Raw genomic sequence first — 60,948 nt, 5'->3', positions numbered from 1 at the left:
GTCGCATGAGCCACATGAGTATCTACCTTGCCCTGTTTTTATAGATCTTATCACATTGTGTTCTTAACCCCGACCTAAAACTAAAATAAAAGCAGGCCTAGGTAGGGCTCAAACAAGCAACCTCACCTTATAGAGACATAAGATTTCCTGCACACTGTTCTTCACTTTGTGTTCCTAAACCTACTTTACAAATAAAGCAAAGTCAGGTCTAGCCAGGATTCAAACCAGCAACCTTATACTCCAAAGGCAGCACATGTCCCCACAAGCCACATGACTACCCCCTGGCGCTTGTTTTTTTTTTTTTTTTTTTTTTTTTACAGCTTTTCACTTTGTGTTCCGAACCCTGACCTAAAGAGAAAGTAAAAGTAGACATGGATAAAGATCAAACCAGCACCCTCAACATCAGTACTCATCCCTGTAAGCCACAGGATCACCTGTTTGATTGTCTTATTGTAAATCTTTTCACTTTAAAGCAGGCATAGCTTGCATTTAAACCAGCAACCTGATAGTCCAAAGGCAGCACTCATCAATGATCCACAGGCCCTCCTGCTTGGTCTTGTTTTTATAGATATTTTCACTTTGTGTTCTTAGCCATGATCTAAAGATAAGACAAAAGCAGGGCTTCAAATCAGCAAACTCACACACCCAAGACAATGCATATCCACATGAGCCACAAAACATCATGCTTGTGTTTGTTTGTGTTTTATATCTAAAGATATTTTTGTATAGACATAAATATTAAGCAAAATGCAGTCCTGGCTGGGGTTTGAACAAAAAACCCAACCTTCCTGGGGTATGGCTCATCCACAAGCACCACATGTCCTCACATTGGCACACTTATTTTTATTAGAGCTTTTTAGTTTGTGTTCCTTTACTTAACCTAAAGGTAAAGCTGGTAAAAAGGGACTGCTCGTTGGGGGTTGAACTAGCAACCATGCCACCCAGAGTTGATACACATTCACCTGAGTTACATGAGCCTGTATGTGGGGCCTATTTTGAGCTTTTAACTTTGCATTCTTAACCCTGACCTAACTATAAGAACAGGAGTCCCTGGAATTCAAATAACTGATTTTTTAATACCTGCCCTTTTTTTTAACCTTAACCCTGGTCTAAACACAATGGCAGAAGCAGGCTTAGCTAGGTTATAAACCAGTTATTTTCCCTGCAGGGTCGACATGAGCTAAATGCCGCATAAAAATGAAGCCAGGGGTTCAAACCTAAAACTAATGCAGCATGGCTTAAGGCTCATTTACATGAGTAAACTCTTTTGCTTCTTTTTCTAGAATTTGGGTTATTAACCCAGACATATAGGAGGGCTTTCTAGGGTTTGAATCATTTTCTGCTGCTGTACATCCAACTAAGCTACCTGATCTCTTTGTAGGGTCATGCTTTTGGAGCTTTTCATTTTGCATTCTTAACCCTGATCTAAGATTACAGAAAACTACACTATCCAGTACTATACAGTAACCGTAATATACACATGCAAGTGCTCATTCACATGCATTACTGGATTGCACATGTGTACTTTGTTCTTTATTTTTTACTAACCTAAAAAGTAAGCAAAACAACCACTGGTCATCTAAAGCAGATGCAGACCCACCTGAGGTAGGGGATCGCATACTAAAGATCGCGTCTTTTTAGAGCTCTTCTCTTTGCATGCTTACCCCTGCTTGAATCCATGTGGCTCCAGTGGCGCAATCGGTTAGCGCGCGGTACTTATACAGCAGTACATGTGAAGCAATGCCGAGGTTGTGAGTTCGAGCCTCACCTGGAGCAAAGATTTTAAACTCATCACTATGTGGTTCTTCCACCCACTAAAAATATTGGGGGCAGTGGTAGCTCAAAGGGCTCTGAGTTACTGACCGAAAGGTCGGTGGTTTAATCCCGAGCCCCACCAGATTGCAATTGTTGGGCCCTTGAGCAGGGCCCTTAACCCTACCTGCTCCAGGGGCGCTGTATCATGGCTGACCCTGTGCCCTAACCCCAGTTACGCTGGGATATGCAAAGAAATAATTGTGCTGTAATGTATATCTGAGAAAATAAAGATTTAACTTAAAACTTGAACTACATATAAAGCAAGAGCAAGGCCGAATGGGGTTTGAACCAGCAACTTTTCAGGAAAACCCAAATTCACACAAGCTACAGGATCTCACTCCTGCCACACCTTTGTGTTCTTAAAATAACCTAATGGTAAAGCAGAATGTTGTAACAAATGTAACACCCTCTTCACTAGAAGAAAAAACGCATCTTGCACTGTACAATTTTCTAATACCCTAATGACATGAGCTGTTCACATCCATACACACATTGCTAATTAAACCCAGAGTCAGAACCATGATGTCACTAACTGATTAATTAAGAACATACTGTATAACTATTTTCCATTTAAATATGAATGTGTTTATGTTCTCTGTAGATGATGTACTGTGGGAACAGTGTGTTCCCCAAAATTAGTTTGGCACCCCTGTGATTAAGCATGTATAATGCAGTGTGTATTAATTATAAAAATTAAGCATGTTTGGTTATTTGTGTTAGTAACTATATAAGTAAACAGTTTTTTTTTATAGCAGTTTTACAATTTCATAAAAGTACTGTAATTGTACATCAGTTACAAAAGGTATCAGTTGTTCACTCCATTTCTAATTGGGTTATTAAAATACAAAACACCTCACACTTGGCCGCGTACTTAACCAACAAGCCACAAATACCATCTGCCAAGGAAGCTTTTGAGGGGCTTTATCATTTATTTGATGACCCCTAAGGTTACATGTGCTCATACTGTAAGAAAACCACAACATCCTCCACAAAGCCATGAACAAGGACTCAAACCTTTTATTTACCAGGTGTTTATTTTTTTTTACATCTACATTTTCTTTGACGGTACACTTCTAATCAGAACCTAGCCGCAAACCGTGACTGTCAGAAACAGGTTTAACAGCACACCAGCTCACTAAACACCATCGCTTACAGTACATGAATGCTATAATTCAGGTCTAAGGTCAACCCTGATCAAGGTTCTTTTGAGTAAGGATAAAGTATTTTAAAGGAGGACAACTGACATGCGATATCATGGCTTTTGATAAAAAAAGCTCTTGCCTTCCACTGTTGAAGTTGTAGGCTCACATATTGTCGTGTTTCATTTTCATTTAAGTGATTGTTTACTAAAAATCATGGCTGCTTTTTGTTGCTTCATGCCAGCACAAGTACCTCAGTGCATAAGTAAGCATGTGTTTGGTATGACTTTATTTTTGTGCCAAAATTCTGAGTGGAAAAACTGTTTTCAGTGTGCTCAGATTTTATTTAGCAAAATGTGTGCACGAATTTCTCCCTGGCGTACAAAACTGGTCTTTTTCACTTGCTCAAACTCTCTCTCTCTTGTGCTTGAATTATGCCACAATTTTAGCCAATCATACACTGATTAAGTTTTCTATTTGTTTGTGGTATTGTAACTCAAAGTCTGATGTCCATGTGATAAACCCAAGCTGTTTGCACAGTTGACAGAGTTGTTTACTATCAAGAAAGTACAATTTCAAGGGATACAAGGTCAAGGTATATTTAATTAGTGATTAATTAGAAAATAACTGAATGTATCATGTTTAGTCTAACAAGGTCCTCTGCAGCCATGTCTCTTTTCTTAGGTTGTCTTAAAGAGGCCAGAAACAATATAGTCTCCAATGTCTCCATCAATAATCCCTGTGCCATTATTATGAATGAACCAACAGGGCACATCTTCTCCTTCCTTCACATTCTTTCTGTAGTCCTTCTGCCAGCCCCTGGTAATGCACAGCACATAATTAATATTAACTCTTTCAGTCATTACTTGTACATTTTAATAATATTAGCATGTTTTTATTATATTATTTATACATCACCTGGTCACTGTAAGATTGTGGCCTTTTACAAACATGTGGGCATCTGGTTTGTCTGTGTTTTCTCCTTGAAAGACATCACTAACTTCGAATGTTATACCATGGAAAAATTGTCCTGTAAGAAGGTAACTTAGTGAATTCAAACAATCACCTTTAAAGATGAAACAATCAATTAACTCGTTTCGTCTGGAGACAAGTATTTTAACACTAACTAATGCAATCAGTGCGTTAATGCAGTCAATGCAGCTTCAAATTCTGTAAAACCATCCATGGTTGAGGATGTATCTTATGGTCATGGAAATTATGTTCATGTGTTTTTATAGGATTAAAAGCTTAAAAAAGTAACCAACAATAACAGAGTGTTTAATTGTGGCTGGGCAATTAATTAAATTAATTACAAAATAAAACATTGACATGTCTCTTAATTACAACCATAATTAAATTATGCCAAATGTGTGTATGCTATGTAAGGTGAAAATGTACGTATTGATGGGAAGTTACCAAGTAGACCATGGACTCTTTGTGAAAACAGGTGGCTGTCCAGGGTGTAAAAGCCCAAATAATCCTGGTGGTATGGGTGCTTCTTCCACACTTTGTGTAGAACAATAACAAATTTCATTGAGTTCCTCAAGGTCACTGTAAGACTGCGGTCTTTGGTTATATGCAGGTCCATGCTGAGGAAAGGAAAAATGAATTACAGATATTTTTACCTCCTGGCTATGAGTAGTTAATCCAGGAGATTGCACGGTAATGTTGACAATACACTGTTAAACTAATCCTGATTAACATATATTGAATGTATTTATGGTTCTACACACTATGCTTTAAACATTACATTTAGTGGGATTAGACTTTTCAAAGTAGCTTTTTATATGTTAAATGTTGAAATTATGATTATGATCTGTTCAAATAAAAAAATAGAAAGAAAGACTGTTTTTGCTTGTTGCATGTATGTGCTTGTTTTACTTACTTGGTCCCTTTCTCAGATGTATTATCAGACCAGTAGAATTTTGTCTGTTTGCCCCTTTCAGTCACCAAGATGTCCTGTGTAGTCACCATCAGTCTGATACCAAGCTTAGCATGAATGATTCCAAAGCGCCCAAAGTAGGTGTTCATCATATTCTTAGGGTCTATCTTCTTATCCCCAATGGTTTGACCATTTACAATGATACCTTAAAAAAAGGTCATTTTAGAGAATGTTGCAAATGATTTTAAAGAATCTGGGAAAATCCCATTTCCAGTTACCTGTTAGTGGATCTTTGACTAGGTTGAAGATAGTGCCGGGTTTGTCATTGATGTTGAAGCAGATTGCATCTTTTTGGTCTGGGAACTCAATAATGAAGTGTGGATCTGAATCAACTGTTATAAAAACAATACACGAAAAAAAAAATTAAGATTTGGTTCCCAAAGGCTTGGTTGCTCGATTATTGTTTACAAGTAATATATGAAATATTTACCCCAATTTACAGATGACGGATAACTGTAAAAATGCGAAGAACCAGTATCTAAAATGATATGATAGTATTAATGAAAAGGTGATGCTTATTTTCAGTTATAAATCACACTTACTCACATCATAAGTAAATAAACATTTAATATTCTAAAGTAGTTGATCTGATAATCAGTCTTTAAAAATAAATGAAATATTTACTCGCTGAACCGGGTGATGAAGCGTAATACGAAGAACCAGGACCTAGAATTAGATGAGGGTATTAATGCAAAAAGGATGCCTTTTTTCTGGTATAAATAAGACACACTCACATTATAAGTAAGAAATAGTTAATATTCTGAAGTAGTTGATCTGTTAATCAGTCCTTACTTGCTTTAACTTCTGGACGCTCATCTGTAAAGCAACACATGTGACATGTTAAAAAAAAGCGCACTTTAGCATCAAATCAAACATGTACTACTCATGCACTAGTCATGGCTATTCCTGGCATGCTCCTGATCAATGAATCCCATCATAGATATAATCCAATATCCAGTTTGTGGTGAGCCTGAACCAACTGCAGACTCAAATCCATGTGACAGGAATGAAATGGTTCTTTAGGTTAAATATCCTTAAGGTTCAGTGTGTACAGTGACAAGGGAAAAAGAAAAAAATATATATACAGAAACTTGTATTTGCATCATACCTTCTGTCAGCTTGTCAGCAATTAGTGTACCCTCTGGCTTTTCTTCAGTTTCAGGCTTGGTCACCACCATGGAGGTGAGCGGCGTGACAAAGTTGTATTTCAGAGAGAGCTCCAGTGCTTCTGCTGTAGCATTCTGCTTCTCCTCAGCTGAACCCTTGTCCCTGTAATGAAATGCTTTCCATTAGTTATATTAGACTATAACTCCATACACATTATTCATATACATAAAAGAAGGTTTTGTCTGTACATTGGACAGAACACAGTCTTTCAATGAGATGTTTCTTCATACACTGTAGGACCCAAAAAACACTCAAAAGTCTGTCTGTCTGTCTAGATTTATTTTCCACTATTATATTATAATAGTGTTATAACAGTTTTTAATGGTTTCATTGGAAATCTGAGAGAGATGTTAATAGTTATAAGGCCCTAATTTATTAACATTATGAAAATATCTAGACAATCCCTGTTGTTAACAATGAAAAAAATAAACCCATTGTCTCACGAACTTCTTGTCCAAAAGATTCTGGATGGTGAGATAAGCCCAGAGACGCTCAGTGAAATCCCCAAAGATGTATTCCTGCTCAGGGAAGATGATATTCCAGTCCATAGAACTGGCCTGGCCTTTTAGCACAAACTCGGTATCTAACTGAAAAAAAAAAAAAAAAACAATACAAAAATAAAACATTTGCACTTTCTTTTCTTTTTCTAGTTGAGTTTCTAATCAGTAACTTTACAGTATATTATTTACAAAATTGTCTGGTGAAGTAATTTAACGTCTCTCACCGACTGAGCAGACACTTCGACTGGGAAGTCGTTCATCTCGATGTCATTCATTCGACCCGACACGACAATCTCAGAGCCGTTAAAGAGCTGCTTAAATGTGCTGCCGGTCACAGAGTTTACCTTGCTGTCTGGATATTGGAAGTGTACATCTGACAGGAGAACGTTTGCAACCTCATTGTAAAATCCCTGTCAAGTGAAAGATATCATTTAAAAACATTAAATATTTTACTTAATCCATTATATACTGATTAGTGATAAACGTATTACATCATGCTATTTTAGGAAAATAATTAACAATTAAAAGAACAGTTTTTTTACAATGTTAGTCTTGTCATTTTCTCTCTTTCTTAAACATAAAAAAGACGAATCAGATGCAGCTTGTTATGTTACTGAGGAACCAGAAAGTTGTTTAATATGCCTGTTACTAACAGTTCTGATACTGATGCCTGAATGCTAAATGAACATCTCCTCACAGACAAATCATTTCAAAGACTTTTACATGTAATGTGATGGGACATTTTTATTTAAGGAAAACAAATGATATAATTTCATTTTTGTACACCTGCAACTATTGTCAGAGCTAATGTTATGGGAAATTAATCAACTCCTCTTGACAATTTAAATTTTCAGAAAAAAATGAGGGAGTGAAAGGATGTTCAGTTCTGGTTCACACCTTTAGCTGAAGCACGGCATCAGATGCCTCGTAGATTCTCCGAGCCAGACCGTTATTCTCCTTCGCCAAAACATCCAGGAAACTGTATTTTACATCAAAGCCAAAGCCCAGGCAAAAGAGGGTCGCCTCTCCACCGATAGCATTTTTGACATTTTCTTGTATCTTTTCTAGGCTTGTTTCACCTAAAAAATAGATGGTTCACTGTATTTTAAAATAAGTTTAAAAGACCCTTTCTTTGTGGTTGAGTTCTGAAACAACTTGCACAAACAATTCAATCACAAATACTAAATGCTAAAACCATTTAATTAGTGTTAGTTTCCTAAAAGCTCTTTCTCTCTCTTTTTTCTCTCATGTTTTTTTTTTGTTTGTAAATTTGCCATTTTGCCAAGCACTTTCACAAAGACTATCACTACCAGCTGAGACATACCTTTAGTTGGGTCTCCATCAGTCAGTAGGATGATCATGGATGCACTGTTTTCTGGAACAACTTTGTTTGCCCTGGCTGTTTTCAGCAGGTCCGCAGCACGCAAAACAGCTGCATTAATATTTGTCCCTAAACAAATAAGAAATCAATTTATGTTAATCCATCAAATTCAACTGTTAAATATTTTAATTCACCCTTGATTCAAAGATTGTTCTGATTGTGATGTAAACAATAACAGGACACAAGTAAATTTGTATTCTGGAAGTAAAAGTTCCAACACTTGCTTGTTCCATCCACTTTTAACAAGTTTCAAATAAAGAAAACAAATCCCATAGACCAGAAGATGCCATGCTGATACTTACAGCCAGATGCATATATGTTTTTAGCAAACGTTTTTGCTTCATTAACATTTTCTTCTGTGGCTTTGGTTAGTGTTGGTTTCCATGTGTCGGCATCAGTTGAAAAAGTTACCAGGGCGAAGTGATCTTCCTCATGCAGGTCACTTAGGATGGTCTGCATCGCGTCTCGAGTCTGTCAAATGTGAACCAGTCAGTTAATGTTGTGTAATGTTGTTTCTTCAATCGGCGTTGCTATGTTTTCTCTTACTCTACCTGTTGCATTTTTTCTCCCAACATGGAGGTGCTCTTGTCTATCACAAACACAACATTCTTGGGCAATCGTGGCAAGTTAGGTGGGGCAAAGAAGTGTACAAAATACCCATTCACTATCTGAAACAGAATGGAGGAGTGATATTATTACAATAATAATTATTAGACGAATGCTGACATTCCCAGACTCAGAAATGTTACAGTGCATCCGGAAAGTATTTACAATGCTTTACTTTTTTCACATTCTGTTATGTTACAGCTGTGTCCCAAAATAAATTCAATTAATGATTTTCCTTAAAATTCTATAAACAATACCCCATAAAAAAGAAGTGAAAGAATACCCCGTGAAAGAAGATTTTTTGAAATCTTTGCAAACTTATTATAAGTCTATATAAGGTCACACAGTTAACAGTGTAAGTCAGAGCACAAACCAAGCCATAAAGTCCAAGGAACTGTATCGAGGCATAGATCTGGGTAAGGGTACAGAAAAAATTCTGCAGCAATGAAGGTCCAGATGAGCACAGTGGCCTCCATCATCCATAAACGGAAGAAGTTTGGAACCACCAGGACTCTTCCTGGAGCAGGCTGCTTCGCCAAACTAAGCGATGTTTTAATTTATTTTTAAAAAATAAATTTGCAAAGATTTTAAACAAACATCTTTCACGATTTCATTATAGGGTACTATTTGTAGAATGTTTTAGGAAAATAGTGAATTTAATCAATTTTGAAATAAGGCTGTAACAACAAAATGTGAAAAAAGTGAAGCGCTGTGAATACTTTCCGGATGCACTGCACTGCTTATAAAAACCCAAACCTGCATATCAAGATCCTGTGAACGCTTGACATCATAGTTGATGAAGAAATCTCCATCTATCAGCGTACCCTCACAGTCTGAGCATTTTCTTTGCTGATCAAGAGTTGGAGAAAACAACACATGGGCCTGGAAAAAGAAGATCATGTGATCAGCTCAGGAAAACCAAAAAAAAAATTCTCCAGAACCTTTTCTAAATGTCCCCTAAAAAGTCTTTGTATATTGTTCCCTTCACGTCCTATTATTTGGAGATGTCTCCCAGACGTCCATGGGGCCCTTGAAGGACTGAATGTGAGTGTTCGGAAAATGTTTGCTAAAAGGTCCCCTACAAACGTCTCCTAAAAGTCATTGTGTACATTGTTTACATCTCAAGAAAGTTATTGGGGACTTTACATTAAGATGCTGTGGGACATTATAGTTGATCAAGAGGAAATGTTCTCTAACAGTTATAAGTACATGTGATTTGGAATATTACACTAGAACTAAACTAGAATCTTCATTGCATGTCAGTAAGGTCCTATTAATATCACAAAGAGATTGTTTGCATGGGGCCCAAATGCAAATGTCATGAAAGTCCTCAGAAAGGCCAGGGAACATCTCCTGGATGCTGAGAGGTTAAGGACAAAGGATTTTGTCATGTAAAAGTGCTATTTCATTGTGCCTGATTGTCGTCGGAATTAGACTCCAGTCATTCTTACCATTAAATGCAGACTGCTTTTTTTAAATCAAGAGTGACAAGTGTTTCTTCTTATAAGAAAAGCAAGGACTTAACAAAGCTCTATAACCTTGTCAGAAGGAATGCGGGGTAAAATTTGGCTCGAACCTCGGCATTAAAAGAATGTTAATTTTGAACTGATAATATTTTTTAACTATTAAAGCTTTGTCATTTTATGTTTGCTTATGTTTGGTTTACCTTCTGGTCATTGTAGCAAAATAAAAAAATAATAAATGAAGATTATTATAAATACTTCTCAGCTCACCTTTTTGTCACTGACTGTTTTCTCCACCAGGGGAAGTAGCTCATTGGTAAAGAATGTACCATGGGCATCCAGAAACTCAATGCCCTGAGGCTCATAGACAGCAGCAACAATCTATGGGTAAATAAAAAAAAGTAATGAATTTTAAATGGGAGTGAGGAGGGATAATAAGAGAACATATAGCTAGTAATAAAATGCACCTCAAAGTGTTGGACCAGCTGCTTGGGTTTGACTCGAATCATGAGCTCATATTTCCCAAGCCGACGCTGAAGGAGTTCCTCATACGTAAGTGTAAATGTGACCTTGCTGTTGGCTGCAATGTTCACAGAGACAGAAAACTTCTCCATCTTTCTACCTGAAGCTCTTAATAAGACACAAAAGACAGTATAATTAGTCAAATGTTATCAATTTCATGTTCATATTTAAAGGTAAAAAGCAACTTCTCTCAACCATCCAAGAAGTTTGGCGGCGAACTGTTGAGCACCCTGCCATAAGGCAAAAGTGGAAATTAAGCCAGTGGCAAAAAGATCTAAAAACATCGAAGCAGCAGACTTTGTGAAAATTTGTATTGTGTCATTCTCAAAACTTGTGTACAGGTTAATGTCCATGTCTTATATTCAGTTCTCTTGTTAAGAGCTTTACCACTGCAACCCTAATTATGATTATTATGTGTATGTCAATATTCCAGCCTCTGTTCAGTAGGAATAATCAATTCTGTTACTCACTTGACCAGGCCAGCTGTCTGTCCAGATGAAACAGCCACCTCATACTGCTTTTTGGCCTTTTCCTTCTCTTTAACCTCTCCTACATATACCTTTCCATCAATCTCCCTGAAACATAAATATTTTAATGATAACTAATTTGAAAGGTCATGGAAGAAAATTGTGGCATAATAAAGAAATCCATAATCTATAATTCTGTGCAGCTAGTCCACTACTGACATGCTGAAGTTGGAGATGAAGGCCGTCTTGGGTAACTCCACCTCGAAAGAGACTTCCTGTGAGACGTTGGCCTTGTTCAGAGCCGTGGATGTCATGATCGTGTGGGCAAATCGAGACGCCACCTTGCAGTCTATCTTCACATTCTGAAACTCTATCTGAGAGAGAGAGCAAGGGAAAGACAATGCTAAAAACACTTTCCATTATTTGTAATATTAGGTTGAGCGAAGAGTAAAGAAGAATGTGCAATAAATGAGATAGATGTGGAATTGCGTGCTCGTTCTTTTTCTTACTTGAGAAGGGTTTACACTTCGTTTCTGTTAAAGGCAATTGGGAAGAAAGAATTAATATAATAAACATAATTTATTTTTAAAAAATCAGTTAAATTATTATTATTTTTTAATTCATGTTGAAAGCATTGCCGTAATTTACAGGGGCTATGGGTGGTGGTCGTGGGGTGAGGTGTAATTGTTATAAAACACAAAAAAGTGGCTTGTCTTTCTTTTTTATTGCAAAGCAAAGAATAAATGTATGTAAAAGAGGCAATTTGTAAAATAAAATCAAAAAGGAAAATGAAATCTCCTGGTGTTAGAAGGGGGATGTAGCATGTCTTTAGACGCCCCCCCCCCCCCCCCCCCTCCGCCCCGCTTGATGGGAGGAGATTTTGATGTTCAACCCAAAGTGTATGGCTGCTCTTGGTGGCAGCCATATACTATTTAGCAAGAATCAAATTTGTCAGAAATTGTCCCTCATACAGTATATCATACTTTTTACTGTTGATAAAAACAAAACATACCTTTATGGATTTGCTGAAAGTGCCGGCATTTTCCTGCAGAGAAAGTCAGTCATTATTCCATTAAAAAAAACAAGCTCTAACTGCCGTGGGGACCTAAATTCAAATTACCCGATGAAAGTGCTTTCATTTGGCGTTCTTTTTCAATTTTACACAAAAGTTTTGAATCAAACAATACTATCAGCAATAACTTACTCGAATTAAATATAAAATGGTATAAATATTTACATGAATTTCAGAATTTATGAAGTTTATTTATCCCAGTATATCCTAGTTTTGCTTTAATTAATTAAGCTAGTTATATTATGGTGATTAAATTAAGGTGATTAAGGTGATTAAATTAAGGAGATTAAGATGATTAAATTATGCTCAGGCTGACAAAAAAAAAAAAAGTTTTTGTAAAACATATTGATCCTTACATCAAAATTCATCAGCATTTCATCTGAGCACATGTCTTAGTGAAGGTGTAAAAATAATGTAAAATCTGACTTTTTGTACAAAGGAAGTTTTGGTCAATACCTCACATTAGCTACCTAGAAATTCTGCACCATCTTGACTTTATAATTTTCTTCACAATTCCAACACTTTCAGTGTAGTCTCAGATTGTTAAACCCCAACTGTATATACTAATGACATACATCAATAGCTTTTACTCAACACCAATTTTACTGAATCTTTTTAACACTAAATAACTTACATACCTGTTGCTCATTGTCTCTTGAGACTACTAATGCTCCATAAGACCCCAGTGGTATACATAAGTAAACAGAGATGCAGATCAGCAGCAGAGTCCACACTGTAGGCATGATGCGTCCTGTGATCAAGCCTGAATGTTCCGTTTCTCCAGAAACCCAAATTTAAATCAGCCCTAGCAGGTCAAAGTCCGTTCCTGCCCAATAGCAAAATTTTGTTTTCTGTTTAGTCTGGTCCATAGATTTGTGTTATGTTTATTAATTTATTATGGTAATCATTAATACTATTAGTAGTGCTTAGTAGCATACAGTATGATGCACAGGTTAGATTTTTTTCCTATGTGTGAGTAACATTTTATTGTAAATAATCTTATAAAAGTAATGCAAGCGAAAACTGTTTTTATAATTCTGATATCATTCAATTTTTAATTTGCTTAATTGTTTTGGCTTCTCCAGTTTGACACAATTTCAATTTATTATAATTCAAATAATTTAGACTGACTAAATTAATCTGAACAAAGCAGACACAAACCCAATTTATTTCGGATAGTCATTAGAAAAAGTTTAATCAGAAGTAAGTGTGTACAAAGTCAATAACAAAGTCCTCTCAGTGTTTGTTAAAAAAAATAAATAAATAAAGAATTCTGTTATACTGGTTAATGATTAGGTACTTTGTCTATTTTAAAAATAACATCATGTTTTTGGTAATAAAAAGGTGGAAAATGTACACTGTAAAAACTCCAACTAGATAAATGTTGAATTAATTAATATTGTATGAATTAATATATGTACAGTATTTTAGGGTATTTGTTGGGACAACAGGTAACTTTGTGTTCTTGAAAACTTTGAGACACAGTAAACTAAAAAAGTCAAGTTGAGCCAGCAATTAACCATCTCTGAGATTTAATCACGTGAGTTTGTAAGAGAGTTAGGGAGCTAAACGTTGATAACTGTATTGATCTTTTCTCTCCATTTTGTCCTGTCTTTTGTCCAGCAACAGTGTCCTGCTCTATACCAGTACACACCCGCGCAAGCGCTAACCAAAGTTGTGGTGCTTCAGTACTTAGTAAGGTAAAAGATCAAGTTAGTTTGGCTTCAGAGTTGCTAATGCTAATCTACGAATGTTATATCGGTTAACTTATTTGTATGAAAACTGAATTAATTAAATTCCCGGTAAATATAAAAAATCATTCCAAACACAAAGTTTACTCCTGTGAATGACAATCAAACCTTATGAATAAGAAATAATACATAGCTTTAACCCATCATTAGTATTCCAAAAACAGTCTTTTACATACTCAGCGGGTACATAGCCTTATTCATATCTTTTATTTTTATCACAATTATATAATCTACCAAATGTATTCACCTTTGTCCTTCCAAGACTTCTATTGTTTTCTTTAACCAGAGTTCTGCTGGGAAGGATTGAGTCAGAGGGGTGACGGTTGGCCTTTAGGAGCTACTGGAGGAGCGTGAAAAAGCCGTTGAAAGGGGCTGTAGTCCTTGATGGTCTTGGTGACTATGCAGCAGCTTTAGGGGTAATGTTTGGTCAGGTCTGGTGAGTTTCATAAGGACTGAACTGACACCTATGAGGCCATCCAAACATTTTTATTGGACTTGGAGAGACACTCTCCCCTGAGATTCACATGTTAAGAAACAATCTCTTGTTGCCATGGACTCCCTTTTTGTGTCTGACACATTGGGAAAAAAAAGTCTTTAAAAGTCAAATCTTTCAAAGTTTTTAAAAAATATTTATGATGTTTTTGTAATATAAAAGAATCAATAAGAGACTTAAAAGCTTCTAGTTTTATCCAGGTATTTTATTGAACTTTAAGCAAAATAAAACCTATCCTGTTTTATGCAGATCACTGTTTTACCTTTGACAATTGGAAGATAAATCTTTTAAGTAATATTTGTGTGTTTTAATTATAGGGGGGTGTTGTTAGGCCAACTTGTTTTTATAGAAAAAAAACAACATTTTTTTTGTATAGATAAGTCAAACCTAGAGAAATATAATTAATTGAGCCCATAACCAACACAACTTAAATGTTTTATTTTTTTTAAAGGGTATATCTTGTGTCAACTAAACAGCAATGTGAAATATTTTGTTTGGCCAGCAAATTTCTCTAAAAGTTAAGTAAACTCGAAAAAGCTATGCAACTTGTTACTATTTATTTTACGATGAGGTGCCTTATATTTTTTTTACAGTGTATGAAAGATGTCTATAGTCCAGTCATATCTGCTGTAGTCCCTTTTTCTTCTCAGACCATTGTAAAGAGGCCAGAGACAATATAGTCTCCGAGGACTCAATCGATGAGCCCTGCGCCGTTATGATGAATAAACCAACAGGGCACATTTTCTCCTTTCTTCACATTACTTCTGAAGTCCCTCTGCCATCCCCTAAAGTAGCACAGCGCACAATTATCACCAAGACATTTAGCCTCAAGTATAGTGGTTTATTCCAAGTCCTTACCTGTGTATTTTAAGGATTTTTGCCTGTACAAGGTGGAAAATGTATTTTATATTTAACTCGGTCTTGTGCTCTCACTCAAGTTGTGACACTGTTATGAAAAATTAAATTAAATTTATTGTTATTAAATTAAGTCTTGTATTTGTTTTTGGTGTTGTAACTCAAGGTTTGATATCCATGTGATAAATCCAAGCAGTTAGTTTGCACAGTTGTCAGAGTTGTTTATTATGAAGCAAGTGTGTACATATTCAAGGGATTCAAGGCCATTTTGATAAAACTGCATGGTGGCTTCTTAGTTGTATTTGATTAGTAAATAATTTATGTGACAGGTTTTATCTAACAAGGTCCTCTGCAGCCATGTCTCTTTTCTCAGGTTGTTTTAAAGAGGCCAGAAACAATATAGTCTCCTATGTCTCCATCAATAATCCCTGTGCCATTATTATGAATGAACCAACAGGGCACATCTTCTCCTTCCTTCACATTCTTTCTGTAGTCCTTCTGCCAGCCCCTGGTAACGCACAGCACATAATTAATATTAACTCTTTCAGTCATTACTTGTATATTTTGATAATATTAGCATGTTTTTTGTGAAATCATAGGATCCTTTTTTTGGGGTTTGTTTAATTCACCTGGTTACTGTGAGATTGTGGCCTTTTACAAACATGTGGGCATCTGGTTTGTCTGTGTTTTCTCCTTTAAAGACATCACTAACTTCGAATGTTATACCATGGAAAAATTGTCCTGTAAGACGGTAACTTAGTGAATTCAAACAATCACCTTTAAAGATAACAATCATTAGTTATACACATTTACTCATTTATTGATTTTTATTTTTTGATCAGCACTGTATCCAAAGTAACGTCTTAATGTACAGTTACTCAGGTAAAAGCTATATTACTGCTATATTACTTACACTGGTTGCCCCAGAAAAAAGAAATCACCTAATGGATTTAAATAAGCAAACACTGAAGAGCCTTTTATCTGAAAAATAAACTAAACCGACTAAAACATACAATCAGGTAGAGAAGTCTTTTAACCCTAACTAATGCAGTCAGTAGCTTCTTCTTTTTTTTTTTAAACACTCATGTTTTGAACCAGTGGTCGTAGGAAAATATATATCAATGTGTTTCACAAGAGGAAAAGTATTGGCCTGCGTGAATGACTGTCCAAAGCACATCAAGGAAAATAGTGAACCATTAACTGGAAGAAATGTGGTCAGAATAAAAATGATCATGGATGATCATGATCTCGTCAGAGATCACATAAATGTTACAATGTAAAAAGGCTCACAGTGTGTGGCCATGACAAAACCAGATATTATTGAGATTAATCAGGTTAAAAAGGGTTTTGGACTTTGGACTCATAAGAAAAGGTCATGTGGTCTGATGAGTCGAGATTGCCCCTGTTCCAGAGTGCTGGGCGTGTCAGGGTAAGAAGGGAAGCGCATGGAGCAATCCACCCATCATGCATATGTGCTCACTGTACAAGGGCTGTGTTATAATCTGGGGTTACTTCAGTTGCTCAGGTTCAGGTTTAGAAATGTTATGTCGCACTAAAATAAAGTCAGCTGATGACCTGAATGTACTGAATAACCAGATTATCTTATTTATGTATTTTTAACAAACAGATAAGATGCCTCTATTACTTGTCCTTTGTAGGGATAAAAGAATAAAAAAGAAACCAACGATAACAGAGTGTGGCAATTCAAAACAGGTACTACTACCAAATAAAACACTTACATTTCTCTTCATTAAATGTGTGTATGCTATATAAGGTGAAAATGTAAAAAGAAGTTACCAAGTAGACCATGGACTCTTTGTGAAAACAGGTGGCTGTCCAGGGTGTAAAAGCCCAAATAATCCTGGTGGTATGGGTGTTTTTTCCACACTTTGTGTAGAACAATAACAAATTTCATTGAGTTCCTTAAGGTCACTGTAAGACTGCGGTCTTTGGTTATATGCAGGTCCATGCTGAGGAAAGGAGAAATGAATTACAGATATTTTTACCTCCTGGCTATAATAGTTAATCCAGGAGATTGCACAGTAATGTTGACAATACACTGTTATTGTGTATCCTAACTAATCCTAACTAACATACACTCACCTAAAGGATTATAAGGAACACCATACTAATACGGTGTTTGACCCCCTTTCGCCTTCAGAACTGCCTTAATTCTACGTGGCATTGATTCAAAAAGATGCTGAAAGCATTCTTTAGAAATGTTGGCCCATATTGATAGGATAGCATCTTGCAGTTGATGGAGATTTGTGGGATGCACATCCAGATCACGAAGCTCCCGTTCCACCACATCCCAAAGATGCTCTATTGGGTTGAGATCTGGTGACTGTGGGGGCCATTTTAGTACAGTGAACTCATTGTCATGTTCAAGAAATCAATTTGAAATGATTCAAGCTTTGTGACATGGTGCATTATCCTGCTGGAAGTAGCCATCAGAGGATGGGTACATGGTGGTCATAAAGGGATGGACATGGTAGCCTGTGGCATTTAAACAATGCCCAATTGGCACCAAGGGGCCTAAAGTGTGCCAAGAAAACATCCCCCACACCATAACACCATCACCACCAGTTTGCACAGTGGTAACAAGGCATGATGGATCCATGTTCTCATTCTGTTTACACCAAATTCTGACTCTACCATTTAAATGTCTCAACAGAAATCGAGACTCATCAGAACATTTTTCCAGTCTTCAACTGTCCAATTTTGGTGAGCTCGTGCAAATTGTAGCCTCTTTTTCCTATTTGTAGTGGAGATGAGTGGTACCCGGTGGGGTCTTCTGCTGTTGTAGCCCATCCGCCTCAAGGTTGTGGCTTCACAGATGCTTTGCTGCATACCTCGGTTGTAACGAGTGGTTATTTCAGTCAAAGCTGCTCTTCTATCAGCTTGAATCAGTCGGCCTATTCTCCTCTGACCTCTAGCACCAACAAGGCTTTTTTGCCCACAGGACTGCCGCATACTGGATGTTTTTCCTTTTTCACACCATTCTTTGTAAACCCTAGAAATGGTTGTGCGTGAAAATCCCAGTAACTGAGCAGATTGTGAAATACTCAAACCGGCCCGTCTGGCACCAACAACCATGCCACGCTCAAAATTGCTTAAATCACCTTTCTTTCCCATTCTGACATTCAGTTTGGAGTTCAGGAGATTGTCTTGACCAGGACCACACCCCAAAATGCATTGAAGCAACTGCCATGTGATTGGTTGATTAGATAATTGCATTAATGAAAAATTGAACAGGTGTTCCTAATAATCCTTTAGGTGAGTGTATATTAAATGTATTTATGGTTCTACACACTATGCTTTAAATATCATATTTAGCAGGATTAGACTTTTCAAGGAAGCTTTTTGTATGTTGAATGTTGAAATTATGATTATGACCTTTTTAAGTAAAAAATGAAAAGATGCTAGCATGTTTTTCAGTCACATTGCTCCCATGTATGTGCTTGTTTTACTCACTTGGGTCCTTTCACAGTGGTATTGTCAGACCAGTAGAATTTTGCCTGTTTGCCCCTTTCAGACACCAAGATGTCCTGTGTAGTCACCATCAGTCTGATGCCAAGCTTAGCATGAATGATTCCAAAGCGCCCAAAGTAGGTGTTCATCATATTCTTAGGGTCTATCTTCTTATCCCGAATGGTTTGACCATTTACAATGATACCTTAAAAAAAGGTCATTTTAGAAAATGTTGGAAATAATTTTAGAGAATCTGGGAAAATCCCATTTCCAGTTACCTGTTAGTGGATCTTTGACTAGGTTGAAGATAGTGCCGGGTTTGTCATTAATGTTAAAGCAGATTGCATCCTTTTGGTCTGGGAACTCAATGATGAAGTGTGGATCTGAATCAACTGTTATAAAACATTTTTTTATATAAATATTTGGTTCCCATAGGCTTGGATGCAAGGTTATTGTTTACAAGTAATAAATGAAATATTTACCCCAATTTACAGGTGATGATCTGGATGTTGAAGTATAAGTACCTGAAGAAACAGAACCTAAAATTAGATGAAGGTTTTAATGAAATCAGATGCTTCCTATTTTCAATTATGAATGAAAATCTGAAAAATTGATTAAAAATGTTTAAGTAGTATGGGAATTTTTGTATTTCTTATGTTTTATAGACTTACAGTGACTGAATATATAGGGATCTGAATCATAACACAAACATAAAATTTGGACCAGTGCCACCTTATTAAATTCTTATTAAATTTGAATTGTTGCTGTTTCAGAAAAATAATTAACAGTTGGAAGATTTAAATAATTTATTTATTTTTTATTTACAATGTTACTGTAACATTGTGGAATGTCCACCTTTTCTCTCTACTGTAAATATATAAATTTAGGTTCTCTCTAAATATATAAATATTTTGTTCGCATAGGCTTGGATGCTAGGTTATTGTTTACAAGTAATAAATGAAATATTTACCCGAATTTACAGGTGCTGATCTGGATGATGAAGCGTAAGATGAAAAACCAGGACCTAAATTAGATGAAGGTATTAATGAAATCAGATGCTTCCTTCTTTCAATTATGAATGAAAATCACATTATGAGTAAGAAATAGTTAATATTCTGAAGTCCTTACTTGCTTTAACTTCCTTACGCTCATCTGTAAAGCAACACATGTGACATGTTAAAAAAAGTGCAGTTCATTATCAAATCAAACATGTACTGCTCATGCACTAGTCATGGCCGAGCCAGCTGAAGATAATTGAGGCTGCCGTTTATGGCATGCTCCTGATCAATGAATCCCATCATAAATACAATTTAGTATCTGGTTTTTGGTGGGCCTGAACCAACTGCAGACTCAAATCCATTTAATAGGAATGGAATTGTTCTTCTGCTGTTATGGCTCAACGTCTTCAAAGTTCAGTGTGTACAGTGACCAGAGACAAAGACAAAAAATATATATACATAAACTTGTATTTGCATCATACCTTCTGTCAGCTTGTCAGCAATTAGTGTATTCTCTGGCTTTTCTTCAGTTTCAGGCTTGGTCACCACCATGGAGGTGAGCGGCGTGACAAAGTTGTATTTCAGAGAGAGCTCCAATGCTTCTGCTGTAGCATTCTGCTTCTCCTCAGCTGAACCCTTGTCTCTGTAATGAAATGCTTTCTATTAGTATTGGGTTGGGATTCTTGTTTGTTAGACTACAACACAATATGCATTATAATAAATATAATTGTTATAGCGTTTTGTATTGCTTTCATTGGAGAAATAAGGGGGATGTTAATAGTGCTAAAGGCCTTGATTCATTAACATAATAAATACATCTAGACAATCCCTGGATTAGAAAAAAACTAAAAAAAAAAAAAAAAAAAAGTTAGTGGCTCACTAACTTCTTGTTCAAAAGATTCTGGATGGTGAGATAAGCCCAGAGACGCTCAGTGAAATCCCCAAAGATGTATTCTTGATCAGGGAAGATGATATTCCAGTCCCTAGTACTGGCCTGGCCTTTTAGCAAAAACTCGGTATTTAACTGAAAAAAACAACAACAACAACACAAAAAGCAAAGGTCACATAAAAGCAATACTTCCCACATAAATCACTGACTTTTATTTTCTCTACAAAAATTGTCAAGTAAAGTAATTTAACGTCTCTCACCGACTGAGCAGACACTTCGACTGGGAAGTCGTTCATCTCGATGTCATTCATTCGACCCGACACGACAATCTCAGAGCCGTTAAAGAGCTGCTTAAATTTGCTGCCAGTCACAGAGTTTACCTTGCTGTCTGGATATTGGAAGTGTACATCTGACAGGAGAACGTTTGCAACCTCATTGTAAAATCCCTGTCAAATAAAAGATATCATTCAAAAACATTAAATATTTTACATAATTTATTATATCAATCATCACAAAATGGTGGACCTTGAGATAGTTCTATGATGCCTCAGATGGTTTTCTGAAAAATTAAAATAATTAATATTCCTGTAAACTAGCGCCTTTTTCCTGGAGATCTGAACCTGCTTATATGAATAAACAGATCAATATGTATTAATTCTTCCTGTGGGCATTTTACGGGACAAAACATCTCGGGTTACTTTGCTGTAACCCTGTTCCCTGAAAAGGCAGGAACGAGATGCTGCGTGAAAACGCTATGGGAAACATCTTGTCATGTTGCCGGTTGTGAAACATGTGTGTACGTGTGTGTACGGTGACGTCATCTGATGAGACGCACCTGCAGGTTATAAATAGGAGTGAACCGGAAACATTCCTCAGATTGATTTGTCTGAACGGACGTCCGGTCACGTAGGCAGTGCGGCATTGAGACGCAGCATCTCGTTCCCGCCTTTTCAGGGAACAGGGTTACAGCAAAGTAACCCGAGACGTTCCCTTTCAAAGGCTACACTCGATGCTGCGTGAAAACGCTATGGGAACGAGAATACCAACGCCGCACTGCAAGTGTCTGGACCCCAAGATTGTGTAGCGTGTGCGCACAAGGCCGAGAAGGTCTCAGAACTATATCTGGGAAGCTGACTCGAGCATCTGTGAGCCCGGCATGGCATGAACATCCAGATTATAAAACCTAACAAATGTGTGTGGAAAGGACCACGCCGCCGCGTCACACACTTGCTGCAGGGGAATACCTCCTGCTAGTGCAGTAGATAAGACGATCTCCCTGGTTAAATGAGCCCTGGTTCCTAGAGGGAAGTTTAGCCCACGCGCCTCATAGGAGAGAGCAATAGCATCTCTCACACAGTGTAGTGGCGGCCGCCCCCCAAAGTCTAGGCAGGATGGGGAGACTGACAGATCTCCAATCCTCTCAGAGAGGTAACGGCCATTAGAAAAACCATCTTAAAGGTCAGAAACCTGAGGTGCTGACTAGTGGTTCAAAAAAAAAAAAGGGGTGTCAATTGGCTCTTCGAGCACGATAGATAAAACCCACAAAAGGGACCGTGTCACAGTAACCCCACCAATCAGGACGTGGCAGGCTGAAATAGCAGTTACGTACGTCCTGAGGGTACTAGGGCACAAGCCGAGGACAATTTTTCCTGCAGAGACTTTAGCACTGAAACATTTCGGCAGTGGACTGGGTCTACCTGCTTCGTCATGCACCAACTTTCAAATACATTCCATTTGAGGGCATAAGCTCTTCTAGGGGAGGGAGCCCTAGCACTTAGAATAGTCTTAATTAAGTTGAAGGTTCCAAAACTCGGGCCGGGGATGAAATGTCATCCCCTGCGCCTGAGACAGAAGATCCCACCTCATTGGAATCACCCATGGTGATCGTTGAAGAGGGATACTAGATCCGAGAACCACACTCTGGTCAGCCAACAGGGCGCTATCAATAAGAGGCGCAAACACTGTTGATAGACCCTCGCCAAGACTCCCGGGAGCAGAGCTATCAGGAAAAGCGCATAAAGGCGTAACCAGGGCCATGTACGGGCCACGGCGTCCAGACCCGGGGTAGCTGGAGGAGTCAGAGAGTAGTAAAGGGGACATTTGCTGATCTTGCGAGGCAAAGAGGTCCACCTCTTCTACCTGAAATCTCTCCCAGATTGACTGACTATTTTGGGTCCATAAGAGCTAAGATCTATGAAAGTGATGGTCACTTTCCGGTCTAGCTTGATTTCCTTGAGGGTGTTGAGAATGGATTCGACACGAGTGAAAGACAGCTGTGCACGCTTATGATCGAATCCCATGTGACAACCAATATGTTGTCCTCTGAACAGGAAAGAGCACGCTTTTCGTGGCGTTGGGTCTCAATCCTAAGAAACAGAGATGAGCTAGGATAACATGCTGATGTCAAAGCGCTAGCTACTGAGACTGGGCCAGCTAGTCGTCTATGTAATTCAAATACGGATGCCCTGGAGTCGTAAGCGCCAGAAATACATCCATGCATTTTATATATGTGCGGGTGAGAGAGCTAGACCAAATGGAAGCACCCGATACTGGTAAGCTTCGCCCCTGAAAGCGACCTTAGGAGCCTCCTGTGTTGTGGCAATATTTCTATATGAAGTAAGCGTCCTTCAATCGATTGTCCCAAATCAATCGCTTGGTAGGATTTGAGAGCAATCACTTTGACAGTCAACATTTTGAAGCTGTATTTATTTATTTATTTTAGATAGCGGAACAGCTAAAAATCTAAAAATTGTACGTAGCCCCCGTTCCTCAAGAACCAAGAAATACCGACTGTAGTAGCCTGACTCACTGTCTGGTAGGGGAACATGTTCCATGGCCCCATTCCCCAGCAACTTCTGTCAGCAGATGCGCACTTTCCGGTTTCACGGAAGTGGAGACCACGCTGTTGAAACATGGAGGGTGATGTGAGAACTGCATCTTGTAGTTTCTCTCTACAGTGCCCCCATGGTCCTGTCTGAGCTTTTTTGAGGCGGATTGCGAAGCGCAGGCACGACGCACTCCAATCTTTACGAGGAGGTGCCCGGCTCAAAAACACTCTCCTTGAGTCGAGACTGGGTGGCTGACAGTCCCGACTCTTGAGCACGGCGGGAAAGGAATTTCCGAAGGCTTGTTCATATAACTTAAAGGGGTTAACGACATCGCCAAACAGGCCGGAAGGCGAAATAGGGGCATCAAGGAAAAATGCGCGATGCTATGCTTGATGCCGCTGAGATTCAAGCCATAAGTCTGTGGCCCAACGTAATTCCAGAACGCCCTATCTTGAAGAGACCCGCCAGTACTCAATTCTCTCAGCAGGTCAGCCTGGTAGACCTGCAAAACCGTCATGGTGTGCAATGGAGCACCAACCAGACCTGCTGCCTGAAAGGATTTTCCCTTCAGGGAAGATAAAAGTCTACACAGCTTGAAAGGAAGTATTAGCTTTTCAGGGAGGATGATGTTTTAGGAGAGAGATAGCCTGAAAGCGTCTCTTCTATCTGGGCGTCATCATATAACCCTGCGCTTCCACCTCAACTATATTTAAACAAATAAATAAAGTAGATGGCAGGAAAACACAGGATAAATACAGCTTACTCCATGAAAGGGTTAACTCATATGGAGATTGCTAAGAAAAAGGGAGAGAGCGTTGTTGAGGCTCCGCCCCCCGGCCACCCGTCAGAACCTGCCGTCTAATGTTTTTTTTTTTTTTTAAGCGCTTGTGTGCTATTTCTATCTCCGCGGAGCGAGAGAGAATGTTTATCCTTGCCCATTCACAAGAAGCGCTTGCGAGCGGACAGAGGGATTTCCCGATCCAACGAGGAAGTGAGAGATAGGAGTTTTAAATCCGTCTCTCACAGCTCTGCTGGATACACGTGTTTTAAGCCCCAGAAATGCGCCGCGCCCGGTGCTTCTCAAGGAAGCGCGCGAGCACTTTATTCGAAGCAGTAAAGTGTAGAGATCGCCCTCCGATATGTATTTATCAGACACGAAGGGATGTCTCAATTAAAACTCTGCCATATCGGTGAGTTAAACACTTTCTTATTTTGCTGGTTTAAACACACACACACATACACAACAAGGTCAGTGAAGACAAAAGATTTGAGGAATGTTTCCGGTTCACTCCTATTTATAACCTGCAGGTGCGTCTCATCAGATGACGTCACCCGACCGAGGTTATATAAGCCAAAATTTGGCGCGTTTGATACACACATGCTTCACAACCGGCAACATGACAAGATGTTTCCCATAGCGTTTTCATGCAGCATCAAGTGTAGCCTTTGAAAGGGAACATGGGTTATTATAGCAAACATATCCGTAGCAGTCCAAGGTGGGGGCATGTGAAATATTTGAATTAAGAGCCTGGTGTAACAGAACATCCAGAGTCTTTTTACATTTATGTTCAGCCCAGCAGTGTGCAAATAAAGATGCACTAAAGATTAATTAAAGATTGTTTTGTGTATTTCATACAAGTACAAGGACATTTGGACATCAAAGTTCAAACTGTCCACATGTTTAATGTAGTTACAAAAAATTGATTAAAAATGTTTTTAAGCGTTATGGGAAATTTTTAATTTCTTATGTTTTATAGACTTACAGTGACTGGATATATAGGGATCTGAATCATAACACAAACATGAAATTTGGACCTGTGCCATCTTATTAAATTCTTATTAAATTTGAATTGTTACAATTTTCAGGAAAGATGAGTGAGTGAAAGGATGTAACATAAATTAATGTTTAACAGTTCTGGTCCACACCTGTAGCTGAAGCACAGCATCCGATGCCTCATAGATTCTCCGAGCCAGACCGTTATTCTCCTTCGCCATAACATCCAGGAAACTGTATTTTACATCAAAGCCAAAGCCCAGGCAAAAGAGGGTCGCCTCTCCACCGATAGCATTTTTGACATTTTCTTGTATCTTTTCTAAGCGTGTTTCACCTAAAAAAATAGATGTTTCACTGTATTTTAAAATAAGTTTAAAAGACCCTTTCTTTGTGGTTGAGTTCTGAAACAACTTGCAGAAACAATCCAATCACAAATACTAAATGCTAAAACCATTTAATTAGTGTTAGTTTCCTCTCACTCTTTTTCTCTCATGCTTTCTTTTTTTTGTAACTTTACCATTTTGACAAGCACCATCACAAAGACTATCACTACCAGCTGAGACATACCTTTATTTGGGTCTCCATCAGTCAGTAGGATGATCATGGATGCACTGTTTTCTGGAACAACTTTGTTTGCCCTGGCTGTTTTCAGCAGGTCCGCAGCACGCAAAACAGCATCATTAATATTTGTCCCTAAACAAATAAGAAATCAATGTATGTTAATCCATCAAATTCAACTGCTAAATATTTTAATTCACCCTTGATTCAAAGATTGTTCTGATTGTGATGTAAACAATGACAGGACACAAGTAAATTTGTATTCTGGGAGTAAAAGTATAACACTTGCTTGTTCCATCCACTTTTAACAAGTTTCAAATAAAGAAAACAAATCCCATAGATCAGAAGATGCCATGCTGATACTTACAGCCATCTACGTGTATGTTTTTAGTAAAAGTTTTTGCTTCGTCGACATTTTCTTCTGTGGCTCTGGTTAAGGTTGGTTTCCATGTTTCGACATCACCTGCAAAGATTACCAGGGCAAAGTGATCTTCCTCATGCAGTTCACTTAGGATGGTCTGCATCGCGTCTCGAGTCTGTCAAATGTGAAAAAGCCAGTTAATGTTGTTTCTTCTCAATCAGCGTTGCTATGTTTTCTCTTACTTCACCTGTTGCATTTTTTTCCCAGTCATGGAGCCACTCTTGTCTATCACAAACACAACATTCTTGGGCAATCGTGGCAAATTAGCTGGGGCAAAGAAGTGTACAAAATACCCATTCACTATCTGAAACAGAATGGAGGAGTGATATTACTTTGATAATCATTATTAGACAAATGCTGACTTTCACAAACTCAGAAATGTTACTGCTTATAAAACCCAAACCTGAATATCACCAAGGTCCTGTGCACGCTTGACCTCATAGTTGATGAGGAAATCTCCATCTATTAGAGTACCCTCACAGTCTGAGCATTTCCTTTGCTGATCAAGAGTTGGAGAGAACGACACATGCGCCTGCAAAAAGAAAATCATGTGATCAGCTCAGCAAACAAAAAATCGTCTTTTGAACATTCCCTAAATGTCCCTTACCATAATACCAAAATCCTTTATTGCTCACAGAAATAGACATCAATCATTGTTAAAGTTAATGCAGACAGCTTTTTTCTAGGTCAAGAGACAAGTGTGCTTCCTAACAAGGAAAGCATGGCCTTATTCAACACATAGCTCTACAACCCTGTCAGAGGGAATGCAAGATAAAATTTGTCTTGAACCTTGGCACTAAAAGAATGTTGATGAATGACTGATAATATTTTTAGCAATATTTTAAGCTTTGCCATATTACCCATGTTAGCTTTTGTTTGGTTTATTTTCTGGTCAGTGTAAGAAACTTAAAAAAATATATAAGGTTAAATAAATACTTCTGAAATCACCTTTTTGTCACTGACTGTTTTCTCCACCAGGGGAAGTAGCTCATTGGTAATGAACGTACCATAGGCATCCAGAAACTCAATGCCCTGAGGCTCATAGACATCAGCAACAATCTATGGATGAATTTTAGAACATGTATATAATACATTATGTTTATGAGAGTGAGGAAGGCTTATAAAAGAACATATCGCTAGTAATTAACTGCACCTCAAAGTGTTGAACCAGCTGTTGGGGTTTGACCCGGATCATGAGCTCATATTTCCCAAGCCGACGCTGAAGAAGTTCCTCATACGTAAGTGTAAATGTGACCTTGCTGTTGGCTGCAATGTTTACAGAGACAGAAAACTTCTCCATCTTTCTACCTGAAGCTCTTAATAAGACAGAGTGCAATATAATTAATCAGATACCATCCATTTCACATTCACATTTACTTTTTGCAGAAATTTCATAGGTGTCTCATAAGGCTCAGTACTCATTCCTGTCTTCTTCTGTTTTTCTTCTCTATTGGTGATATTCTTCTCTTGCTACACTTGTCCAAAAGACACATTGGATCTTTGCGCATTTTGAATGCATTTACAGTTATGTTCACGCAATTCCTTTTTAAAAACAAGTTTATTCTGGATGTTATGTTTTGGTCCCATCTCCGAAAAAACATTTGCTACTCCAGATTCAATTTGGTTTTGGCTCTAGAACCACCGTGACCCTGATTATGATTATTAAGTTTATGTTAATTATTGTGTGTATGTCAATATTCCAGTAGGAATAATCAATTCTGTTACTCACTTGACCAGGCCAGCTGTCTGTCCAGATGAAACAGCCGCCTCATACTGCTTCTTGGCCTTTTCCTTCTCTTTAACCTCTCCTACATATACCTTTCCATCAATCTCCCTAAAACATAAATATTTTAATGATAACTGATTTGAAAGGTCTTGGAGGAAAATGGTGGCATAATAAAGAATAACCATAATACAAATTATTCAATAAAAAAGGATTAATAGCATTCTGTGCAGTAGTCCACTACTGACATGCTGAAGTTGGAGATAAAGGCCGTCTTGGGTAACTCCACCTCGAAAGAGACTTCCTGTGAGACGTTGGCCTTGTTCAGAGCCGTGGACATCATGACCGTGTGGGCAAATCGAGACGCCACCTTGCAGTTTATTTTCACATTCTGAAACTCTATCTGAGAGAGAGAGACAGAGAGAGAAAGAGAATAAGAAAGCAAATTTAAAAAAGTGTACATTCAATTAATTATAATATTAGGTTGAGTAAAAAGAAGAAAAATGTGCATTAAAATAGATAGATGTGGAATTGCATATCTTTGTGGCTGAGTAATCAGGAAAACTATTTCTTGTGTATTGATAAATTGGTTCTTTTTCTTACTTGAGAAGGGTTGACACTCTGTTTCTGTTAGAAGGAAATTGGAAAGAGACAAAATTAATATAATACACATTAAACATACTGTATAGCATTTAACATATTGAATATAATTAAAAAAAGTAATTTAAACAATAGTTATTTAATGTTACTATTTTCTTTAATTCCAGTTTGGGTCAGAGATTTGGGGTTGGGGCAGTGGGTAGTGAATTAAACCCCTAATAATCAAAAATGGCCAGTATAACCCACCAAATATCATATCATAGTGATGAATTAAAAATATTAACTGTTATAAAACATGATAAAGTGGTGGACTTTCTTAACTTTCTTTGTTATTGTAAAGCAAAGAATAAATCCTGCCTACTAGGGTGGATATGTAGAGCATGTTGTTTTGGTATATCTCTTCCTTTTAAAATGTATGTGAATCAGCCAATTTGTAACAAAATAAAAAAGTAGAAAAAAAATCTCCTGGTGTTAGAAGGAGGATTGAGCATGTCCTCCGACACACCATACTGTACATGGGTGAAGATTTTGATGTTCAACCCAAAGTTACGCTCTTGGTTGTAGCCATATACTATTTTGCAAGCATCAAATTTGCAAGAAATTGTGCCTATATAATCTACTTTTTACGATTTTTTGATTCTTTACAATTTCTGTGAGACAAAAAAACAACAAACAAACTGAAACAAAACATACCTTTATGAATTTGCTGGCACTGCTGTCACTTTCCTGCAGAGGAAGGAAGAGTTATCAAGGGACAGTGCTTTATTTTGCTGCTCTTTTTCAAGTTTTTTAAAAGGTTTTCTTTCCAATGATACTATCAGCAATAACTTACTAAAACAAAATATTGAATGTTAAAACTATTTACATGAGTTTCAGAATTTGGGAGGTTTATTTGGTATGTCCCAGTTTGGCTTTAATGAAGGTTTACACTCAAGCTGACACAAACCTCACAAGTATAATGGAATTGCTATCTCGAAATTCTGCACCATCTCGACTTTATAATTTCCTTCACAATTTCAACACTTTCAGTGTAATCTCAGATTGTTAAACCCCAACTGTATATACAGTACTAATGACATACATCAATAGCTTTTACTCAACACCAATTTTACTAGATCTTTTTAACACTAAAAGACTTTCATACCTGTTGCTCATTGCCCCTTGAGACTACTAACGCTCCATAAGACCCCAGTGGTATACATAAGTAAACAGAGATGCAGATCAGCAGCAGAGTCCACACTGGAGTCATGATGCGTCCAGTGATCAAGCCTGAATGTTCAGTTTCGCACAGGAATCCTAAATTGAATCAGAGCCCTAGCAGGTCAAAATCCATTCTTGCCCAATAGCTAAATTCTGTTTTATGTTTAGTTTGGCACACAGATTTGTGTTATGTAATGTCTTATGGATTTAAGGTAATTATTAATACTATTAGTAGTACTTAGTTGCATGCAGTATTATGCAAAGATTAGATTTTTTCTATGTGTGAGTAACATTTTATTGTAAATAATTATTCGTATAAAAATAATGCAATTGAAAACTTATTTTGTAAATCATTTAATGTCTATTTTGCTTCATTATTTTGGCTTCTCCATTTTGACTAAATTTATCTGAATAAAGCAGACACAAACCCAATTTATTTCAGACAGTTATTAGGAAACCTTTAATCAGAAGTAAGTGTGTACAAAGTCAATAACAAAGTCCTTTCAGTGTTTGTTAAAAAAAAAAAAAATCCTGTTATACCGGTTCATCAACAGGTACATTGTCTATTCCAAAAAATACTGTCATGCTTTCAGTAATAAAATGGTGGGAAATGTATAAAAGAAAATGTTTTTCTTCTCAGACCATTGTAAAGAGGCCAGAGACAGTATAGTCTCCGAGGACTCCATCGATGAGCCCTGTGCCGTTATGATGAATAAACCAACAGGGCACATTTTCTCCTTTCTTCACATCCCTTCTGAAATCCCTCTGCCATCCCCTAAAGTAGCACAGCGCACAATTATTACCAAGCCATTTAGCCTCAAGTATATTGATTCATCTCAAGTCCTTACCTGTGTATTTCAAGGATTTTTGCCTGTTCATAAAAGAAGATAAACAGTACATGATGGAATATGTGTGTGTGTGTGTGTGTGTGTGTTTTTAGATTTCTTATTTACCTGGTCACAGTAAGATTGTGGCCCTTCACAAACATATGCGCATCTGGTTTATCTGGATCTTTCCCTTGAAAGACATCACTAACCTCAAATCTTACACCATGGAAAAACTGTCCTGTTAGAAGGCAACATTAAATATGTATAAGTTACCATTTTTATTCATATTTTATTCATATTCACCATTATTATGTTTTTCTTGTTTTACACATACTTTAAATATGATTCGCAGGAAAAGGGTAATTTTTAAATAAAAGTCTAATAATTAAACGTAAAGAGCTAAAAAAACATTGGGAGTTTTTAAATCATTTAGCTGTGTATGAATTAAATATAAATTTCTTTGGCACTTAATGTCACTTTCATCAATAGGTTGTAGCCGTGCCACACACTTCAATCACAACCCCAGCGAATTTACCCAGAGAAGGAGAGAAAGCCCTGAAAGTTTTTTTTTTTAATGTCTTCAATTTCTATCGCATTGATATTTGAACCTTTCATCACTAAGATTTTGGGAGTTGTTACTAAAATATTTCAGTGTAAGTGTAAATCGACTACAGGTCAATAAACCTTCTCCAAACTTCATAGCCATTTTTATTACCTGGTCCATTTAGTGATTATAAAATGACTTAAGTTTGGAACAAAGGCAAAACATGAAGCTCCACATTCTTCCTCGCTACAGTAGCTTCCTATAAAATCCCGTCACTCCCACAACTAATGACAAGGTTTTTACACCCATCAACTCCCTTTAGTAGGTGTCTGGTGGCTTTTAAGCTCAAAGTAAAAGCTGACCATATCTCAGGTTTTCCCCACTAGCTAAGTGTTACAGAAGCCTCACTTATTTTTTTTTATATATAATCCAAGAATATTACATATTTGGTAAAATTACCAAGAAGACCATGAACTCCTTCTGAAAGATGGTGGCTATCCAGGGTGTAAAAGCCCAGGTAGTCTTGGTGGTAAGGATGCATCTTCCATACTTTGTGCAGGATGATAATAAACTTCAAAGAGTCTTTCAGGGTCACGGTAAGACTGTGGTCTTTGGTTACCTGAAGGTCCATGCTGCAGAAAAATAAAGGTGAGGTTTAAGGTAAATGTCTGAACTAATGTATCACATGGATGGAAAAACATTTATTTGTGGATGTTCACTCACTGCAAACTCTTAACATTAGATGTTTGTGACCAGTGAAGTTGTTCTTCCTTGCAGGGCTGAGACACTGTGATCTTTTGTGTTGTCACCATTACTCTAATACCAAATTTCTCATGAACAATCCCAAACTGACCAAAGTAGGTGTGCTGCTTGCTCCCTGGCTCCACTTTCTTGTCTCCAATGGTTTGCCCATTTACCACCAATCCTGTGGATTTATACATGTACCAGTGAGTAAATTGCATGTGAAGTAATCATTATTTTGGCAGCCTTGGGAATACTTGATAGGGAACACATTTACCTGAGACTGGATCTTTCACCAGGTTGAAAATGGTGCCTGGTTTATCATCAGTATTGAAGCATAGAGCATCATTCCGATCTGGCAACTCTATGATGAAATGTGGATCTCCGTCAACTGCCATACCCACCAGCCCTGCCATACCTAAAAAATAAAATAAGAAAAAATAAAAATAAAGAGATAAATACAACACTTGATTTATATTAATTGTCATTACATCAAATCTCAATTTTTATGATCATGTTATCTCACCTACATGACCACTGAACCCACGGCTAAGAAATGCTCTTTGGAGACCACTTCGGACGCTCAATTGGCCTAGGGATACTAAAGGCATAGGGGCTAGAAGTAAAAATATTTTGTAGTACTTTTTGGAAATTGACTCAACAACTTGAACAAATTAACCATAATTATATTTTAAGAAAGTCAATTGTTACCTGACTGAACAAAATCCAACCGTTGGTCTGACAAGGAAACGTACAGAAACACATTCTATCAGTACATAGCATAATTTAATTGTTTTTAGAAGTATTCTGCTGTAGCATGCAATTTAACTCATACCTTCTGTTAGTTTGTCAGCAATTAACGTGTCTTCTGAGGTTGCGTTAGTTTCCGGCTTAGTTACCACCATGGAGGTAAGTGGGGTGACAAAGTTGTACTTTAGCGATAGTTCCAGTGCTTCATCAGTGACATTCTCACATTCTTTGGGTGTACACTTGTCTCTATCGGAGCATAAAGTTCCTATTGTTATCATTCACGTCTAATTTTGTGCAAAACTGCAATGTACAATAGTTAGAATTAGATTGGATTATTAGATTACTGACACAAAAAAAAATTAAATCAAATGATCTATAATACCAAATATTTAATGTCATACTTACTGTTTGTTCAAGAGTTGTTGGATGGTCAAATATGCCCAGAGACGCTCAGTGAAGTCTCCAAAGATGTACTCTTGCTCAGGGAACAAGACAGCCCATTCTTCAGCATAAGCTTCCCCCTGGGCCACAAAAGGCTTTTCTAGCTAAATAAAAACAAACAAAAAAATTATTTACATATATGACTTTTATTTAAATGTTACATGACCACCATCCTTCAAAAGCTATGTATGCATTCTCTTTCAGTCGCATTCTGCAATCGCTCACCATTTGGGCTGAAATCTTAACAAGGGTCTTGTCAGCTTGAGAGTCCTTCAATCGGCCAGCGACTACAATCTCAGAGCCATCAAAGAATTGCTTGAACTGGCTGGTAGTCAATGAATTATCGATGCTGTCTGGATAATGTATATTCACTTCTAAGAGAAGCGGACTTGCAACCTCTTTATAAAATCCCTTTGGAAAGAAATCACAATTCATAAATGAATCAAAGCCAATGTTTTTTCAATGAACTGACATCTTCAGAATAACTTACACACAACAAATATCAATTTTCAGTCTATGTACCTGCAACTGCAGTACAGCATCTGAGGCTTCATAAATTCTCCGGGCCAAACCATCATTCTGTTTGGCCATTACGTCAAGAAAACCATAGTGTACATCGTAGCCAAAGCCTAAGCAGAAGAGGCTCATGTTTCCGCCAGCAGCCTTATGGACATTTTTTTGGATCACAGATGGATCTGTCTCCCCTGAATGCAACAAGATGCAATATTTAGGCAGTGTTGTGGAACATTCAGTAATCAGGCCAAATATGGCTTTAGTGATGCCAATGATAAGTGTATTGTATGCCAAAAATCATATAGGGCTTTTAATTTTAGACCAATGTCCTGGTCAGTATCTTACTTAAGATATGGGCTTATCAAGGTTGAGTCGTGGCTGTGTTCTATCAGTGTGATTCAGATGACGCCATTGCCGTCATGTCATCGTGGTGGTATGTGGGCAAAATTGAAGTATGAGGCTTTTTGCTTTTACTTAGTTGGCACATGGTAAAGGCCTTTTTTTCAATGTACATACTGTATGATTCGGATGGATACACAACAGCTTTTGCTAAAACTCAATCCACAGCAATTTTCAGCATCAGTATGACAAATGATTGATCATGTAGCACTAGTAACTATTGGGCGTTTGGACCAGACGTACCAGCAGTTGGGTCTCCATCAGTCAGTAAGATAATCATAGAAGGACTGTTGTCTGGAAGGGCATTGTTTCTTTTGGCGCTAGTCAGCATATCAACCGCATGTAATACAGCTCCATTGATATCGGTCACTTAAAAAAAAATTTAAACAGGTATACTATTAATAAAAATAAGTATTGATAGGTCTTTTGTACATAATAAACCAATCTTTCTTTAAATAATCAAAAGTGTAAAAAACTGAAAAACTTTCAAGTTATTTTTTAAAATGTAAAACATGGGTTGCATAATACTTTCAGCACTTTCATCAAACTACTTTGATAAAGACTTACTGCTCCTTGCTGTTATACTTCTGACATATTTCTTTGCTTCTTTTATATTTTCTTTCGTAGCTTTGGTTAATGACGGTCTCCATGTTTCAATCTCATTATCAAATATGACCAGTCCAAAGTGGTCTTCCTCATAAAGGTCATCTAGAATGGTCAAGAGTGCCTCTCGAGTCTACAACAGCAACAACAAAGACAAGAAGAAGAAGAACTGTCTATAGTTCTATATCAATAACATGCTAATAATTCTGTCTCCTTATTGGTTTCGCATCCAAACAATCTTACTTACCTGCGTCATTTTTCTTCCAGTCATGGAGCCACTTTTATCTATTACAAACACTACGTTCTTTGGCAACTGTTCCAAATCAGGTGGAGCAAAGAAGTGCACAAAATACCCGTTCACAATCTGAAACCAAAAGAGAGACATAAAATAAGTTTTAAACAGAGTAATCCTAAATTTTTTTCTTTGTCCAAAAGTGCTTCTGAGGGTGGACCTGAATATCACCCAAATCCTGTTCACGATTGACATCATATGTGATGATGAAATCCCCATCTATAAGTGTACCATCACAGCTTGGGCATTTCCTCTGTTGGTCCAAAGTTGGAGAGAAGGACACATGAACCTGGAAAAGAGGATCAGGGTATATACGGTTTATGATAGTTATGTCAATGAACTCTTAATAATACAGTATTCACTTAATAATTCACAGAAACACACAGTATGTGTCTGTGGGGAGTTCTTTTAAAGGTATAATGTACAGTATAAATACCTTTAAATCGCCCTCGGCTTGCTCATTGGGGCTATCTGACCTTTTTGATACATACACATTCACATTCCGTACAAACTTAAATTATTCTTTTAATTGTATGAAGCTGCTTCGTGACAATGACAATTTTTAAAAGCGCTATACAAATAAAATAAAATTGAATTGAATTGAATTTAAATATACTTTGTAGTTTGTGATTATCGAGTCAGGCCCACTTATATGCCATGCAACATTTTTAGCATTGTAATAATTTTAATTTGGGTTTCACCATACAAAAATATAATTACAATGTAAAATATTTAGTTACATTATATAGATCATGTATACACCTGTAGTATATACATAAGTTTGCTAACTGCAAAAAAAAAAAAATTCAAAAAAGCTTGATGGTAGTTTTTATAAGCTGTGTGGTTTTAGGCTCACCTTTTTGTCTGTGACTGTTTTCTCCACTAGAGGGAGCAGGTCATTGGTGATGAATGTGACATTGGTATCCAGAAATGTAATGCCCTGGGGCTCATAGACAGTAGCAACAATCTGTGGGTGTGAGCGTGTAAATGTAATGAATCTAAAATGAATTCCAGTAAAGAAAAAAATAACAAAACAGGAAGTACTCCACCTCAAAGTGTTGGACCAGCTGCTTGGGTTTGACTCGGATCATGAGCTCATATTTCCCAAGCCGACGCTGGAGGAGCTCCTCATATGTAAGTGTGAATGTGACACTGCTGTTGGCTGCAATGTTCACAGAGACAGAAAACTTCTCCATCTTTCTGCCTGAAGCTCTAAAGAAAAAGAAAAAAATAATCCAAGTTAACACTATAATTGTTTAATTTGTTCATTATATTTTCTCTAAAGTTATGGAAAGTTAAAGCACACACTAGTTCTTGTCTTCTAGTATAGTGTATATATAAATTGTTGAGTCATGATGGCAATTTATAAACTTATTTACTGAGAAATCTGAAAAAAAAAATAATAAAACTACATTAATCTGAAATAATAATAATAATAATTTTACTACATTAATCTGAAATAATAAGCATGTTTTAACTTGAGACTATATTTTAATAATGTTGTATATATTTTTTGTAAATTGGACACAATATCCTGTGCACATTTTTATAAACTCTAATAACGTACTCCAAACCTTTAATAATACCCATTGCATGTTAAAAAAATGCATGTTAGCATTGCATGTTAAACATCATTGCATTTTAAAAATGCACTTTAATTTTAAAAGTTCATATTCATTTTAATGCTGTACTTACTTGACCAGTCCGGCCGTATGCCCAGAGGACACAGCTGTCTCATACTCCTTCTTGGCCTTCTCTTTCTCCTTAACCTCTCCTACATAAATCTTTTCATCAATCTCCCTAAAAAAATAAGACAGTAAGAGCAGAATATTAATTATGCATCTAAAACATCTGCATACTGTATATTCAAACACATGTTTAAACATAGACCATATGTGAGAGCTGGATTTGAAACAATGCGCTCTACTGTTGATTCATGAGTCAGTTTTGTTATGACTCAGATTCATTTATTAGGAGCAGATTTTATGGGCAGTAAAACTAGGCTGAGACTGACATGCTGAAGTTGGAGATGAAGGCTGTCTTGGGTAACTCCACCTCGAAGGAGATTTCCTGTGAGATGTTGGCTTTGTTCAGAGCCGTGGACGTCATGACCGTGTGGGCAAATCGAGACGCCACCTTGCAGTCTATCTTCACATTCTGCATCTCGATCTAAGATTAAATAAATGTTAGCCACATTTTGTGTGATCATATTAGTATATTAATTAAACAACTAAAGCTAAAAATAATAATAAAAATTTATTGTTGAATGACTGAATTGGATATACAGTATTAAACAATTATTAGTCTAATATGCCCAGTAGAAAAAGTTCATCATTACCTTTATTTGTTTCGGTGAGAGTTTTGGCACAATTTTATACTATATTAAATATTAATATATAAGAGTTTTGGCACTTTTATATTATATTAATTGATCATCTTCTATCACTAAAACCGGTAAAAAAATGCAAAAGCAGATGACAATTTCTTACCTCATGAATCCTTAGGTTTGGCTTCTGTGTAAATAAAAAGCAAATCACTTGTTAATATTTGATTAGTTGGATAAATTATTTATGTACTGTATGTCAGAAGTGATGTTTTATTTTATATATTAATATTTTGGTGCTGTAGTTTTTTTTATTTCTCTCTCTTTCTATCTCTCTCTCTCTCTCTCTCTCTCTCTCTCTCTCTCTATATATATATATATATATATATATATATATATATATATATATATATATATATGTGTGTGTATGTGTGTGTGTGTGTGTGTGTGTGTGTGTGGCTTCCTAAGTATCTGACACTGGAATTAAATGGTATTTCTATTGTGCCTCTTCTGTAAACCACTGTTGGACTCTTTGTGTTTGTTGCTTGGGGACGTCTTGAACTCTTCTGTTTTGCATGAGTTTGTGTGTAGTATCTTAATTAGTTTTGTTATATAAGCCCAGGGTTTTTGCACTGTTCTTGGTCTTGCATCTGTTGTCTCACCAATATTTTATCCATGTTTATTTTGGTGGTTCGATGATAATCCTACTGTGTTCCCAGTTTTGTTGTTATATGTTTATGTTCAGTTCATTAACAACAAAAAATGTTTTTATACAGTTGCTGTGACCCATAAATTCTTAACAGAATACCAACCTTTTTTTTTACAACCTATGTAAAGATTGTGCAGGCTCACACATCAGCTGGACATATGGAGATCTGAACTCTTCCAGCACAGCATGCAGTGGAAAGGAGCCGTGCTTGCCACCCAGTTGGCTCAAATCCAGATGGAGGTCAACAGGGAGACCTTCAATGTCAGTCATAAACTGAATCCTGTCAGCCATGAGCAGTCCTGTTAGGCTGGAGATGCTTCCTGCTAACCCAGAAATGCTTCCTTCCTATTAAGTTAGAGTTGTTTCTTGTCAGCCATGCACCCAACCACGCCCTGCCCTGTATCAGCCAGACGCTTCACGACCTGAGCGTGTGGTGGCCCAACAGTGGCAACTTGGTGGTTGTGGGGTTTGAACCTGGGATCTTCTGAATCGTAGTCCAATGCCTTAACCACTAAGCTACCCCTGGCCCCCATATGAATTTGGTAGGGTTGTGCCGGTACTAAACTTTCACCTAAATCCAAAGGGACAACATCCCCTGCCCTGCTCCAGTTCCAGTGTTGGTGGTCCAGTCTCTGGTCCCTGTGCTCTATCCCGAATGCTTTAATTTTATTCAAAATCTTTACCTTTGTAAAGTTTAATTCTAAACTTTCTATTCCAAAATTCTTTTATAACATTATAACACATATTTTGCTGTTTTTTGTAACATACATTTTTGTAGCAAAGACCTTTAATAGACAAAACAAGAGTAAGAGTAAACAGAGAAAACATTTCAATATTTATTTTGCTTTTTTAAAAAATATATATATATTATGCTTAAAATTAACACCTTTTTAATGGAAAAAAATGTTTAAAATCTTGTTTTGCCTCAGAACACATATGTTTTGTTGTATAATTAGTTTACAAATTATGTACATGTACTGAACTGGAACAACTTACATCTATATGCAATAGTAAAATTATTTTAAATTCGGTTACAAATTAAAGAATTATTCACAATAATTAAATAAATGGAATCCTAAATTATGCCATGTATTTTAATTAATTATTATTAATGAAGTCATGGTTTTTATGTACTTATGTCTTACTGACCTGTCATTAAAATTAATGGGGTTTATCTACAGTAAATGTATAAATAGTAAAACTTTTAAGTGCTGCTATGATTTATGATGTTGTTACTCTTTCTACACATTGATTTGTAATGGGGGGGGGGGGGGAAATAATATAAATGGTATATACAATACGTATTTGCAAAACTGCTCATAATATTAAATCCATTTTGTATTTTTAAATGGATCTCTGATTAAACTTTGCAAACTATATAAGATATCTCCTCAACCAGCTTTATTAGGAAGGACTAAGCACCTTAAGGCCGAGCTCCTCATTGCATCTACATGACTTTTTTTGGGTTAAAAAGAAAATAAATGCTCAGTAAAAACAATACAAAGGAAATAAATGTATATAAGGGTATTAACAGAACTATTCACATTTGTGTTAAAAGTTAATTTTAGTGATAAATAATTTTTTAATAGAAACAAACAAATTTTACCTCTTGCTCTGTCTGTTTATCAAAATCATCATCTTCATCATCATGAGAAAAATGTCCTGGAATACCGATCGGGCCGATCAGCTGTGCTGTGACATGGAGACACAGACATGAACATACCAGCAGCCCAAACCATACTGTAGTCATGATGAATCCTGAGCTCTGAGCTTTGAGCTTAGTCCTGACTGCAGGAGCTTTTAAATGAGTGTATTTGTATGTGTGTGTGAAAGAGGGAGGGTAAGAGAGTGTGATGAATAAGGCAGTGTTTCATGTGCAGGAGCTTTGCCAGAGGAACGTGTGGACTAATACCTCTGTATCTAAGGTGTTAACTTCGTTTTTCAAAACTGACACAATGTGGAGATTAGGGCCTGCCACTGTGTGTGTATGAATGGATTCTCTTCGTAGAGTTTTTATTTTTAGCTTATTTAAAATTATAATAAATAAATACATACATACATAAATAAATAAATAGGAAAACACTTTATTATAGTTTTAAACCTTTTTTAAACATTGTATTTGCATTTTAAAAATGTAATAAAATATCAGAATAATGGTTGTGATATTAAATGGGTGGTAATAAAAAATCTTTCATGGTTGTGCAATGCATTATATTACTAGGTAAAATGATTAGGCACACACGTACATAAACACACTTGAAGGTTGGCAAGAAGCTGCATTCATTTGCTGATTGCATTTTTTCTAAATATTTAATGTTCTATTGGCTTTATGTTAAATTTCCTCTGAATACTAAACACATCTAACAAAAATTATGTAACTTATTCCCTTAAAACACAAAACCAAAAAGTTCCTGTTATCTGTCCTTTTGTGTCACTTTAATTGAACAAGATGTGTTTATTCTGTTTATTCTTAGTTTATTCTTTAAGGGCTTTTTTTTTTTAAGAGTTTATTACAGTAGATCACTGTGTTTCTGATGTGCCTTCTCGATTACTGCTGATGACGTTACCCTTAAAAATTAACAACATAATAACACGAAAAACAGGCTGCATAAATCTATATAATATACAGACTGGGTTAGAAGGAAATCAGCCCCATTGTGTTGTTTTTCTTATGACCACAGATAGTGCTGTTGTGCGGAAAAATGTTCTGCCATAACCCTTAAAGCTCAGAGCATTTTAGCAATTATTCGTTTTTTGTTGCGTTTTTTTTATAAACATATAAAGGGCTCAGGGTTGTGCAGTATAGAGTAACATATCTTTTTTCATGATAAAAAATGAATTTTATTTAATTTCAATAACCTATACAAACATGATTGTGCGAAAAAACTAAAAAAAAAAAAGAGTCACACAGACAAAGAAATAGCACAGAGACACATCATCATTATCATAATCATCATCATATACTCATTATAAGAGATGTTACATTTTTGTGATGTTATCCCCATATTCTGCCATTTATATGCCATGTGAGTTTTAAGGGATTTATTAAGACATTGCGAACAGTTAATTATCTTTAAATCTTAACGCATGCTTTTTTTTCATGTATTTGCTACTGGCTTCAGAGAACTGTATTAATTTTTTTTTTTTTTAATGGAAGCTGAACTATTGATTTACCTTGACTTTGTCATACATAGAACAAAGGAATTGTACTGTAGTTCATGAACGATGCTGGTTTACTCCAGAAATTTGAGGATATTTTAATATCAGCTGCTGTCATGTTTTAAAGTTCAACGTTGTGCTTATCTAAATGCATGTTTGACAGACCAACAAAGATACCTTAGACTTGACCATCAAGTTCCTGTTTCCTGCTTTAAGTACAGAGACAGTTTTGTTATATTCAGGTAATCACTGACTCACAAGGATGTATACACACCCTGAACAAAATTTGCATGTTTTGGTGTTTGCTAGAACTTTAGCAGCAGGTCTGCTTATTTATCAAAAAAAGTTTTAATTCCTGGCACTTTCACTTTGCTTACAGCTTCCAAGAAGGAGAGGGCAGAAATCAATGGGTCTGCCTGTGTGGGTTGTGCAACTATGGCTTCTTGGCTTGATCCCAGCCTGGCTGGTGTGTGTGTTGGTGTGTGTGTGTGTTTGTTTGTCTTTGCACACTCCTCCCTCTTTAACAGGACTGAAGTCACCTATGAAGTCATTTTCAGAAGAAAAATATTTAAAGGGTATAAATGAGCCACATCACTGTAATATCCAGATTCTTCAACCCAAGAGTGGACCGCTCATTCCACTTTATTTCCTTTTATATCCATGAGATATTTTGGCAACCCCAGAAACAAGCAAATAAAGCTTCAACTACCATTTCAGCATCAGCTGAATATTTTTCTTCTCATGCCCTCTTTTTCTCACCGTCTCTCTTGCTTTATGACCCTTAAACAAAACAAGTATGTGTTACTGTAAAACAGCTTGTGCAATATTTCTATCAAGTTTTTTTTTATATATATATATATTTTGTTGAAACAAAGAGTATTAAAGAAAATGGTATTAGAAACAAATTAATAGAAAAAAATATATAAGAATACATTTTTGGAAAAAGTTTTTCTTTGGGTAGTTAAGTTTACTTATGTTGGATTGCATGCTGCCCCTCTTTAATAACAATACACTGTTTCAAAGAAACAAAAACTTTCAAAGAAAAATCCCATAAGCATTCCATCAAAGGGACAAATCAAATTAAGTTTATCTTACTGTTTAATCAGGTTAAAACTACAAACTAGATGTTGCTTTGCACAGCTTACTAGCATCGATCTACCTCATGAGTTTGCATGTTCTCCCTGTGTTTAGTGGTTTTGTCCGGGTCCGGTTTGCTCTCCTATTGTTCAAAGTCATACATGAAGGCTGATTGGTTCTGTGAGGGTCTGTGTGAGCTTGGGGATACAAGAGGTTGGAGTCCTCAGCAATCCATCCAGTAACATCTATCCATTACAGCAATGATGGTTGATGGTTCACATTGTGACCAACCATCAGATTCCATGACAGTTAATAAAAGAAAAATAAACTATAGACTACAGTGATAGTGGTATTGGTGGCACTTGTACAAAAGAGTTGCTTGATATTATAAACAACTTAAGATCACTGGGATAAGAAACAGTTTACAAAGCAAGAATCTCCATCGCTGAGCAATGCTGTGCTGAAAAACTGCATGAGAATTATTTTATTATCTATTAAAGGTGCAGGTTATTTATTAGTAGCTAGAAGAAAAACTCAAAGCACTAAAGATCCCAGTCTTTAGTATCCAGCTCTACTCCTGCAAATTCCAGCAACAAGGTGACTGTGTGTAATAAACTATGGTATAATTACAGAGGTTTAAAAAAAAAAAGAAGGGTTTTTAAATGAAGGGCAGGGTATACAGTACGTACTGTAAGAAGGCTGATAAACTCGACATAACAAATTATGGACTTTGGGCAGTAAATGTACTCCTGCATCATGGAATTTTGCCATATGTTGGTAGCCACCCTTATTTTTTTAGCCATTTAGCTATGTTGAATTGGTCTAAAAGTGTTCCAAAATTGCTGGCAATTTCTTAAGTGTTCACTTGCAACATTAGTCATATAAGGAACATTAAGCAGTTAGAATTTTTTTTAGAGAATGATTGTGGTTGCATTATTTTACCCAACACCTCAAAAGTATTCACCCCCACTTTAAACCCTTTTATATTACAGCCCACAACTGAAATCAGGAATTAAATGTGATTAAAAAAAAATATTATTCCCCACATGTCCAACATTTAAAGGTGCAAATATTTTTGATTGTGACACCATGATAAATTAGAAGTAAAGGTATCAGTTTATTGTTTGCATAAGTTTTTACCCCCTCAGTTGTATTTATTTCACCTGTATCCTGATATTATTGTATCCTGACATACTTTCTTGCAAAATAGTTTAAGCTCCGTCAGGTCTGAAGAAGAATTTTCAATTACTGTTAAAGATTCTCAATTAGATTAAAGTCTTGTGCTTTAATTAAGTCACATGAACAGACTCTCTTTTTACAAAATTAAATTAGAATTTATTACTTAATACTGTATTTTTATTTAGGTGCCATGGAAACAGACCAGGGAATTATGCAGAATAATATGACTCATTTTCCATTTGCTCTGTTTCTGTCCCAGCCTCAAGAGCCTCTGTATTCACAGTATGTGTAGTGTCACTTAAACTGGTTGCCATATGTTCGTGTACATGAGTGCTATTTCAGGAAATGTGGGAAAGTTGAAGATGTTGAAACATTAACATCTCATCTGCACTTAGAATGATGGGTGTGTATAAGAGAGAACGAGAGAACGAGAGAGAGAGAGAGAGATCTTGATTTGCTTGGCCTCTTTAGCCGTGTTTAAACGTCTGTGGCGTGTCCCCCCCCCCCCATGGGCCAAGGGCAGGAGTGTTGACCCGGATCGTGTCGGAAGTTGAGGAGTTGAGCTGGATTTGAGTTGGAGGCTTCGCAAGAACCCTCAGGCTGCTCTGACTGAGACCTAATAACTAATAACAGATGTGTCTCTCAGTGTGCAGATATAGATATGACGAGGTGCATATGTGTGTGGTTCCTTGACTGCTTTTCTCAGTTTCATAGCTGTGACAGTTCTACATATTTTACTATTTTAAAGTGATTTTTAAAGTAATATTATTATTCTGACAAAATCTTAAAATGGTATCAATAAAAAATATATTGTATAAAGTAAAAATATATATAATATATATATATTGTGTATATACTGAAATATCACATAATTATAGGGAGACTGATGGGTACTGATGTCTTAAGAGAGCAGTTTTTTGTATGCCATGTTTTTGTCTAATAAAAGAATAACAGCATAATACAGAGTTAAAAAAAAAAACAAATAAAAAAAAAAAACTGAGCAGCAATTTTCCTGATGCAGACAAGTACCTTAAACCCTTTTGTGTATTTTATGAGTGGTTTCATTTATAAAGATTTGATTATATTTTAAAAGTAATTTAAATTATAATAAATATCTATTTTTTATTTTATTATTTATTATATAATTATGTCCACCTCAAACACCAAACTTGCCTTACTAGAGTATTAACTGGACACATTTAGCACAGTATTGGGAAAATTATTATTATTTTTTTTTTATTTAGAGAATCGATGTAGTTGCATATTTTTTACCACAAGATGGCGGCAACGTTACAATAACTGTATTGCGTAGATGTGATGTCCACTAGATGGCGCCAAAATCCTAGTAATGTTTTCCGACTACGATTAACATAGCAATTCTACGAAATATAACTAGCATTAAAATAATTAAAGCTTTAATTGTCTAAATAAAACGCAAATGTTATATAATATTACTAATAATTTTATTGTCTATGTTTATTTCCCAAATGTTTTATGCATCCTATTATTAATTGTATAATTGATATTTTACTCAGGAGTGTTGCAGTAAACCAAATGCTATAAATCTTACATTAACAATCTGGCACATTTATTTGTTTTTATATGTAATTAAACTGGTCATGAGTTGTGTGCTTAAATTTTTTTTTTAATACTTTCAGCAAGATGAAAACTATATATAATTCATGCTTTGCAGTTTGCTGTGGTTACTCGGTTTAGGGGGGAAAAAGAGAATGTTCTGATTGGACTAGACTGTTTATTTCTTGGCACCAAAGATTCTTTTGACATATTTAACACATTTACTATTGTTTGCTGCTCATTATCGTCACAGTAAACAGTATGGGAGCTCCAAACCAGAAAACCAGAACAAATTCTTTGTATATGTTTAAACTCAACAAACACATTGTCCCCTGACAGTATACTTAATTGTTGTTTTTGTTGTTGTTGTTGTTGTTGTTGTTGTACAGTTGTTGTTGTCAGTTCTTTATTTCACCATCTTGCTTCTGTTTGTGAGTGTTTGCTACAGTTGTCATGTGTTTATTTAGAAAACGATAACACGCAATCTGTAGATAGACTTTGATATCAGTACAAATGCAGTAAAATGCATAGCATAAACCTAAAAGTATTTTAGGATTGCTGCTTCGTGTTTGTTACAAATGCACAATTGCTTTTTGTCTAGCTAAAGATAGAGAGAAACAACTTTTATTTTATCTGGTACAGTAACTGTAATAACATAAAGCCAAAGTCAAATAATATTAATTCAGGAACAAAAGACCTTCAGAAGAACTTTTTAATGAAAACTTTGTGTATTGTGTTGCAATTTAACTTTTATACTATATTATATTATATTATATTATATTATATTATATTATATTATATTATATTATATTATATTATGCTTGAAAGCATTGTAAAGTACTAGCAAGATATAACATGCTTAAAATATATATAATTATATGTATGTAAGTACTAGACCATTATTTTAGATTATTAGTTGAGACCCTAATAATTTTAAACAGTGTTTATGAATTTAAATGTAACCATCTGCATTATTTCATCCTGCTTATTCCTTTACTTTTGTGTATTTTATTATTTTTTTGTTTTTGTTTTTATTAAATGTACAAATGTTTAAACAACACACTGAGCATTTATTAAAACACACCATGTGCAACAAATCCTTCAAAAGTCTTAAAATGCTGTCATTCATGAACAGTAAAAGCTGGATAGATCAGATAAGAGATATTAATTTAGAACATGAAATTTAAACGCATAATTATACAATCTTTATATAAACAAACATGGAAATGTTGCTGCCCCCCCCCCCCCCCCCCCCAAAAAAAAAAACTACATCCTGATTGTTACCTTTGGGAACGTTTTTTTTTTTTTTTTTTTTACATTTGCCCGGGTAACACTGAATATTAGGACTTGAATCTACAACCATAGGAAAGCTGTAAGACACTTAAGAAAGTGCACAAAACCCTGTAAATATCCAGTCTTAAGCCAATGTACTGCCATTGTAATAGATGCATTAATTAGTTATGTAAGTAATAAGACAACTAGGGGCGCATGATGATACAGTATAGACAAATCAATAACATTAAAATGGATTGTTTTTAAAAAAAATAAAGGGTGTCATGAAGTTCTCATGGTACTGCTGTAATGATTTACAAACTGTTTACATCTAACGAAAAATGACAGGATGTCTGTTCTCTTTTTCCTTCCCAGTAGCTACGGAACACAAAACACCTTAAAAAACCTTCTTTTAAAAGGGTGCTTTCAAAAATATGTATAAAATATAGTATATATATATATATATACATACACACTGTATACTGGACATATATATATATATATATATATATATATATATATATATATATATATATATATATATTAGTGTCTACAAGTTTGTACAAGAATTTGCACCGTTCTTGAACCAAACGCTAGAATCCTGTTTGAACGTCCCCTGTGTCGCAGTTGGTCGTCTCCCACTGCGCCGCTACAGAATGTTTACAGAGATGACGCCATTGACAAGAGCAATGAGTACAGATAGATGACAATGTTTAAAGACTGGTAAACTAGCTTTGAAGAAAAACCCTTTAGTGGGAGAACATCAACAAAGGGTATAATTTTTTTAATACGAATCAAGAAATGGGTAAAATGTTGAGTAGTAGCTTTATAAGGAAGAGTTACTCTACCAACCAGTGCAATTTGAAGAACCTGCTTTCGATTCTTCCTCTGATTCATTTCCTCTACTATCCAAAGTACTACTTGGTGAAAGCTGTAGAAAATCCATGTGTGCAGCAAACATTTAAATTGCCCCCTGAAAAGAATGTGGGAGATCTTCAGTATTTGTTGCAGACACAGAAATAAAAGACAATAAAAATGAAAATAAAACTATAAAAGTGCTAATTTGAAAAGCACATTGAAGAAATGTTTGTGAATATGTGCTTTTCTGATGAAGTTAACCTCCTGATTATTGTTTTCATAATGTTAATAACAATTTAGTTCTTTTCATTCAGTTGCTGTGCAGCTCTGATTTAATTACAAAACTATAAAATTACTGTAAATAACATGTGCATCCTGGTGGAAGTTTTAAATTATTTTTTTTCTCCTTATAGCATTTATTTTACATACATAATGATCGAATTTCTCCTCTGAATAACTTATTTCTTTCCATTGACATTATTACTTTTACCATCTTTTATTTGAGCTCAGACATTTTTCAGTTGGCAGTTAATGTGCAGAAGTAAAACTTCAGTTATGCGAAGGCCGACACGTGGAACAAATCCTTCAAATCCTTTTTATTGAAAAGTGTCACCATGACTTTCCATACACATGTTACTATTATCTGATGTAAACCAGCTCAAGGTCATGTGTAAGGTATGTGTGTATGTATGGTGGTTGTGTGAACTGCGCAGTGATTACTGCGTCACCCTTCACCCCCTCCGGCTCACACACCACCTCTACCTTTGTGTTGGAATTTTTGGCATTGCTGCTGCCGGTGATGCGTGATGCAGGACTGAGCGCTCATTGTGCCCGCGTGTGGGCGCACAGGTATGCGGGCTCCTGGCGTGTGGCGTGGCAGGACACGCGTGTGGCCGCCGACGCCAGTCTGCCCGCCTGTCTGTCTCTCGGTGCTGCTAGTCGGACACACCTGAGCGAGGCTGGAATCACCCACATGGCTGCCTGGCCTTTATCTCTCCCTCTCCTTTTCTTTTCCTTCATCTGTAAGCTCTTATACCTGAGGCCTCTCTAGTTTCCTCTCTTTCTCCTTTTTGTGATATTGTCTTTCTTATGATTTATGCTTTTTACATCCCTGAAATCAGACTTATCCCTTACTCTATTCTTCTTTATTTTCAGATCTTGAGTCCAAACTCTAAGGGCAAGTACAAAAGTACAGTTTTTCAGTAAAAGTGAGAAAGCATAACAAAAAAGAAAGAGGTCTGTGTTTCCCACCACATTATAAATACTAAAGATAAATAAATTCACCTTTGGGAACAAACCAACTAACCAACTATCATCAGTCTTCCAATTTTACTTAAGTTTTTTTTTATTTTATATTATTAGCATTTTTTAAAGCATTTAATAAAAACAATCACAATTATTAATTTATTTATCCCTAAAGGTCTAAATATATGAAGAGTTTAAAAAAAGAGTATACGTAGAAGGTATAAAAGGTGAATTTTTAAGTGAAAAAAACAATTAAACAGGGCGGGGGGGGGGGGGGGGCTGAGTTTTTGGTACACATCACCAAAAAACACTCTTTCTAATTTATATTTCCATATAAAGAAGATTTACCAAAATACTTTATGGTAAATCATTTGACTGTAATTTTTGACCTTATATTTTTCCAAAAAAAGGTTGAAAACATTATTTTTCAGCTTATATATTACCATCTCTTTCATTTACACTTGGAATGTTTACATGTAGTGCCTTCATCTTTTACATTTTTTTTTTATTTTCAAGTTAATGCTTTACTCAATCATATTTTATTCATATGTTGAGTTTTTGAGATCATATCATGGGTCCAATCTTTAAAAAACGTCTTTTTATATTTTTTTCCCTAAATAATGTTTACAGAAGCACACATGAGAAAGAATTTTTTCTTTAAGTTAAAAAGTATAAAGTATTTAATTGTTTTTTTCTTTTTTTTTTTTTCTTAAAAAAGAGCTGAGAGTTTTTTTGGTGTAGAACACTGGTGTAAAAATGTACTGTACTGTAGTATACAGTTAAATAAACGAACACATCTTTTGATAATACTTAAATTACTAAGAACTAAGTATTTTTTTTAAATAAATTAATTCATTTAAAAAATTAATTATAAGTAAAAGCTATTAAATTGTTTTTAGTACAATTGAATGTCCTGCACATTGTCAGAATTGTCTCAGTGTCTGTTCTTTAACACACACTGTCTTGCAGTAGGAAACCATTAAGTCAGTATATTTACACCTAAGTATTGTTACGTTTGAGCTTCGAGTTAAATTTATGTAAATAATGTACTTTATGTAATTGTGACCTTAATAATTACACAAGCATTGATCTTAATGAGGAAAGGTCAGAGGGGCATCAGGGTTTAGCCGAGGACGGAGACGTGTCCCTCAGGTACGAGCTGTGTTCCTGTTGCAACAAGAAACAACATTCTTACCATTTTACACGTTAAGATAAGATACTTTACATATTTCAGACTTATCTTCCTTGTTTATTTGTTTGGTTAAGATATTTTTTTCCTGAACGTCCCATGCTGTCATGCTTGTGTTAAATCACAATTATGTCTAGAGAGAGAGAGAGAGAGAGAGACGTACTGGTGCCCTATGTTTATCAGACTCATGGAGTTGAATTCCAGATGGTGCGATAAGCTAAGAGGAAAAAAACAACCAAACAACCCCCCCCCCCCCCCCCTCAAATATAGAAAGTATAAGAGTAAAAGAGAAAGCAGACAGACAGACGACAGGAGCGCTGTTCCACGCTGGGAAAGCGCTGCACAGGATACTGATTCAATTAGACGGCGAGGGTAACAGCCTGCCATTTCAAGCTTATTTGATAACTCGGGTTCAAACCGAAAAACTCTTTTGAGAAGTGACTGGTCCAGTAAGTGAACACCATGTGTGTGAGACGTACTCAACTGCTGTTTGATTTCAGCCTTAGACCCAAAGCATTTCTTCGATAAAATATCACATTTATGCCATTTTACACTTTCCCCAAATGTACCAAATCAGGTACAGACATTTTTGTTCTGCGCCAAAGCTACAAGGATAATAAAGTAATGGAAGTTTGTCAACCCCATATTTAGTATTTTTGTTTCAAATGACAGGCTTAAGCTTACAAAAAAGCAAGAATATTTCAAAGTGCAAAGTAAATAAGGCGTAACTTTCTGCTTTCTTGTTTGATCTGTACTCGAATTCCTAATAGCGAGGCTTTATTTATTGATACGTAACGGCACTAAAGTTTTGCTAAATTTCCTTGGATTTGGCTAAAATAAATAACGTATAGTAATTTAAAGCAAAGAAAATGCTTCCTTCCTAATACCCAATTAATCCAAAATTAAGTGAAATCTTGTCATGCTTTTTAGTTGCATTTTTATGAGGGCTGTAAATTTTAAACCAGTACTTTTGTGCAGAATTACAAGTTATCCAAAATCTAGAACAGGAAGAAAAAAAAACGGCACCAAAGACAGTCTCATTCTAATTTACATTTCCATAAAATACTTTATGGTAAATTATTTGACTGTAATTTTTGACCTTATAATTTTCCAAAATTTTATCCTTTTTCAAATTGTATATTGCCATCTCTGATTTCACAAACCAATTAGCTAGATAAGTACAAAACATAACTAAATTTCAGCCCTTACAGAAAAGCACCATTAGGTATTTTACACTGGGGATGTTTACATGTAGTGCATTTTTATACTTTTTTTTTATTAAATATTATAAAAATATTATTTTACCATGTTTGCAATCCTTAAAAAATGTTTTCATAAAGTTATGAGAGTAAAAACTCCCTTTATTTCTCTATATACAGTACTCCGCTGCTACACTAATCCACTTATCCACTTATCCCAGTGTTTCACTGGTGCTTTGATAGAAAGTTTTCTCAGTACGCTGGAGCCATGATTGAACTGCCTACTAAACGCTGGGCTCCCAGGAACACCTTTAAATGTCTTAAGCATGTGGAAATGGATTGGAGCGATATCAGTACTGTACAGAGGATGTGGCAATAACTCCCAGCCGAGTTGATGTAAAGTGCAAGTGGTGTTGGTGAATGATTGTGTGTACAGTTCCCACAGACAAATATGTCTCCTCTACAATTTGGACAAAAGTTATCCATTTATTTTAAAGCATCAGACGGTCCACTAGCTGAATGTTCATGAGAACGACTGCAGTAGGCTCTGGATCATCATCATCATTCATGGACGTACAGCCTTCTTTAAAAAATTTTCATCATTCAAATGCTCACCAGAAATTTCATCACAAGTTCTGGTTTAAATTGACCGCCCGCCTTTGATAAAGTCTAAATTCCTGCTTTTTCTTAAACTCTGTCTTCAAATTTTGGTAGACAGAGTGATGCCCGATAGTGCTTAAAGAATAATTAATTCTGATTGTCCAAACCATCCACCACTCAAACATTACATTCCTAAAGGTAAAAGCATGATATTCACATATCAGTGATATGACTTGTAACAGGAATGGTCAGTTAGCAAATATTAAAAGAAAAAATTTCAAAAAGTATTTTGCTCACCAGAATATTAAAACCTTTATGACACTTTTTTACAATTTTTTTTACAATATCTCAAAGAAACACAAATCAATCCAAAAATGATTAAACTTCTATTTGCTCAGGTTCAGAGAAAACAAAGAGCAAACTGCATCTAAACATATTTTAAATATATATTTTGTTGAATTGTGGTCTTTGTAAAAAAAAAAAGAAATTTTTTTTTAATTAATTAAAAAGCACATAAAGTATAAGATGTTTGTAATGTCAGTTTTCCCGATTAAGAAATTAAAGATCCCTTTTGATATATATTTATCCTTGTTTTCCCCAAAACTGTGGATTAATATATATATTAAAAACCTGTTCATTTCATTCACTGTTTTGACAATCACTTAAATAATTACTTTCAAACTCTGTCAATTTGATTTTATCACCAAGTATATGAATTTTTACCAGACTTAACATTTTAATATATAGCACTAAAGGTGACTTGCTCATAAGCTCATCTTTGTATAACGGAACCAGGGCCTTATGACGAGGCTAAACACAGCGTAATCCTTTCTCTGAAGGAGAGCTAAGAGAGATGGGCTGCCAATTCTTCCCTCCATCTGTTTCGCCTTTGGGCGGGTTATGATGACCTGGCGGTGACCCCAACACCGGACTCCATTGCCCGCTCCTCTCCCGGGTCACCTGATCAGCTCGCCGCCTGCCTGATTGCGCTGAACGTGTTTGGTCTTTTCCTGTTTGCTCAATTAGCGGAGCCTGTGGCCAGGACTGCAGATTAGGAGGGCCAATCGTACCGTTGTGTGGGAGTGTGAAAACCTTAAAACGGCGCCGGTCTTTGACCCAGCAGGTCCCCAAACGAGTCGGAAATGCCTCCCGGTCTGCTCGCCGTGGATCTTTTATTCAAAGTCGTGAGGTGACTGTAATTATGGCTAAGTGTTGAGCTTCCTTTTTACTTGATTGACCTGTGTGTTAATGAATTACAGCATAAACAGTTTTCGTCACTTCCTGTTTCAGGTGGTCTGGGTAAAGAGAAAAGCTTTGTCAGTATGTGTGTGTGTGTGTGTGTGAGTGACTCTGCATGCATGCTTTGATCGCTCTCTCTCTCTTTCTCTCTCTCTCTCTCTTAAAGCTCAAAGCACACACGATCTGATGAGAGCAAACTGTTTGTTTTTAGTTGTTCAGTGGACGGTGTTGCCACACACACACACACACGCACAAGCACACAAGCCATACTGGTCAGAATCCCCATGACCCTTATTTCACCCAGCATCTCTGGGAAAAGATGCAGACAGACTGGCCATGTAACGAAATGACAACCAGACCAAGCACAAGAGCCTCCATCCAAGTTGTGCCACCCATGAAGCCAAGTCTTAAATGCCCAGAGAGAGAGAGGGAGAGAGAGAGAGAGAGAGAATACTGCCCTGAGGCAAAACACACACAAACACACACACTCGGGAGCACCTCCATGTTCACCCATTATTGCTCGAAAATGAAAAGTGACACTCATGTGATTACAAAAAGAGCACTTCGTCCCAGTCTTGATCAAAAAATGGGCTGTTTTGTTTTCTCTGACTCGCCAGAAAGGAATTCTGGGATTGCTGATCTCTCTCTCTCTCTCTCTCTCTCCTAAGTAGGAAGAGATGCAAAAGGTCAAGCTCTATCTATTTGCCCTCAAAGTCTGCTGACTGTACAGCTGAATAGAGATCCCATGACCAGAGTCAGGTAAATGGAGAAAGACAGACGGACGGACGAACGGACACACACACACATATGCACACATACACAAAATACAAACATCCATACGCCAGCCTTTCAACGACCCCACAAGCCCCTGGGTGCAGCAGCCTGGCACCAGACAGTTATTTAAGCCCTCGGGCCCAGGAGCAACTGCAGGTCAATCCATGTGAGTGTGTGTGTGTGTGTTGAAACACAGGGGGAGCGTTTGAATTGATGTAATTGTTACATATGTGTAATTCATTTTTCAGTAGCTCCCATGTACAGTACAGCTTGTTTATTTAGTGAGGCAATGCATCTAATTAAGAACGAGAAGGTCAAAAGCAAAGAGTGAACAAACACACACACACTGATGCACACACACAGACATGACAGTAGGCTGAGCCAAGATAGGTCATTTGGCCAAGAATAAAAGTGGTGTGTGTTCGTTCGTAGTGTTCTTTTGCAATTCCAGCCCCTTGTGAATTGTACAATGGCTTCCAGACATTTAATTCACTCAAAGACTCTTAATGCAGTTTCATCCAAAGATCAAATTAAAGAGGAAATTAAATGGCAGCTGTTATTTTTTTTTCTTGGTGAAAAAAAAAGAAACTGTACTGCATCTCTGTTCGTATATCATGCCAGGGACAAAATATTAACTACAGGAAGTCTTGCATTTTACGCTGTACTACAATATATTTGTGAACATAATACTAAATATATCAGTTAATGCAGAAGGTTGGCAGAGATTTTCAAATCCTGTCCTAGTATGTTCCTCCTCTCCCAAAACGCCTGATCTGATCCAGCTGATCATGAAGGCTCCTCAGATCCTTATCCAGATGTTAAGGAGCAACTTCAAACCACGCCTTTGGTCAGCGAAGGCATTCGTTTGTTTCGTTTCTGTGTGCACTATTCCAAACTGTTGGGAATCATACGTTTGAACACAGAGTCCTTTTGCTTAAGAGTCCACATACAGTTATTATTCAGTAGGTATTTAATTCTATTATAAGTGCATCATCCTGTTCTAGTGGTTTTCCAAGGAATTAATAAATTAACAATACATTTGTAAATGATTCTGGAATTAATTAGTCATTAATTAAATGTAATCCCTATTGTAGTAAGGTTTTAATTTGATCCCTAAACATTGCACTATACAGTACATACAATATCGATTCCATCCATCATCCACCCAGGAACCTCTGTAGTCCAACTAGAGATTGTGGAGGCTGATGGTGACCATTGTATTTATTCCCATTTTTACGACTGTAGTAGGACCTCTGGTCACTATTTACATACACTACAGGCAATTTGGGAATGTCAATTAGCCTAATCTGCATATCTTTGGAGAAAACCAGAATACCCAAAGGAAACCTACCAAGCATGGGGAGAACATGGAAAATCCATGCACTCAGACCCTGAGGCGGGAATCAAACCCAGACCCTGGAGGTGCAAGGTGACAGTGCTAACAACTAAGCCACCGTGCCACTATATATATATATATATATATATATATATATATATATATATATATATATATATATATATATATATATAGATTGTATACAACATATTAAACAATTTAAGTGCAATAATTATTTATTAATTGATCATTAATTTATTAACAATAGCAAAATACTCACTCACTCATCGTCTATACCGCTTTATCCTGTACATAGGGTCACAGGGGGCCTGGAGCCTATCCCAGGAGACTTAGGGCACGAGGGGAGGTACACCCTGGACGGGGTGCCAATCCATCGCAGGGCACACACACACATACACATACACTCACTCACACACACAGTTACACATTATAGGCAATTTTGGGGAAAGCCAATTAGAGTATTGTGAATGTCCTTGGTCTGTGGGAGGAAACCGGAGCCTAGAGCTCCATGCACTCAGAGCTGGGAATCAAACCTGGCCTGGAATCGAACCTGGACCCTGGAGGTGCAAGGTGACAGTGCTAACCACTAAGCCGCCGTGCCGCCTAATTGCTAAACATTAACTGATTAATTATTACTATTACCAAACTATCAATTAAAGTGTTACCCTAATTCAGCAACTTTGTTGTGTGTTCCTGTAGGAGTGTGAAAAGTTCAGTTATGCAATCAAGCATGTTTGATTGTCTTTACGATGAATTACGCATCATGGACCACTGTGTGACTTGTAGCATGGACATTGCTATGAAACGGCCAATGAGAGGCCAAAAGAAATTTATTTGTTGTCATGTAGAGCAGATCCTGGAATCCAGTTGATCACCAATCTATTTCAGGGCGAGTATGACAGCACAAAAACAAAGCTCCTGTATGGAATTATTTGACAGATTTGACATATGATTGAAGAACAACAAAAATAACAACAAACATGACTTGATTCAAACATTCATTCATTCATTCATTCATATCCTACATAGGGAGTCACAGGGAGCCTGGAGCCTATCCCAGGAAACTCTGGGCACAAGGTGGGGTACCAATCTATCGCCTTGCACACATGCACACACCACACACTCACACACTCATTCACACACTGCGTGCAATTTGCGAACACCAATAAGACTAATCGGCATGTCTTTGATCTGTGGGAGGAAAACTGGATTACCTGGAGAATGCACGGGGCCGATTCAAACATGACAATATTTTTTCATGATTTTTTTTTTGTCCTATTCTCCTGAGCAGAAAATCCCTGCCTACGTCTCCCCCGAATCACAAGTTTTTGAAAGTTGTGTCACTTGCACTAGGAATAGGAAATTAACAAAGTTTGATTTATAATGTAACACAGAGTTGATGCAAGTCAGCCTTTATTGGCTTAATTAGATGCAAGTGAGCGTTTCAGAATTAGATGATGGTCGAGAAAGAGCTCTCTGTTTGGCTTCACAATAAACGCTTATTTAAAAAAAAAAACAGTGCTTATACGAATTTAACGTAGCGCACCAGTTATAATGAAACTAGTTAAGCTTGGTCCCAAACCACATCCTACAACTCTACGTGTTACGTCAAGGCAATACACAACTATAGATATGGATGCTGATGCTGGAACACAATCTGTGCTCATAAACATTTGGATGGAAAGATAACTACTTACAGGTTTACGCTTGAAACTGACGGCCAGTGTGCCAGATTGTGAGGCACGGGTGATGCAGTAGGTTTAAGCACCGCTACATGATAGTATAGTTTAAGTGAGCGCCGTGTGTGTTTGTGTGCTTGTGTCCTACTCTCAGCAACAGCACACTTTATTCACCGACTTCTGTGGAACCTTTTATGGTTTTCTGTCAAGGTGTTTTTGAGAATATGTTAATTAGACTGAGTATTTACAGAGAAAATAAAGTCACGCTAAGCTGTCTTTTCTCGCTCTTTGTTTACTACCTCAGATCCTCTCACCACTGCCTCTTTCCTCTAAACATTAGACAATTTCCCCGACTAGTAAATTAATTAGTTTTGCCTGGTTTCTTTTATTTCCCTTCATGAAGAAAGGAGTGGGAGGACAAGAGACGAGTCTGTATTTGGATTAAAACATTTCTCCCTTTGTAAAGCCTGTGACCCGAGCTTCTGATGCTTGTTTCTTCCCTCCTTTAAGACATGCTTTAGTTCCTCTGTTGGACTCTGCCGTGTCCAGAACAGGAAGAAGGAAGATGAAGGCTGTGTTTAAATCTCTCTTTTGAGGCTTTGTGCGCTAATATGGATGTGTTTTAAATTGTTTTGCACTGCCTGTTTGTCTTAGTAGGGCTTTGAATGACTAGGAAGAGCTCTAATCCCCTCCACACATATTCATTTCAAGTAGTGTATTCCTATATACTGTGAAATATGCGGTTATTTTATGTGTGTTCCTTATAATGTTGCTTCGAATTTTTCCTAAATATAAAACTATTCTACATGTAAAGTATAAGCAACAGATTCAAGGCCCTTAACCTTAGTGCATAAACTGTTCATATTGCATTATGTTGTATTGTATCTAATTTAACTACAGTGCACATCTCCTTTTTACTTTATTTGCTGGTTATATTTAAATGCCTGTTTTAAGCCTCGAACCTAAGAAGGTGTTATAACCCAGTGTTATAACCCAGGGTTGCTCAGCAACATCATGTGGCAATAAAATAAAGTCAGCTGACGACCTGAATGCACTGAATGACCAGGTTATTTATGAGTGGACATTGCTGGTCATTGTTTACAGCTGTTATAATGCAAGTGCAGGCATAGTATAAATTGTTTCATAACATTATCATCACAATGTTTTATTTTTTTATTCATTATTACAAATTAAATAGTCAGATTACAGCGGAATAAAAGACTTTTGTACATGCTGTTAGTGCGAAATAGTCATTCTCTGTCTAGTAACAGCAAATTATCATTATTTGTCAAAGACAAGGAGTCCAGTTTGGGAGTTTCGAGTTTTACCCACTGTGTAGGCTCAGATTCCTGTTCTTGGATGTGGACTTCTACTGTTACATCCACATCCACCTAAAAATTCAAAATGTTGTGCAATGTGAAATGCTTTTCTCTTCACTATGGTTATTCAGTGCTCATTAAGCTGTTCCTAATAAAGTGGCCAGTGAGTGTATATTGAATATCACCTGCGTGGTTTTATTGTAAAATCTGTGATTGCGTACAGGAGGACCTGCACTCGGAGCCGGCAGCTGCACCGTCCTGAAAGAGCCGTGTATCGACGCAGACATCAACAGAAATCTGAGTGCTGCCATTAGGCAGAATGAAGAGGAGCAGAAAGAAAGAAAGAAAGGGATGAGACCAAAAAAAAGGAGACAGAGAAAAAGAGAGAGGCTTACAGGTATAGAGCGAGAGCGAGTGCGAGCCGGAGTGAGAGAGGGACAGTGAGAGAATTGTTCCTAACAGACTGACTGTCCTTTTAGTCTTATCTCTTACAGGTTCTCTTACTGAAAACCAAGGAGCGAAACAGAGAGAGAGAGAGAGAGAGACAGAGAGAGAGAGAGAGACATACAGAGTGAGGAGGGAGAGAGAGAGAGAGACGGAAAAAAGAACAGTTTGCTCCTATTACACTTTCTCTGATTTCTTGTCTCTCTGTTTCGCCCCATTTCATTCCTCTCCATTTTCTTTTGTCCGATTTCTCCAAACGCATTTTCCCTCCATCTCATTTCTTGTCCTCGTTCTCCCCCAGTGTTTGGAGGTTCTGCTCTAAAAACTCTCTACCTGTCCTGTCAGCATATACGTTAAGAGAGTATGCTCCATTAGTGTGCACTGTAGCCCTTTGTCCAATTAGAGTCAAACTGATCTGTTAAAGCTGTCAATGTATACAATGAATTTTAAATAAGTGCATATGACACGCCCTGGACTCCTGATTAATATCCGTGTGTATATCGAATTTATTACTTTATTATTTTTAAACAAAAAGCAAATCTTATATATATTAAACTTTTTAGTTTCAAGTTATCTGTAATGAATCTGAATATGCTTTGTGAGAGCAACGTATAACTGATAACATTGTAAAGCAAGATGTTATTACAACACCAAATATTAATTATTAATATAAAAATAGAAAAATTGGACATTTGCATCCAAACCCGAAAAAAAAACCCCGAAAACCTCATGATACAATACAAACAATCTCTACTGCTAATGCAATGAGATGTCAGTAAAACGTAAGCAGTCTGGAAATTACTCAAGGGATACTGGGTGAAATCTGGCAAGGAGCCAAAAATGATAAACAAATCATTAGGTTTTGGCCAAAATTGGGATTTTCTGTCTATACCAGAAAATAAATAATTGCAACATGAACAATAAAACCCTTCAGGTTATACCTAGCTGTAACTATTTCAAATTAAGTCCACGTGTGCTTTTTGATAACAGTTTTTTGATGATAGAGCATGAGGAAATGTAATGGAAGGATAGAAACATATTTGGTGATGCTGTGCAGAATCAGTGAACACTTGCTCTTTGCAGTATGGGTGGCTTTATTACTGTACAAATACAAGTATAACAATTTTTCTTTTAAATTCAGTTTTGTCATCCTGATGATAATTTTGCATTTTAATTAAAAACACTGATTGAACTTTACTTAAAAACACTGTTGCACAACTGGTAATAACATTCAGAAAGAGAGAAAAGAATTAGTTTATTAAGAAAATCATAACTAACCTGGCTGGTGTGTGTGTGTGTGTGTGTGTGTGTGTGTGTGTGTGTGTGTGTGTGTGTGTGTATGCGTGTGTGTGTTTTTAATTAGCAGGTTTGCTTGGGTTTTCAATGCATGTGTTTAATGTGTGGCATAAAACACAGGCCTTGTGTCAGTAGTTCATCAGTAAAACGTGCTCCATGGCTGATAGGACAAAAGCATTAAGGGGTGGGGCATGGTGGGGTGGGGGGATAATTAGATATCAAAGGCAAGAGCGAGGACAGGGAGGCAGGCGCGGGCCCGCTCTGATGCTAAAGCACTTATTAATGAGATAGGCCTTATCTACTGTCCTTGGAGGAATTCTGTCTTTGATCGGCCCCACTTTGGACTTAATACATTTTTGATTGATAGGCTGAGATGACAGTGGAAGAAGGCGAGAGGACGGGCGCGAGGGCCAGCAGGGAAGAGATGGAGATGCATGCAGAACGATGCCCTTCATGTGATAGAGCAACCTGCGAAACATGAACATGGGAGAATGCGTGCAGAGTTCATACCATGCCCACATTCATTACTGATCAGTCTGATATCAAGTTAAAGAGAGAGTGAGAGAGTGTGCTCAGAGCTGATTTATATCTGAATGCCTTAACTTGAGTCCTCAGGACCTAACACACTCCCAGTTCACCTGATCCAGATCATCAGCTAATAACTAAGCTCTTCACAAGCTAGATCAGGTGCTTTTATGAAAATTAAATGTTTAATTATCCATAAAAGAGTTATAGCTTTGTTACTACTATCCTTTGGAATTGCGACCTGGAGTAACCCTGCCCTGATGTTTCTGTCGCTTATATTAAATACGGCCTTACTATAAAGCACTATATTAACAATATGGTAGTACTATGGTTGACTATAAAATAATAATTATGTACAGTAGAAAAAATAATTATATACTTTGGGGAAACTATAAAATTACAAACAGAAGTGATATGCTGGCGTATATGGCTTGTATAGAGCATTTAAATAATTACCAGAATGAGATTTGCTAAAAAGCCTTAAGGGCACACAAAATACTCATAAACAAAGCATTTATTATACACAAACACAGAGAGAGTTATGCTCATACACACCCGCTAGGACAGACTATCTAAATCAGTGACGCACAACCACAGGAAGCTGCAGCACACTAAGTTCAACACCAACGTTTATTACCGAGTGACGTATGAGCCAAAGAGACAGACCGAGCAGATAGGCAGCAAGATGAACTAAAGGCAAGATGGAAAACTAAAGCACAGGAGGCGGAGAGAGAGGCGGGGAAAAATCAAAGACGCCATAACTAAAAGTCTGTCAACAGTCCGTCACCTCCATTCATCAAAAAAGCCCACCAGGCAGCACAGGGCAGCCTGTAGGAGAGGAGATCGATCAGACTGACAGGTACATTTCACAACCCCCAATCGATCATTCTAATAAAGCTCGAACAGGTGAGTGTTGCTCTAAAGGACAGGAGGAGAACGGGCCACCATGACAGAGGCGTAAAAAGAGAAGGAGAAAATACGTAGATCAAAGTCATAGCATGAAAAAAAGAGCACAAGCAGAAAATTCACAAAATCTTTCTAAAAGCTATATTTGGCTGAGGTAAAAAAAAAATAAAAAAAAAAACCTCTAAATCTGTATAGTTCTTAATAAATCTTATCTTAATAACATAATAAATCCTAATAAATCTTATAGTTTTTAAATAAATACATTTTTCATAAATTAAT

At 36.7% G+C, this 60,948-nt stretch overlaps 2 protein-coding genes and 1 non-coding gene across 5 annotated transcripts; 1 reads left to right on the top strand and 2 right to left on the bottom strand.

Moving 5' to 3' along the window:
- Positions 1 to 1,683: 1,683 nt before the first annotated feature.
- Positions 1,684 to 1,776, top strand: trnai-uau (transfer RNA isoleucine (anticodon UAU)). Its single transcript is given in 2 exon segments — positions 1,684 to 1,721; positions 1,741 to 1,776. It is a non-coding gene; the product is annotated as a tRNA-Ile (tRNA).
- Positions 1,777 to 2,830: 1,054 nt separating this feature from the next.
- On the bottom strand, positions 2,831 to 28,465 carry LOC128511054 (inter-alpha-trypsin inhibitor heavy chain H3-like). Of its 3 annotated transcripts, XM_053483680.1 has the most exons (20): positions 12,695 to 12,826; positions 11,512 to 11,535; positions 11,222 to 11,376; positions 11,006 to 11,110; positions 10,481 to 10,643; positions 10,284 to 10,394; positions 9,307 to 9,432; positions 8,496 to 8,612; positions 8,247 to 8,415; positions 7,888 to 8,013; positions 7,461 to 7,642; positions 6,788 to 6,973; positions 6,511 to 6,650; positions 5,957 to 6,165; positions 5,327 to 5,374; positions 5,115 to 5,228; positions 4,840 to 5,041; positions 4,371 to 4,543; positions 3,873 to 3,984; positions 2,831 to 3,773 (listed from the first exon to the last, which is right to left on the bottom strand). In XM_053483680.1, the coding sequence occupies exons 1-20, from the start codon at positions 12,815 to 12,817 to the stop codon at positions 3,635 to 3,637; spliced, it is 2,724 nt and encodes a 907-aa protein (XP_053339655.1). In that variant the 5' UTR covers positions 12,818 to 12,826; the 3' UTR covers positions 2,831 to 3,634. The 3 variants fall into 3 exon arrangements, with proteins under 3 accessions (XP_053339655.1, XP_053339653.1, XP_053339654.1); XM_053483678.1 differs by lacking the exons at positions 2,831 to 3,773; positions 3,873 to 3,984; positions 4,371 to 4,543; ... (3 more) ...; positions 11,512 to 11,535; positions 12,695 to 12,826 and adding exons at positions 5,528 to 5,712; positions 28,439 to 28,465 and having other exon boundaries at positions 6,005 to 6,165; XM_053483679.1 differs by lacking the exons at positions 2,831 to 3,773; positions 3,873 to 3,984; positions 4,371 to 4,543; ... (2 more) ...; positions 5,327 to 5,374; positions 12,695 to 12,826 and adding an exon at positions 5,528 to 5,712 and having other exon boundaries at positions 6,005 to 6,165; positions 11,512 to 11,532.
- On the bottom strand, positions 15,374 to 39,560 carry LOC128510940 (uncharacterized). Its single transcript, XM_053483480.1, has 43 exons — positions 39,384 to 39,560; positions 37,235 to 37,258; positions 36,760 to 36,914; positions 36,441 to 36,545; positions 35,795 to 35,957; positions 35,602 to 35,712; positions 34,906 to 35,034; positions 34,701 to 34,817; positions 34,418 to 34,586; positions 34,094 to 34,219; positions 33,461 to 33,642; positions 33,164 to 33,349; positions 32,903 to 33,042; positions 32,583 to 32,743; positions 32,459 to 32,485; positions 32,274 to 32,363; positions 32,025 to 32,165; positions 31,730 to 31,931; positions 31,466 to 31,638; positions 30,589 to 30,700; positions 30,278 to 30,410; positions 29,129 to 29,161; positions 28,439 to 28,462; positions 28,084 to 28,250; positions 27,842 to 27,946; positions 27,266 to 27,428; positions 27,061 to 27,171; positions 26,516 to 26,644; positions 26,300 to 26,416; positions 26,059 to 26,227; positions 25,701 to 25,826; positions 25,286 to 25,467; positions 20,792 to 20,977; positions 20,527 to 20,666; positions 20,125 to 20,285; positions 19,773 to 19,796; positions 19,615 to 19,668; positions 19,127 to 19,168; positions 18,923 to 19,036; positions 18,648 to 18,849; positions 16,971 to 17,143; positions 15,803 to 15,914; positions 15,374 to 15,681 (listed from the first exon to the last, which is right to left on the bottom strand). Exons 1-43 carry the CDS (start codon positions 39,525 to 39,527, stop codon positions 15,543 to 15,545), a joined length of 5,463 nt encoding a protein of 1,820 aa, XP_053339455.1. The 5' UTR covers positions 39,528 to 39,560; the 3' UTR covers positions 15,374 to 15,542.
- Positions 39,561 to 60,948: the final 21,388 nt, after the last annotated feature.

The sequence above is a fragment of the Clarias gariepinus genome, chromosome 23 (genome assembly GCF_024256425.1).
Source record: "Clarias gariepinus isolate MV-2021 ecotype Netherlands chromosome 23, CGAR_prim_01v2, whole genome shotgun sequence".
In the NCBI taxonomy this organism is placed as follows: domain Eukaryota; kingdom Metazoa; phylum Chordata; class Actinopteri; order Siluriformes; family Clariidae; genus Clarias; species Clarias gariepinus.
The sequence above is the reverse complement of the archived record's forward strand: the minus strand, read 5'-3'. Positions and strand labels throughout refer to the sequence as shown.

Bases quoted from the DNA above. Each gene is read 5' to 3' on its own strand.
- LOC128511054 (XM_053483680.1), bottom strand. From the start codon at position 12,817: ATGCCTACAGTGTGGACTCTGCTGCTGATCTGCATCTCTGTTTACTTA. The intron at 11,377-11,511 runs GTAAGAAAAAGA...TCTCTCTCTCAG, and splicing joins GAAGTGTAAACCCTTCTCAA to ATAGAGTTTCAGAATGTGAA. The intron at 8,416-8,495 runs GTAGAGTAAGAG...CACATTTGACAG, and splicing joins TGGGAGAAAAAATGCAACAG to ACTCGAGACGCGATGCAGAC.
- LOC128510940 (XM_053483480.1), bottom strand. From the start codon at position 39,527: ATGACTACAGTATGGTTTGGGCTGCTGGTATGTTCATGTCTGTGTCTC. The intron at 33,043-33,163 runs GTGAGCGATTGC...GTTTTTATTTAG, and splicing joins TTAAGATTTCAGCCCAAATG to CTAGAAAAGCCTTTTGTGGC. The intron at 32,486-32,582 runs GTATGAGTTAAA...TTTCCTTGTCAG, and splicing joins TGCTGACAAACTAACAGAAG to ACCAACGGTTGGATTTTGTT.